A 68,486-nucleotide genomic window follows, 5' to 3' on the forward strand; every position below is an offset into this window, starting at 1 on the left:
GGGCCAGACCAGGCCCGTCGTCAGTGCTGCCGGAAGCAGTGTAACCCGCAGAGCTGGTGACAGTGAGAGGATCGCAACGTGGCAAACCCACCCGCCGCCCACGGAGGGGGTTGGATGCCCTTCCCTCTCCCGCGTCGGGAGCCTGTGCTGCACGCGGAGCGAAGCGTCTTCCCAGGATGAGTGTCACACGAAGAGCAGGGGCCCTGCCAAGCGACTGCTATGCTAACAGAAGCTCACTGCTGCCAGGGCTGGACGCCGTCTGCACAGAACTTTCTGGTCGCCGATACGCCCTGCTTGAGGACCTCTTGCAGTTTTCCAGGGGGAGTCCCTGCCGTTCGTTTTCCAACCTTGGCATCCGGGGAGAGAAGCCAGGAGAACGGAGCATGAGACGTACCCTGGGGACCGGACAGGGGACCTCTAAATGTGGACCACCTGCTTTAGAATCACTGGAGGAAGGGGGTGCTTGGTAAAGTTGCGGATTCGCGCAAACAACCACAGACCCGTCAATTAGAACGGCAGGGTCGGGGCCCCAGAATCCGCATTTTAACCAAACGCCTCAAGAGATCTTTTTAATCAGAGTTTTCAATTCCAGGAGCCCCCTGCAGCCCTCCTCAAAGGGCTGGGTAACTCTGCCAGTGTTTACCCACCGATGGCAGGGTCTGCTCACCGCAAATACCTCTCCAGCCGCTTGGATTTTGCTATGTAAGCACAGCAACCCGCAGTTCCCTGCTTCCTGGGTCACAGCCACAGTCACGGAGGTGGAGGGACCTCAAGCTTTCTGGGCTTCTCTCCCCGGCTCACTAGGTTAGAGGGCTGATCCGCCTGGTCCAGTACCCCGAGTCTAGAGCAGAGGAGATAGACCGTCCATGCTGGACCACATACCATCAGGAAGACAAAGTGACAGTCAGTAAGAACCTGTGCCACGGGGTGGTCACTAAGCCACAGACCAAAGATGAAACAGTAGAACCAGGATCTAGAAACGCCGACCAGTGGGTCCACAGGGGTTTTTTCCTGCATTTGTTCTCAGTTGTACAATCCGTATCTTCAGCGCAATCCGCGATGAATCAGTTTTGGGTTTGTATTCCCAGGCTCATCCCCGAAACGTGACTCATTTCCTCTGGGTTTTTTCTCTGCCCCCAAGATGAAGAGTTTCATCTGCTTCTCCGCCTCTTCTTTCCCAGCCTTCGAGCTTCACTGCTGGCTCTTTCTCAGATCACATTCTCAGCTCTCAGGATGAGCCATCTCCCTTTACATATTCCTGATGTTCAAATGTGATTAAAAAAAACAACAGTGTTTGGAAACAGACCAAGGATTTTGATAGTGAAAAGACAGGCAGGGAAATACTTTAGACCCTGTAATGCATCTACCAGCACAAAGAACTCCCCAAACCAAAAACTATTAAATAACGCTATATCCTTGTAAAAAAGAACCCCCCCCCCCCCACCAATCCACATACTTATGTAGTACATGCAACAAAACTGACTCTTTTGGGTCACCTTTCAAGGAGGAAATGAGTAGAATTACACATAATTTACGTTTTCCCCACCATTTTCGTAGTCTTCCTCATGATTCTCAATATTCCTAAGTTTCTTTTACATTTAAGTCAGCCACAGATTCTGTTGCTTGCAATACACAACTCTGACTGATGGAGAGACCAAATTCCATGACAATTAATCCTGGGAAACATCCTTCTTTCAGAGAAGGCTGTGGCTATGCATTCCAGGGTGGCTGTCCTACATCACATATAAGGTACATCACTGAGACGTACGTGTGAATCGCAGCACAGCCAACAGGGGAAAAGAGACAGATGCACATAGTGACAGGACATGTGGAACAAGTGGGAGACCTTTCCACTGCCATCCACACCTCTGACCTCTGCTTCTACCATCACATCCTCCCTGGCTTTGACACCCCTGCCTCTCTATTATAAGGACCTTTGTGATGACACTGGACCTGCTCAGAAAATCCTGGGTACTCTCTCCATATCAATACTCTTTTTTTTTTTTTTTTTTACATCTTTATTGGAGTATAATTGCTTTACAATGGTGTGTTAGTTTCTGCTGTATAACACAGTGAATCAGCTATACATATACATATATCCCCATATCCCCTCCCTCTTGTGTCTCCCTCCCACCCTCCCTATCCCACCCCTCTAGGTGGTCACAAAGCACCGAGCTGATCTCCCTGTGCTATGCGGCTGCTTCCCACTAGCTATCTATTTTACATTTGGTAGTGTATATATGTCCATGCCACTCTCTCACTTCGTCCCAGTTTACCCTTCCCCCTCCCCGTGTCCTCAGCTCCATTCTCTACATCTGCGTCTTTATTCTTGTCCTGCCCCTAGGTTCTTCAGAACGTTTTTTTTTTTTTTTTTTTTTAGATTCCATATATATGTGTTAGCATACAGTATTCGTTTTTCTGTGTCTGACTTACTTCACTCAGTATGACAGACTCTAGGTCCATCCACCTCACTACAAATAACTCAGTTTTGTTTCTTTTTATGGCTGAGTAATATTCCATTGTATATATGTGCCACATCTTCTTTATCCATTCATCTGTCGATGAACACTTAGGTTACCTCCATGACCTGGTTATTGTAAATAAAGCTGCAATGAACATTTTGGTACATGACTCTTTTTGAATTATGGTTTTCTCAGGGTATATGCCCAGTAGTCAGACTGCTGGGTCATATGGGAGTTCTATTTTTAGTTTTTTAAGGAACCTCCATACTGTTCCCCATAGCGGCTGTATCAGTTTACACTCCCACCAACAGTGCAAGAAGGTATCCTTTTCTCCACACCCTCTCCAGCATTTATTGTTTGTAGATTTTTTGATGATGGCCGTTCTGACTGGTGTGAGGTGATACCTCATTGTAGTTTTGATTTGCATTTCTCTAATGATTAGTGATGTTGAGCATCCTTTCATGTGTTTGTTGGTGATCTGTATAACTTCTTTGGAGAAATGTCTGTTTAGGTCTTCTGCCCATTTTTAGGTTTGATGTTCTTTGTCATGTGAAGGAAGATCCTGCAAAATACATTCTAAGTGCCACTGTAATAAGTACATATGTTTGATAAACATACTAATGGGTACATTCAACACAGTTATTTTGCTTCAAATGTCAGTGAAATTGAGGAAGATTTTTATCACATCAGCAGAGGATAATTTTCAATTTTTTTACGTTGCTAATAAAGCACCCATTCTGGAAAAAAGCTCATGCTCTATATGAATGGATTAATGGATAATTTGCTTCCTCTTCACTATTTTTAACTGATGTTTGTTAGAAAATTCATAATATTATTGTATCTTTTAGTTAGGTTTGGATTTAATTTTTAACAAAAGAGAAAATGACAGAATTCAGGAGATGAAAGGTAGACGCAGCCGAGAGATTGTCAGATTGTCCCTGGTCACCCACCGCTTCCGACATGAGTCCTTGGCTCACTCACTTACGAACTCCAGTCAGTGAGGGACAGAGTGGGCCGTTCTTTACAGTTTGGGAGACGCTTTCACACAGGTCTCCTTTGATCCCCCTGGCACCTTAGCCGAGGAAAGTGGGCCAGGCACTTTGGTCATGGCTATAAAATGGGGGATTGCAGACCCCAGCTAACTCGCCAGGCAGGACACCAGCAGGGCTGATCCGGTTCCTCAAACCCCCAGGTGTCAGCTCCTTTCACTGCGCATTTGGTGCCCGTGGACACATCACATTCCTATGAGGTGGACACTGTGAGTTTCGCCACAGTAGTGGTTGATTCTAGAAACAGCAACAGCCGATGTCAAAAGCACTGTCATCTAACAGTTTCTGAGTTCTTCAGACCTGCCTCTCACTGCTCAGGCATCACACCTGCATTAAGCCATTTGCTGTTCACAATACACCTGTGAGGCTGGTAATATTTTTAATTTTCTCAACACTGGAGTGTATTGATCTGTTATTTTCCCCGTTTGATAAGAGAGAAAACGGTGGTTCAAAAAATAGTGACTTGTTCAATGTCAGTTCTCTACTAAATGGTGAAAAACAAGCAGTCTGACTAAAGAATCTGTGTAATTAACTACTACACTATATTTTGTCCCCATAGCTGACTTTGTTCTTTGCTTTTTCAATTAAGAAAAGATAAAAAGTAAGGTATTCAAACAGTTGAATTTGTGGCTCTCATTCTCCCCTATTTCCTTTTGTATCAGTAATGCTCAGTTGTAACTGAACACAGACTAGAAAGTTTAATGCAGTATCTAGAGGCTTCTTAATGCTGTGGACTGTTTTGAAAAAGACACACAGAGCTTAAGTGCTAGATTCCAACCACTAGTGGGTGAGAAAAGAGGAAAGTATATTTAGCTCTGGCTTCATGGGAATCTTAAAATCCTCCAGGGCTTCTGAGGACAATAATTCATTACTTTGCTAATTATTACTTCTTAAATAAATGGTTGACATTTAAAATTTTCATTGTTCCCTGACAAAGCAAAATGCATAGAGCTTTCCTGATATAGAGAAAGAAGGTTTCTACTAAATGGCCTTTCAAATAACTTTCCGAGCTCAAAGTAGATGAATCTTTGACATGTTCGTGGTAGATCTATTTTTATTAAAAAAAGTCTGTAAGTATGGACTGTGGCCAGGGTAAGCTCAGTGAGTTTTTATTTTAATCAGCTTGACCGCAGAAGCATATGAGAGCTGAATCTTGTTTTCATAAGCTTTTCTCAGAAATAAAATATATTTTATTTAATTACATATATTTCAGTATAAATATAGGTGATGAGTTGCCTTACCTTTAAGCTTCTAATTATTACAACATCAATACGAAGCATCGTTTCAAATTCTCTTTAAATTTCTTGCCATTTATTTACAGAGTTCGAGCACTTTATGTGTATATATATATATATATATTCATGTATATATATACATATACTTGAACATATATATGTGTGTGACTGCATTTTTTTGTTTGTTTATAAATTCTGATGGCACGATAAACATTGAAAGGAATTTGGTACAGAAGAGTAACTTCAGAAAGTGCTTCTTTTAATATTCAATAATACCCTTTTCATGTGACTAAACTCACAGTTAATTTGCAAATTAAAAGGAAATCTGAACGTCACCTCTTTAAGAATCTGAATTATTGAATCTCCTTTTTTCCGTTGGTCCAGAACCCCATCACCTAACATGTCATCCAGAACTTACTTTTCTCTTTGCTCATAAGCATTCTGAATTCTCTGCTGTAAGTATTGAAGTGGCTGTATTAGTGAAAATCACAGGAGGGGTGATTACTCTGTGCTTACTCAGCACTAAGAAGCAAAAGCTTCACGGAAGAAAAAAAAAAAAAATAATCGGGCTCTGAGCCATACAGATGAAAGGAGCATATGAATATCAAGCAAAACATTGTATAAGGAATTGTTGAAATTAAAGCACACGATGCTCTACGACATGATCCAAAAATAGAAGCCCTAATTCCCTGGTAGGAAAAAAATCTGGCAAAACACCAAAGCATTCAAAAACAACGCACAGACCCGAGAACAGTCCCCCAGGGTTTCCTCTTTATCCCCAACCTAAGGTTCGTTATCTTCCCATCACTGGAAAAGCCTTGAGAACAATGCTTACAATATGCTTAATGTTTAACTTACCCAACGCATTTATTTTTATTAGCTGAAAATGTGAGTCATTCCAGCTGACATTTTGGAAAGCCACATAGTGCCTCTTTACTTATTTATTTTTCACGCATTAGACTGATCTTCAAGTAGTTTGCGTTGACTCCGGGGGCGGGGGCGGGGGCGGGGCAGGCTAAGCTGTTCCCCAAGCGCCTCCTTTTCCTCTGTAGCTGGTTCTCCTCAGTTTGGCCGTCCAGAAGGGAGCCCAGTAACAGACTGGTTCCGAGAACACAGCACAATCTCCTTGTGACCTGGTTGCTCCGCTCCTATGGCAGCAGTGGCGACAGGGGGTAGGGCGCTGGCAGAAGCCTGGCGACCCGCTTTGGGGCTCTCGTGGCTGGCAGGTTCCCTTCTCTCCCTAAATGTCACATCCTCTATAGTATCCGTGGGCCAAAGGAACATTGGCAAAGTTTCCTTTACACTCAGGTGACTATGAGATAATTAGAAAAGCAAACAGTATAATATACTGACAAATGCAAATAGCTGTTGGACAAAAAGGGCCATGTGGGCGGAAGTGTGAACTTCAGAGAGGGAAAACAGTAGGCAGGGATGCTCATCCCTCACTTCCTCTCCCATCTTTCTCCAGTTGGACGTTCCTCATTTTCCACCACGACAGAGCAACGTTCTCTCCCTTTTACTTGCAGAGTCTAAGGTGCAGGCCACTGCAGCACCTTCTGGACTGAGACACAACACAACCGTTGCTCAGAGGAAGACAGGTCAAGATATAACAACAGGTCTTTTTAACACGTTACGAAACTATTACACCTGCGTACTCTGATGATGGCTATTCTGACTGGTGTGAGGTGATACCTCATTGTAGTTTTGACTGGCATTTCTCTAATAGTCAGCAATGTTGAGCATCTTTTCATGGGCCTGTTGTCCATCTGTATGTCTTCTTTGGAGAAACGTCTGTTTAGATCTTCCACCCGTTCTTTGATGGGGCTGTTTGTTTTTCTGATATGGAGCTGCATGAGCTGTTTGTATATTTGGGAGAGTAATCCCTTGTCGGTTGCTACGTTCGCAAATATTTTCTCCCATTCTGAGGGCTGTCTTTTCATTTTGTTTATGGTTTCTGTTGCTCTGCAAGAGCTTTTTAAGTTTAACTGGGTTTCATTTGTTTATTTTTGTTTTAATTACTCTAGGAGGTGGCTCAAAAAGGATGTTGCTGCACTTTATGTCAGAGAGCGTTCTGCCTATGTTTTCCTCAACAGTTTTAAAGTATCTGGCCTTACACTTAGGTCGTTAATCCGTTTTGGGTTTATTTTTGTGTGTGGTGTTAAGGAGTGTTCTAATTTCATTCTTTTACATTAGCTGTCCAGTTTTCCCAGCACCACTATTGAAGAGACTGTCTTTTCTCATAATTCAAAAAGACACATGCACCCCAATGTTCACTGCAGCACTATTGACAATAGCCAGGACATGGAAGCACCCGAAATGTCCATCAACAGAGGAATGGATAAAGAAGATGTGGTACAGATATACAATGGAATATTACCCAGCCATAAAAAAGAACGAAATAATGCCATTTGCAGCAACATGGATGGACCTAGAGATTATCATACTGAGTGAAGTAAGTCAGACAGAGAAAGACAAATATCATATGATAGCGCTTATATGTGGAATATAAAAAAAGGGTACAAATGAACTTACCTACGAAACGGAGAGTTACAGATGTAGAAAATAAACTCATGGGTACTGGGGGTAAGGGAGGGGGAGGGATACGTTGGGAGATTGGGATTGACATATACACACTACTATATATAAAACAGGTAACTAATAAGAACCTACTGTATAGCACAGGGAACTCTACTCAATACCCTGCAATGGCCTGTATGGGAAAAGAACCTAAAAAAGAGTGGATATATGTATATGTGTAACTGATTCCCTTTGCTGTACACCTGAAACTAACAGAACATTGTAAATCAACTATACTCCAAAAAAATTTTTTTTAATAAAATATTATATCTGCGTAGAAAAAAATAAAGAGGTACAGAAGGTCATGATCAAAAAGTAAAACTCTTGGTTCCTCCAGCCACTGGTTCCAATTACAGACAATAGTCATCTCAAAGCTCTCCTAGGCATCCTCCCAGAAGGCTATGTTCATAGCAATGTGTGTGTTCTTATTATCCAAATAGCACCTTACTCTACACAATGACTTTATATATAACAAAATTGAAGGTGATTACATACATGTGCCACGTGTTTATTCAACAATGCATCTTTCTGTATCATTATGTATCTAGCTTTTTTATGATTGCATAGAGTAATGGGCTATTTTAATGGTTAAAAATTTGTAGTTAATGTTAAATAACAGTTTAATATTTTAATAATTATATAAGGTATGAAAGCCTCTAATTTATTAAAAAATTCCACCATTAGTGATAGAAATGAGTACTTTTATAGGTTGTTGTCTTATTTGTCTGCTATATAGCATTTCTGTATCAATTACGTTTCAACATCCGTCTCTGGGTACAGAAGCCAGTACAATTTTTATTGCTTTGACATTTTTCTCTCTTCCCATCATAGAATCTCATCCTGGCTTCTTGGCTCCACTGAGACTGGTGCCTGGAAACACGGCTTGCCTTTCCTTCCTCACTCTTGACCTAACGCTGGTCAACCGCGTCCACGCACCGCGGGCACGGAGTGTTAACCAGCAGACAGTTCCTGCTCGGTCATCTCCCCGCGGTGGAGCTCGGGGCATTAACTAACCTAAGTGCCTGGTAGAACGGAGACCGGAAGTAGATTAATTAAAAGTCTGCTCGTTCGGTACCCGGCCTTTTCCAGTTCAGCAGTTCCCTCGGAGAAAGAGCAACACAGGCCGAATCGTGGCCAGCTGCGGGCTCCCTGGAGTCGTGGCCCCTGGCTGTGGTGCGGGGTCAGGTGTCCCACCCGGATGGAGTCCAGCGCCCCCCGGACCTGGCAGGGCGGTTGAGTAACGGGCAGATCTGGTTGACACGATGCTCATCCAAACTGTGTTACTGAAAATTTTAGCTCTCTCAACTAGTCTCATGGACGAAAAGTGAAACGTGATGAGCGCAGTCTTACTAGCTTTCAGTTTGCCATAAACGACGTTGAGCGAACAAGCCACAGAGGAAACGTCTATCTGCAGCTGAACAGGAGGATGCCGAGCACGAGGGCGCGTTCCTCTCGAGGCGTGTGCGTTGCAAGATAGACACACGCACACACACCCTCCCGTTGGTCTGCACACGCACACACACACACCCCTCCTTAGTCTGCGCGCACACACACACACACACGCACACACACACACACCCCTCCTTATTAGTCGGTGCTTCCCCCCCCCCCCCACGCCCCGGGGCAGACCTCTGCTGAAGAATACGTTTGGTGGGAGGACGCAGCGCCTGCACCTCCCGCCCCAGAACTGGTGCGCGGAGCCGCTGCGGCTGCTCCGCCGTCCCTGCCGCGGCCTCAAACGAAAGCTCGTCAACGGGCGGGGCGGCACCGCAGCCGCCGAGCTCCCTGCGCTGCGCGGCCGCGGATTGGTCGGCAGGCGGGGGGCGGGGGCAGCCGGGGGCTCGGCGCGCGGGCGCTGCGGGAGGGGCATCGGGGCGCGCCGGGCCGGGCGCCGCCGCCTGGGTCGCTCGGCCGGGCGGGCGCGGACACCATGGTGAGTGCTCTCGGCGCCCGGGCCGCGCGTCCCGCCGGCCGGTGGGGCCTGGCCGCCGAGGGGACCGGCCGAGCGCCGCGGACGCGCGGGGCCCGGGGCAGCCTGGCGGCTCGCCGGCGTCCGGAGCCGGCAGACCGGAACGGCCAGGGTCGCGGCGCGGGCGGCCGGTGCCCGGCTTCCCGGGGTCCGCACCGCGCGCGGCCTGCCGAGCTGGGGCAGGGGGCGCGCGGCCGAGGCGGGGGGCGGCCGGGGAGGGGCCGGGCTCGCGTGCCCTCCGGAGGCCCAGCCCGTGTCGGCGGCCGGGGGGTGGGGAGCACGGGGACCGAAGGGCTCTGCGCGCGGCCGGCGCCAGGGCCGCCCCTCCTCCGCGCCCGCGACCCCCGGCCGAGCGGCCGCCGAGGAGGCAGACGCGGGGGGCGGGGAAGCGGGTAGCGGGCGCGGCGGGGCCGCCGGGCCCCCGGGCGCCTTGCCCCGCTGCCGGTCCCTGACGCTCGGCTCTCCCCGACCCCGCAGTACGGCTTCGTGAATCACGCGCTGGAGCTGCTGGTGATCCGCAACTACGGCCCGGAGGTGTGGGAGGACATCAAGTAAGTGCGCGCCCGCCGCCCCGCTTCCTGCCCGGGGCCGCCGCGCTCCCACGCTTCCAGCCGGCCGTGGGGGGGTGGGCGGGAAGGAGCCCGGGGGCCGCGCGGCCTCCGCCCCGGCGGGCGTGGGAACGCGCTGCCCGCGGCCCGGCGGCTGCCACGCGGAGGGGCGGCGGGGACGGCGGGGGCCTCGCAAGCGGAGCGAGACCGGCTGGCGGCCCTTCGCACACGTCGCGGGCACGCGCGGCAGGGACGCCTTTCCGGGTGCGGACGCTCCCTTCGGAGCAGCTGTGAGCCGAGCGCGTTTTTCCCTCTGAAACGGGGGGACACCTCTCCCGCCCCCCGCGTCTTTACGTCTGGTTTGTGCCGTGGTGAAGGCTGCCAGCGGTAGGAGGGCCCTCTACTTTCTGTCCAGAGCTGCGAGCCCAGAGCCCTGCACGTGCGCGGAAATACCGCAACCGCGGGAGTTCAGACCTGCCGCAGCGACCGGGGCATCGCCCCTGCGGACCCCTGAGCGTTGCAGCCCAGCCGCGCTCTCTCCTTTTGTCCCTCTCACGCTGGTGAAATTCGCGTGTAACGTGTATGCATGACCGCAGCCGAGTCGCCACACCGACACCCAGTTCTCTCTGGATTTGCATCCTGGGACAGCAGTGCGACCGCCACAGGCAGCCAGAGGGAGAGAGGGTGTTTTCCCCGGTGGGCAGAGCACACCTTGCTGTTATTCACTCTCACTGCCTGTGCTCACCGATTTCCTTCTGTTAGGTCAAGTAGGTGATGCTTTATGCTGTTCGCTGCTAGACATATGATAGTTAGTGGCAGTGAATGCTAACAGCCTCTATCGTGCAGTTCCGCGGTAGTGATTTCTTCTACAGATCTGTTTCCGTGGAAATGCCCCGGATTAAATATTAAGCAGTAGAATGCAACATCCCCCCGCCTCGGGTCTGTACCCTTGAGCATTGTTTCAGGTTCCATGACCCACTTAGGTTGCCCACGGAGCACATCTATATACTATAAAGAGAAGTGGGGATTTGAGAGTTATGTGGTTCAAGCGAATGAGAATCGAGGCCCTAAAGCTTACTTTGGGATTTGAACTTTCTATCCACCTTATTAATACCTTCATAATTTTTATGTTTCTTGGTAGACAGAGTTATAGAGAAGGCAGGCATCAAAAGTAAGATGTTAAACGGTGTAACCTCAGTGTAGGATTGTTTTTAAGCCGCTTTCTCTGTGAATGTATGAAAGCGCCATGTATATCTCCCACGTGGTAATGTCTCATCTGTAAGCTAGAAATCCCCATACTTCCCGGTGGATGTGCGATGGCAGTGAATATGTTTAGAATTTTGAGAGCACAGGATGGCTGTTGTGGTGAAACAGTCTGATGTATGTTTATTGGATTTAGAACGCGTGTCTTACCCATTATCAGTTTCAATCACTGTCAAATACAGAAATGAAAAGTAATACCTCATAGGGAAATGTGTCGGAAATTTAAAAATTGAAGTATCGAGTGATTTGTTTACATTGGCCGTATTTTCCACAGAGAAGGTCAAAAATATCTAAAAATTTACAAATCCCCTCGATGTGAGAACTTAACTCTACCAAATCACGCTAAGAATGTTGTTGCATTTTCCTTTTAAAAAATGTATTAATTTTCAATTAAACATCAATATTGTCTAACTCACGAATTTATTTTTAAGTAGCATCAAGCAGTATCCTTCATCTGTTTAAGTGCTAATAATTTAAATCATACAAAACGTGAAGCAAATCATATGGATCTTTTTCCTACAAAATGACCTCAAGGATTGTGTGCCCCTGCAAGAGAAATGCTGTTAGTTATACTAGTGTTGGCAGCCCGGGTGTTAAGTTTGATTCTCTTTTGTCTCAGCGTCCCTCTTGGTGGAGCCCATCTTGTCTTGGATGCGGTTTAGTATCTGGACGAGAGAACCTTGCTGAGCTTTCTGCGTGGAGGACCTTAGAGCGGCTCGCTGTGAGGACCCCTGAGGGGTCACTGTGTGCTCCCGGGAAGAGTACTTGCTTAGCTCCACAGAGGTGCTCACCGCGTGGGGCAGGACGGGGGAGGTTGGCAGGGTTTAAGTTTAAAATGCTCCCTGGGAGATTCTGAGTCCTCCTCTGACCTCACCATCTGCTCCAGGGAGGGTTGCTGCGGTCACTGGTCCAGGATACTTTCAGGCTTACCTTTTTATGGAAACTGAATATATGAAAAAAAACTTTTTTGTCTCAGTAAATTCCAGACTCCTCTAGCTTCCTTTTTGCTCTGTGAGAAACTGTCTAAATTGATGTTTATAAAATTTCGTATAATACTTCTTTGGTTTAGGAGGAAGTGGCCATCCTTCCTTCTTCAGAAAGTATACCAAACATTTAAGGACAAGTAAAATCCTAAGTAACAGATTCCAGACAGAAAATTCTAAGTGGGTTAGAGCCAGAAATGCTTCATTGTAAACTCCGTATCCACGTACACTATTACCAACAATATAACCATTTCACAACAGTTTTATTTAAATTCCTCTTTGTAAGAAAATGAAAAATTGTCAAAACTGAGGGTCAGCAAACTTTCCCTTAAAGGGCTGAATAGTAAATATTTTAGGTGCTGCAGGCCACGAGTCAATATTGATGATATTATGCATACCTGTATAACCATTGAAGTGTAACCACTTAAAAAATGTAAAAGCCATTCTTAGATCCCCAAACAGCGGAAACCAGTGGTGGGTGAGATTTGACCCAGAGACTGTAGTTTGCCCCTCTGATCTAGACCATAAATACATGTAAAAAAGTCAAAGAGACCTCTGAATCTACCTCAGATCTTGTTTTGTTGGCTTCCTTTCAGTTTTGAGATGGCCTTTTCTGGAAGCCACGGGTCCTAAGGGATGAGAAATATCAATCGCCATTTCAGGAAAAACATCAAGTCAGGATACACATATTAGAAAAGCACCTAAATACTTGATTTAATAACCATCTCTGTCACCCTCCCATCGGCCCTGGCTACGCTAACGTTGCATCAAATTACTGGGTCCAGAATCTTGGTACGTGATTTGGAAGTGAAGTAATGACACTGTTAGTTGATATATATTGGAATATGTTCCTTTAGAAGGCCGCCAGGAAGATGATTACTTCCCTGTGTAAAGAACGCAGACATGTTTGGTATGTGTTGTGAGATTTATCTATAGCAGGGCAGCGTACTTTTTCATTCAGTGATTCAAACCTACTTTCATTCTCTAGTTAAGCTTATTTTTAAGGAGCACAGTCTAGTGTTCGGGCAATGAGGATGGAAAAGTGTGTGACATAATCCTTGCTTTCAAATAGAGTCTAGAGATATCAGGATATTTCTAATCTTATTATATCTTGATTTTTCTGCCTGTAGCTCAAACGTGGAAGCATTTGGCTGTTGGATAGCATATTCTGATCTTCCAGTTTTGAAATTAATGCATCTACTTGAATTTGCTAATCACGAATTAATCATTATAGTTCATATAAGCAAATGCATGGCTGTAAGCTAGTTATGTGACTTTCCCAGTTGCCTAAACTTTCCAAGACTCAGCTCTATAAGGAAACAATAACTACTTCATAGGGTTGTCATGTGTTGAATGATGCCTGTAAAGTGCTCAACACAGGTCTTCATAAGTAACTGTTAGATAAATGGTAGCTGTTAACAGTTTTCACTCTAGAGGCAGAGTTTTTCAGCTCGTCCCTTCCCCAGCTCCACCTACGTAAGAGTAATCCGTTGAATCCGCATGCCACGTCCCTCTAAGTGTGCACTCATCACTCTAGGACAGGTAGTGACTTCTGGTCATTTCACTCCCTTTGCTACTTTCTCCACGCCGTGCAGCCGGTACCTGTCCTTCGCCTGCGAGGTGCCCCTGAGATGCTCAGGTTCTTCCTTCCCGGCTCTGAGCACGTTCCCTTCTTACTCTGATGGCCCCCAGCAGGTTCTCTGCGTCTGACTCATCCCACTTCTCCCCCTTCTGCACATTACAGGAAGACTTCCTTTCACGATGCTCTTTTTCTGCTCAAGCTCTACTTTGGAATCCATCCTACATTGTATTCTTCTAGCCTCCCCTCCTCCAATTCCTGTTTGTTTTTTTGAAGATGCAGCATATGCTCTTTTTAAAAAACATTAATTAGTTTGTCTCATTTTTTAGATCCCATATATAAGTGATAACATACAGTATTTGTCTTTCATTTTCTGTAGTGAATTATTTCACTAAGCCTAATACCCGCCAGGTCCATCCATGTTGTTGCAAATGGCAGTATTCCATTCTTTTTCACGGCTGAGTAATATTCCATTGTCTATACCTACCGTATCTTCTTTATCCATTCCTCTGTTAATGGACACTTAGGTTGCTTCCATATGCTCTTAATATTCATTTTGTCAAAACAAATTAAAACCAAATAGTGGACCACATTTCGCCATGTTTTAATCAGATTTTCCTATTCCTGAGGCGATATAATTAAATTTCTATACCTTCCTATATTCTTGCTCAAGTAGGTTTTAAAATATTAACAGTACTTTTTATTATAAAAGCTGTTTAAAATTTCCAAAGTCCTTTCCTCTCTAATTTCACATGAGTGCCACAATACCCATTTGAAATAAGAAAGGCCTTTCTACCTCAATTTTTTCCCCAGCTTTATTGAGATGTAATTGGCTCATAACATTGTGTAAGTTTAAGGTGTGTGATGTATGGATTAGATATACTTGTAAATTGCAGAATGATTCCCACCGTAGTATTAGCTAATCTCCTCCATCCTGTCACGCAGTTACTTTTTTTTGTGATGAGAAAGTTTGACCTACTCTCTCTCTCTCTCTCTCTCTCTTTTTAAATATGCTCATTGTAGCTACTCCTTTATTTTTTACTTATTTTAAAATTTTGTTTTAGGCCACACTCGTGGCATGTGGGAAAACTTAATTCCCCGACCAGGGATTGAACCCGTGCCCCCTGCATTGGGAGTGCAGAGTATTAACCACTGGACGGCCAGGGAAGTCCCTAGACCTCCTCTCTTAGCAGCATTTGAGTGTGTGATACAGGATCAGCTACAATCGCCATGCTGCACTGCTGATCCCCAGACTTGTTCGTCTTGTAGCTGGTTGTACCCTCTGAGCAATGCCGCCCTGTTTTCCCTCCTCCCAACCCCTGCTAACCACTTTACTCCATTTCTCTGAGTTTGTGTTTTAGTTTCCACATATAAGTGGGCTCAGTGCTTTTTTTTTAATGATGAAGTTGAGTCTGTAAGAGGTTAAATGATATCAGGAAGCTGAAGACTCAGCACTCCAGCTCTGCTCTTCCGATGGCAGGTTTACTGCTCTTTTTTTTTTTAACTTATATTTATTTATTTTTGGCTGCGTTTGGTCTTTGTTGTTGCATGCGGGCTTTTTCTCTAGTTGCAGCGAGCGGGGGCTACTCTTCGTTGTGGTGCACGGGCTTCTCATTGCGGTGGCTTCTCGTTGTGGAGCACGGAGCATTGGCTTCAGTAGTTGTGGCACACGGGCTCAGTAGTTGTGGCTCGCGGGCTCTAGAGCGCAGGCTCAGTAGTTGTGGCGCATGGGCTTAGTTGCTCCGCGGCATGTGGGATCTTCCCGGACCAGGGCTCGAACCCGTGTCCCCTGCATTGGCAGGCGGATTCTTAAACCACTGCGCCACCAGGGAAGCCCAACTGCTCCTTTTAAGATAAAAATAGGAACTAATGTAGTTACATACTGTACAAATGTGAAACCGTATTAATTTTCATACCCAGAAACTTCCTCAGTACAAATAAACAAATGAATGCATAAATTAAAAAAATAGGTAAACTAGATAATTGTTTAAAAGACCAGGACCTTCTTCTGTAGAAAGACCTGACGGTTAGCCTGAAAGAAGGAGGGGGCCCAGTGTGTGCTTGAAGCCGCCTGTGCCCGTGGAACTCGATGCCCAGTGCAAACCCCGTCTCGTGACCCCCCCAGGGGCCCGGGGCTCACCCAGAACCCGGACCGTGTTATGAGCAGTCAGGAGCCTGGGCGGTCAGCCAGCTCACACCCTCATCTCAGGGCTTCTCCTTGATGGTCTGAAGTATCCCCCAGATATCAAGCTGGGTCTTCGTTTTCCTTGCATTTGACCATCTTTGTGAAATAAGAAAATCATAGACACATGTTACTTAATAAGGTGTCAGAGGAGGAGCTTTGTCCATTACAGTGAGCCCCAGAGGAGAAAGCAGAGGATCTGTCTTCTCTACCCTCATTCCCAGACCTGCTTTCGGCGAACGTTGACTAGACATTGGTCCTGGTAGCCATGAGCGCTGTCCTTCCCACCCTCACCTCTCTCCAGAGTGAGAAGCTAGCAAACGTTTCTCATCAGTGTGTTGGAAAGTGATAAGCGGGAGTCGATACTGTGCAGACATCACCAGGAAAACACACCTAAGGAAAACTCTAGAATCGGCCCGGCTCGGAGGCTGACACCTGCCAAGACGTGGGGCCTGGGGGCTTTTCCATCACTGCTTTGCCTCTCTGTTCATTAAAGAGGAAACGGGGGTGGGGAGGGTGGGGAGCGGTTTCTCAGTTTATGTCCGGCCAAGAGAAGCAGCTTTTTCTGCAGTGACACTGAGGTGAGAGGTGTCTACTCCAGGTAGAAGGGAGACGTTCTGATGTATGTATTGTTCCTTCTTGTTGTATTCGCGGCCTTTGGTTGTGTTGGGTATCCTGATGTATTGCCCTTTGTTGTTGTTTTTTAAATTATTTACTTATTTATTTATTTGGCTGCGCCAGGTCTTAGTTGCGGCATGCGGGCTCTTAGTTGCGGCGTGCGTGTGGCATCTAGTTCCCTGACCAGGGATGGAACCCGGGCCCCCTGCGTTGGAGCGCGGAGTCTTACCCACTGCGCCCCCAGGGAAATCCCTCCCTTTGTTGCCGAGTCCTGAAATACTACGTTGTTCCTCTGTTGAAAGTCTTGGTGGTCAGTCTTCAGATCACCCAAACGTGGGACCTTTCAGTCCCCACAGCCCGCTTGCTCTCAGCACCCTCATGGGCCGGGGGTCAGTTCCTCAGCCAGGCTGGCCTTTCCCTTCCAGGAGGGGGACGCCTGTGGTCAGTAGGGTCTCTCTCCGCACGCCCCGCTCTGTCCTGCACATGGAAGTACTTCCGAGCTTTGAGATGGCAAGACAAATCTTACTTCTTAAGGGAAGACTTCTTTCACCTCCACAGCTGTACTTTTTCTTCATAGCCCATGCACAAGTTTATAATACTTAATTGTAGTATTATCTGATGAATAGCTGTCTTATCTCACTGAAGTCTAGCATCTGTAACTATCAGAAGCCTTCTTTCTCTCTGTATCTATCTATCTATAATATGTATATGAATTATCTTTCATTTTTTAATCTCCAGAGAATAGAGTACGTGCATATTCATCACACTTAATATTTTATTTCTGTAACCAGGATTTATTATGCCAGAATGGTGACATCTTCAACTACTGTTTAATAAAATATAAGCTCCGTTGAAATGGGCATTTCTGCTATTAACAAAGGCAGAAGATGTAGCAGTAAATTATAACGTCTCTTTTTGGGAGGGTCAGCGTTCACACATGGACATAATAAAAAGGACTAAGAACACTGCTGTTGGATTACCAATTTCATAAACCCCAAGACACTTACTGGGTTGGATTCAGGGCAAGATTGAATCCTTTAGCAAGTGTCTCAAAGATGCTGTTTAAAGTCAGTATCATAGACTGTAAGTAGACGTTTGTGATGCTGAAGTTAAATTTAAAAACCAGATGAGAATGCTCGCCAGGGCCTTCAGTGTTGAATGTAGCTGCTCATACGTGTTGGACACTTACATATGTTCCGCAGTAGTGGTCCTAAAAGCTTTGTACTTGTTAACTCACCTAATCCTCACATCCACCATAGAAGATAGATTCGTTCATTATTCTTATTTCATAAATAAGGGAACTGAGTCTTCAGGACTTTAAACGCCTGCCTCAAGCCACTCGTTTGTTAATCATCAGAGCAGAGATTTGGACCCAGATAGGCTTGTAATGATCATATCGTGTGCTTTTCCCCAAACAAGGACTTAAGGAGCTTCTCCTTTCCGATTTTCCAAAGGCAATTTAGCATGGAAATGGGCAACGTATATGTGTGTTACTACTACCATCTTTGTTTCTGTTTTCCTGTACTTTTCACGCACTTGCCAGGTGCTCGTGGCTGTTATATTTTTACAGGTGGTTTTATTCAGGAACAGGACCGCTACTAAAGAAAATCAGAGCCTCGGAAATTCTGAGCAGTTCGTGTAGTTTTGGAAGCGCTCTGGGCCGCTGTGCTCGTGAGCCGAGTTCAGGGTAAAGGACACACAGGGCTGAGGGACTCATGTCTGATGGAGCTGCCGCCGAGCGCGCCTTTGAAGTGTTTGTGATTGTGTTTCCGGAACTGGGGCAGTTTACTCGTGAGGCTGTCTCGTGGCAAGCTGGACACAGTCAGAAGAAAAATACCGTTATGTATGCAGAGTGGTCCTTTGCCTAAATCCATGTCACTTGTGAGAACGTGACGGTCACCGTTTCTAGGGCTTGGATGAGTGAAGACGCTGGCTTGAGAGGACTGACCGCCACCAACTGGATGGAAGGGGGCCCGAGCAGGAGGCCTCTCTCCTCCCAACCCCCCAAACTAGTCTCTCCTTCGGGGATTCAGACTGTTTGGGAATCGTCGGGTTGTGCTGTGGAAAACTGAGAGGTAGTTAACGTTTCACAGCCACTCCAAATGAAGGAGTGTAAAGTTTTAATTTTTAGGTGCCATACATCGCAACTGCCTTGTATTATGGTGGGAGGTTTTAATTTTAATACCAGATGGACACAAGCCAGCCCTGAACGTCCTTAACCTGTCACTAAAATGGACCATCCTAGGATTTATCGTCACGACGATACCTGCATACTGTCTGTAATACAGCACGTGCTGGGATAATGGTTTTTACAGGATCGGCACCCCTGGGAGCTGTCGTTGGTCAGGTTGATCGTTTGACGTGTGTTGATCTTTTCTGCCTGAGACCAGGCCTTATTTTGAGACTCCTGTGTTCAGCCTGTCCCACCTAAGAATTCCCGTTTTCACACCTCCCTGGGACGCTTCTTTACCTACTAGCCAGCAGTCTCTGTAGTATCCTAAACTTCCTTGAAAGGTGTATAATAGCAGGAGCTCAGTGTCAGAATATGCATTCAGTTTTATACATTCACATTTTGAAGGTAAGGAATATCTCCTTAGGTATGGAGTTATGAGAAATGCTGCCTGGATATTTCTGACAACTTTAAAAAACAAATCATAAAAAAATTCCCAAGTGTGAAAACAAACTCTGAACTTCTGCCAGTAGCGTGTGATTGTTTGATTTTTGGTAGGGAGTTTGGAAACACGTGGAGGGAAATGTATTTAATTAATTCATTCACTTCTTTTCAAACATGCACACATTCACAGAGTGCATGCTCTAATCCAGGCATCTGGGTTAGGCACCAGTGATTAAAAAAACAAAACCATAAAACCCCACCATAATAAAAATATCTGCGACCCTTTTGGGAAAGGTAATTTGTGTAAATAAATGATCAGTTTAAATTCCAACGAATAGCCATCTCTAAAAGTAAGTAGGAAATGAACTGCTTGCTACTGGGAACATTTTTCACGTATACAGACTCAATTTTCAAATACTTCTCATGGCTACAAATATATAGAATAGAGTTATTTCTTGTTTTGTTTCCAGGTGAAAGTTAGAACTTTATTTTTAAAGCTCTTGGGAGAGGTGGAACTTGTTTGGGTTTGGCTATCTGAAGTAATAAATTCTATCAGCTAAGCAACACACTAAGTGCAACTTCGGTTTAATTGTTTGGATGCTGAGTGGAAACCTCTCCTCGCGCTGTCCCCGCTTCTTCCACTCGCCGTTTCCTTGTCCTCCGCCTTCGTCTTCTTCAGCTACTGACTACTGTCGGTTAGATGCTCGGGACATTGAATGTGGGAGGCCTTCTCCCTAGATTCTTCTGCCACCAGCGCGGCCCCAGGTAGCGCGGTTCTGCCTGTGAGAGGTGGGCGCGCCCGTCCTCGGGGCGGTGCGTGTGGGGTCCTTCCTCTCCGTGATGTGCAAGGGAAGACGGTGACCTGGGATGAAACCAGTTGAGCATCTTTCCATCTGGGTTTACTCGGTGGTCAAAGAAATTGCCTTTTTACCTCACCCCACCTCACTTAGGCAAACTTAGAACTAAACCTTCTCTAAATATTTATTACTGTCTGCTGACCTCTTTCAGGGAGTAATGCAGCAAGTAGAAAGATCTAATGCTTAACCCCAAACACAGTTATTAAGTGTACAGGGAAAGATGACACAAACTACGGTCAGTCACACTATTTGGAAACAGTGGGAGACTAGTCGTCTGGGTTTATCCGGGGCTTGTTACAGTCATGATGGGAAACAACAGAGTGTAATCACACACACCAAGATGCTTGGTGATGGTGTTTCGTCGGTTGCCATTTGATACATGAACAGCGTTGAATACATTTTAATCCAGTTTGCCTATGGCTTGATATGGTCTTTTTTGTCAGCTAAAAATTATTGGGAAAAGAAAAACATGTCCAAAGTGTTTCATTTTGGGGAAAATTTTCAATCATGTTTCTCAGAGAAGCCTGTGTTTTCCTCACATGTAAACCGCATGTAATTTATATAACGGGAAATTATATAATTGTCTTGTGTAACGCAACATTCTAAACAAAACTGATGCCCGAAAATATATTCTGAATAATGAATGAGTCTAGAAAATTTGGTCAATGTGCATGGCTGAATTTGGGTAATCTAAGCATAAAAGGAATTCTACATATCAAGAAGATAAATCAAATATTGTTAGAAATGTTGTATGTATATATTTGAGTCATCCTTTACTTTGCTTTTAAGGAGGAAAAAAAACTTGAAAGTTGTGGGGTGACAAAGTGAGGGATAGAGAATTGTAAGGTGACGTTACCTGAGTTATGCGCGGTGTTTATGTGACCTGAATAGCAGCTTACTTCCCAACCTTTCTTTCATTTGTTGGTCACCGTCTGTGATCTCAGGTAGCTGGTGAAAAAACATTTTCTTCCCTCAAAGAACAGGTAGAGCTGAGAGATTATTATCACGTCTGTGCTCTCTGGAGGCCAAAACATTTGCCAGCAAGGAGTCTGAACGAACCTAAGTTTACCTCAAAGTTAGAAGAAAAGCAGTGTTGAGAATTGAGAGACATTCACTCAAAATGTCTACTGGCTTCAATGGCCATACTGCCAGAAATTAATTTTTTGGGTATGGCTGCTTTGGCTCTGTAAATTCTCCTGTTCAGTGTAATGGAGCAGACCAGTGGTCAGTAAAGTGTTTGCAATATCTCCAGTTAGCTTTTACCCCGAAAAGGGAAGAATCTGAAGAAGGGGCTGCAGAAAGACGTGTGTTGGGTCCAGAGAGATGAGGTCCCAGACGTAAGTGTTGCCTTTGGACCCTTTGCTGAGACGTAGCTTCAGGAAGCCTCTGTGGTCACTGCTTAACCCTGCATCCTGCCCCTCCTCCTTCGCCCTCCCCTCACCCGTTTATCCTGATCTCCTTTCTTTTGTAGCATTTATCACCTCGTAATAAATTATAAAATGTGCATATATATTATGTAAACATAATAATATATAAATATGATAATACATGAATATAATGATAAATGCTTGTTGTTTGTTTCCATCTGCTAAAATGTAAAGCTCTTTGAAGGCAGGAATCTTCATCTGTTTCGTTCATTCATATATTAAAACTGCTCAGAAAAGTGCTTGGAGCATAATAGGGGTTCAGTTATTTGTGGCAAGACTCGTCCCCCAGGGGGAAAAGGACCCAAAGGGCGACCCAGAGTTCCCAAAGATTTCTAAGACAAATGTAAATAAGGAATTCTAAGCATTTTGAATAATTTATTGGAATTCAGTGTGAGATTTTTGAGAAGACGATTATTTCCTTTCATGTACTGCTGTTTAATTTATATCTTAGCCTCCCTCCGGGGAGCATGTTGGGCTGATTATCCCAGGAAATAAAGCTTAAAAGATAAAGGCGCTTATTTTATTACAGCAAGAGAAAGAAAAGAGGGAATGCATTGACTCATGGTTAGGGGATTTCTAGGGAAATGGCCATTTCTCTATTTTGTGCAGAAGAACTTTGTATTCTGTTTAACGGTTATGAATTGGTGACTGTTTCTGAGAAACTGAGTTCATTACAAAAACTTATGTCATTTGATTTATCTCAGTTGGAAGAAAAAGAATAGGGCATAGTGAGAGCATGAGTTAATTTGTCCTTTATTATATATTTAATTAAAATTTATTTATATTTTATTAGAATGCCCTAAATCAGAGGCTTCAAAATTCCAATCTGTAGACCAGTGCTGTTTCATAATAAAATGTTAGTGACAAAATGAGAAAAATTAGACTCTCCGTATCCTGCAAATCAGCAATTTCTTCTCTAGGAATTTATTCTAGAATAAATTAGAATTTAATTTAATTCTAAATCTAGAATTTTTACATAGAAATACAAATACTGCTACAAAGATGTTCATCACAACATTTTGTTTGGACTTGTGAAAAAATAAAAGGAATTTAATATCTGCTAAAACTTCAGTGTGCCTAACCAATGCAATTTTATGTAGTCAAGGTATAGAAAGGTATATTTATTGACATGAAAAGATGTCCATCAAACAGTTAAGTCACTAAAGGAGGTTTTAAAGCATTATGATCTGGTGTGTGTTATACACGCAGTTATTTTCAAGCATAAGGAACCTGAATATAATACCAGCGGTGGTTGTCTCAGGATAGTGGAGGATTTTTTTAAGTTTTTCATTTCATATACTTTATATTTTTATACAGTTAGAAATTAGAATGTGTAAGTTACACAATAGCATTTATCAAAAGATAAGTCAGTGTTTTTACATTCTATTTTCATAATTTGGGGATATTTCACTGACTTTTGGTATTAAAAAGACTTGAAGTTTTGAAGATGTGTTCCTTTCATTTAACAGCAGCGTATGTTCAGCCAAAGGGAGGGTTTCACAGCTTGTATGTAGCTCTTTGATTTTTTTGAATATATAGACATGGCAAGCACTGCGGTCACCAGATATATATATAAAATGCTTCAGCAGCTTAGAACACACTTTTGCACTTTCTCTCACTACAGCTGTGGAAGGTGGGTTATATTATTGCTCCCATTTTAGAAGAGAGGGTTTTAAAAATTTTTTTTATTGAAGTATAGTTGATTTACAATGTTAATTTCTGCTGTATAGCAAAGAGATTCAGTTATACACATATATGCATTCTTTTTCATATTCTTTCCCATGATGGTTTATCACAGGATATTGAATATAGTTCCCTGTGCTCTACAGTAGGACCTTGGTGGTTATTCATTCTGTATATAATAGTTTACACCTGCTAACCCCAAACTCCCAATCCTTCTTTCCCCCGAGAGAGAGGGGTTTTAATGCTTACATGCTTATGTGATTTGTCCAAGTTCATTCGACCAGGAAATCCTGGGCTCTGAAGTTCACGTCTTCGTGCCCACCAAAGTCATGCTTTCCCCCCACGTGCACTGTTACGTGTAACTGCAGGCAAATAAACGGACTGCTCCGAAGAACACAGGGTGTTTGAAGAAATGTCTGTCCTCCCTGGACCCAAGCTGTGCTGCCATTTGGAGCAGACACTGGTGTCACAGCCACGGGCAGCCCCTGTGACGGCCCCACTTCCGAGGGAGAGGAGGCAGGAGGCTGCCAGGCGGTGAGGAGGAGCTCTCCCAACCCCTGTGGTGAAACTTCACCCAGTTATGTCCTCCCTGAGCTGCCTGTGTTTGCGCATCTCACGTGGACAAGGTGCCTGGGACCTCGGCTGTGCTCTTCCAGGGCAGGCAGTGTTTGGAACGATGGACTTCTCCTCCCGTTTAGACACTAGTTTGAGGAAAACAATCTAAATCCCATCAAAGTAAATACATAACCATGACAGCTATTTAACTGATAACTGCGATTTCCTGTCACTAATCCTGCGTCTGTTTTGAGTCACTGCACTTGATACGCTGAGGATGTGCTGGAAGACGTTACCTGTGCACCGGGCACCGCAAGCTTCACGTGTTTAATACGGAGCTCTGGGCCTTACCCCTCGGTCCACGGCCAGCCGTCTGTCCCAGTTCAGCTCCTGGTGACAACGTCCTTCCAGCTGCTCCGGCCAAAACCGCAGTGTCATCCTTGTGTCCTTCCCTTCTCTCACGTCCTGCGTCCATTTCATCAGCGAGCCATGTGGAACCTTCATGTACACCAGGATCTGGGCCACTTCCCTCCCTCCACTGCTTTCACCCCGACTCAGGTCACGGGCCTTTCTCGCCTGAAGTCCCGGTGGCCTCTAACCTGCTCTCCTTGCTGTGACTTTGCTGTGTCCTTGCTGTGACATTGCTGTGTCCTTGCTGTGACATTGCTCTGTCCTTGCTGTGACATTGCTCTGTCCTTGCTGTGACATTGCTCTGTCCTTGCTGTGACTTTGCTCTGTACTTGCTGTGACATTGCTATGTCCTTGCTGTGACATTGCTCTGTCCTTGCTGTGACATTGCTCTGACCTTGCTGTGACATTGCTGTGTCCTTGCTGTGACATTGCTGTGTCCTTGCTGTGACATTGCTCTGTCCTTGCTGTGACATTGCTGTGACATTGCTCTGTCCTTGCTGTGACATTGCTCTGTCCTTGCTGTGACATTGCTCTGTCTTTGCTGTGACACTGCTCTGACCTTGCTGTGACATTGCTCTGACCTTGCTGTGACATTGCTCTGTCCTTGCTGTGACCTTTCTGCGTCCTGTATGCCTTCCATCCACGCTCAGTGCAGCCTCAGGATCCGTCCCCTCACTGAAGCTTCGGCCGCTCCTCCAATGCCCTGGACGGCCCCCGCCAGCGCTTTGCACCTACTCTTCCCCCGTCCGGGGCTCCCAGGCTGCTCAGGGCTCCCTGCAGAGAGGCTTCACGCTTGACTCCATTGCCGGCTTCTCAGTGATGCTTCCGGCTGTCGTACTTGAGTCCCTTACCCCCTTGCCCAGCTTTATTTTTCTCCAAACTACTTGCCATTATTATATATATATATATGTGTGTGTGTGTATATATATATATATATCTTAGTTATATCTTAGTTTTATGCCTCTTCTCTCTCCCCTCCTAGAATACATTTGTTCCAAGAGGTTGGTACTCTCTCCTACTAAAGGCTGTATCCCTAGTGCCTCTAACTGTGCCTGGCACATAGAGGGACTCAACACATGTTTGCTGCCTATTAATTTAACCAAAAGTTATTTCGTGATTCTATTTAATATCAGGTATAGTATTGGGCATTAGAATACTATACAAATGTTAATCTTGTTAAAACATACTTAAATATATCATTTTTAATTCGGGGAGGGGGATGTGAAATAAGATCTTTGTAATCACTAGACTTTTAGGTACCTGTCACTGATTTCACCAAATTTGCCAAAAAGTAAATTCTGTTCCAGATATGCAGCCATTTCTTATATGGTCATTGTAGCTGTTCTTTTATTTGTCTGTCTTGTTTTTGTTTTCTAGGAGAGAGGCACAGTTGGATGAAGAAGGACAGTTTCTTGTCCGAATAATATACGAAGATTCTAAAACGTATGATCTGGTTGCTGCCGCAAGCAAAGTCCTCAGTGAGTTACATGTGACTCTCCTTCTTTGGTTGAAGCCACCATAGACGTCCAGAGGCACGCGTGGCCCGAGGTCGCGGTGTGAGCTGCGCAGGGCGTGTGCTGCCCAGCCCCGGCCGGGGCACAGGCACGTGTAATGTTAGCCTCAGGCCACACTGAGTCCCACTACTCTTTTCACAGACTCTTTAGAGAGGAGAGGAGCTCTCTGCCCCTCCCCACAAAGAGCCATGTGTTGAGGAAGGAAAAAAAAGTATTGATACTTAATGTAATAAGTTCATAACGCGATAATAATTTAATGTTGCCATGTCAACAGCACAGTAATTACAGAAGTGTAGAATGCAGAAAATATTACCTCCAAATCTCTTTTGTAATCACAGGTTTTCTTAGGTATTGGTAAAAGAAACAAGAAACTGAGGTCTGCATTAGACAAAACTCATGCAAGGAAGGCAAAGTCCAAAAGAAAAAAAACTTCATGGGAAAAATGTTGTTCTCAGAGTAGTATCTCACATCTTCATGGTACTTAATTTACAGCTAGGCTACAGGTTGGACAGACTAGATGTATGCTTTTTAGCTTTGTCAAGTATAGCTAGAAGAGCAAGTGCTACCTTTTGCAGGGTACAAGAATTACCAGAAAAAAGCATGGTAAATTGTTAATAATAATAAGAAAAGTATCTTGCCTCATTGGTAATCAAAATTGACACAAATGTGAAATAATTTTTAAACAAATTTGGCAATTAAAAAAAATTAAATATCTAGTGTAGTCAAGGGTAGAGTTAAAGGGGAAATTGTACACATTTAAAATCTGATGGTAAGATAAGAGTTTTTGGAGAATAATTTTGCGTCATCAGTCAAAATCTTTTAAAAAAATGTTCAATTCCTTTAGAAATTTTTTTTAAAGAAGTGATTAGATTTATTAACATTAAGATTTATGGGTGTTTTCATTTCAGAGTTACTTACATTATCAAAAATTGGAAAAGCCTACATTTTGAACAAGCGGGCATTGGTGAAATAAATTGTTGCATATCTGTGTTGGTTAAAATAGTGATTAAAATTGATATTAAGAAAAAAATTTAAATTTTAGGAAGTATTAATAATTGAATATTAAGAAAAACACAGGATCTTAGAGTACATACTATATGCAACCGAGTTATTAAATATGCATATTTATATAAAGAAAAATAATGGTGCACCACAATATTATCATGTGCATTCTTGATGATTGTCAAGATCCTTCTGTATTTTTTGGAAAAAGTAGGTTATACCTTAAGTATAAGTTTAAAAAAGCTCAAAATTTTGTCATGCAAGCTGAGAAACTGCTTTGCTTTAAGTACCAACTTACCCTGTTAACACGTCAATATGCTGTCTTCTCAGATTTCATTGTATTTTCCTGGCCAGATGTTTTTCCTGTGATCTGTTCACTCTGCACAGAAATTGAGGATATTTAACATTTTTTATTATGCACTTGTCTTCATTCCTCCCACTAACAGTTTTCCATCTCTAATATATTTTCTTTCTGTTGCCTCTCAAATCTATAAACTAGATCTCAATGCTGGAGAAATCCTCCAAATGTTTGGGAAGATGTTTTTCGTCTTTTGTCAAGAATCTGGTTATGACACAATCCTGCGTGTGCTGGGATCTAATGTCAGAGAATTTCTGCAGGTGAGCAGTTTGAGGTCCTGGAGCTAAAAGTTCTGAGTTTTTGATTTTCCAATGTAGTCTCTAGAATCCTTTTGTTCAGCCAGCTGGATGAGTGTCTAGCTGCTGAAATGGAATCATAGTGACATTTTTCCTAATGCACGTAAAATAATAATTATTGGATGGTCTTGAATACATTTTAGCATTTTTCCTTCATATTTTTTCTTTAATTTTTGGTACTGATGCTGAATACTCAAGTTGTAAACTAGTGGTCTCTGAAAGACTCAACATGTTGTGATCTGTGCAGCTGCCTTTTAAAAAATAGTTCTTTGTGCTAGTAGCTGTGGTTTTATGTATATAACATGGGCTTATTTTCTACTTGTAAGTCACTCCGAGTTTGCATAGCGTAATTAAATAGTACATCAGTATCTGTGATGTTCTATCTGAAGCTCGCTGTTTCGGAGAAAGCGCCTGCCACCAAAACAAATTTGAGAATCATTGCTCCCGGTTACATATTAGTTAATCTACTCTGGAGAGGAAAATAGGAAATCTTCCAAAGTCAGTCTCAGGTGAAGTCAAAGATAAATAATGTCGTTAAAGGCCTTTGTCTTCTTGTTAAAATTACCTTATTTTTTTTTTTTATTGTACTAGCAAATGACACATTAGGTGGGAGACTATTTTGGGATTGACTGTCCTATTTTAAGCACAGGCATTTGTGAGACCCTCTCCTTGAAATGTGTTAACATTGAGTGTTATGTGGTTGTTTGTAAAGGATATTTCTAAACTGGCAGCTGAAAGCAGCCAGATCTTGCTGGAAAATGATGTCAGTGCAATACTAGCTGAACCGGAGCCCAGTTTGGGGGGAATGTAAACTACTTGCAATCCAGCTGCATTATTGATTTAACAGCCAAAATAAGAACTGTAGTGTTTAATCAAAATGTTGGTGGTTTACATAGTGACATTTTTCTTATAAACTAAAAACAGCATTAAATCAAGATGGAAACTGGTTTGTGGTCCCTGCCATGGATTTACGAAACTACTGGTGTCCAAAAAAGCTGCCACTTCCAAATGAAGTAGCTGCCAGGAGATATTTAAATTAACCTTTAACAGGTTGTATTTAAATGGATTACTTTACATGGATTAAAGTTTGAGATGTGAAAGTATTTTGGGATTTGGGGGTTTTGAATACATTTCCATGTTTAATACTTCTGTTGACTGCTGTCACCTCAGCTAAGTTTCTGTTGTAGTTCCTCTCCTTTAATTTTAACATTGTCAGTGGCCACATCTGTGTCAACAAACGGTTTACTTTTTTTTTTTTTACCCTTTACTCATTGTGACCGACTGCTAAGTGTGTAGTGGGACAGCAGAGGATGGGCAGCTCCTGGCGGTTTCTCCTGTTCTAGAGCTGCCCTGCCCGGCAGGGTGGTCTCCACGTGAATGCTCAGCCTGTGAAACATGCTCTGGGTAAAACACACACCAGGCTTCAAAAAGAATGCAAATAGCTCACACCTATTTTATGTTGATTACATGGTGAAATGATAAAATTTTGGAAATACTGAGTTATATAAAAATGTATCATTAATGTTAATTTCATTGGCTCTTTTTCCTTTTTTAAACATGGCTACTAGAAAATTTAACATTACATGACGACTAATATTTGTGACTTGCCTTAATGGCTGTTAATGCCGTTTATTTTCCCTGGGCAGCATTATTTTAAATAGTCCTGAGTCTGTTTTCCTCAAAGTCAATAGGCAGTTTTAGTTAATATACCTTTAAATTACACACGATTTTATTTTATTTTTTTCTTTTGGTGCAAGTGTGAACAATGAGGAAACTGGAAAGTTAGAATACTGTAAAGTTTTCATCAGTATTGTCTATTTTTGATTGAATTGTTTTTTTCCTGGTTTTGAAATTAAATATCTTAATGGCAAATTGGCTACATTAACATACTGCTTTTCTTAAAAGTAGATATTTGTGTTATGAGTAGGCTAATTACAAACAAATGGACCGTTTTTCTGTAAAAGTGACTATGAAATAAAGCAACTGATTTTCTTAAATTGTTTTAAGATCCTAGCTCGCATTTAAAAATTGACATTTTTCATTACATAAAATAATAAAACATTCTTCATGGTAGACTTTAAAGAGTTAGAGAAACTGGGCCTTATTCTAAGGATAGTTAGAAGACTTTCTTTGTCTTTCACCACCTGACTTTAACCAGTCACTAAATCCTTAGACTCTATGTCATAAGTACTGAATTTTCAGAATCCTACCACTTTTCTTCATTTCCCTACCCTTCCATGGGACAGTCTACCATTATATACAGAATGGATCGGTTTTCCCATCTCTCTGCATGACCTCTCCATCTCCTCTCCATTCTATAACTAGTGACTTTTCTGAAATGCAGATAAATCTCCTCCCATCAGTTACTTGCTTAAACCCTTCAGTGATTCCCAATTGCTCATTGGAAATGTAAAAAGCAATTAAAATAATTGAAACTACTCACATCCCCGTCTATCTCTCCTCTTACTCTCCCCCAGCCCAGCCAAACAGGACTTCTTCCAGAACGGTTTTTTTTTTTTTTTTTTTAAACTTGCTCTCTCCATCCTCTGAGCTTTTGCACCTGCTCTTCCCTTTGTCTGGAACACTGTTCCTGCTCCTTTTCACCTGGACCTCTCCTCTTCATCCTGAAGTAAGAAATTACTTCTTCCAGGAAGGCTCCACTCCTCTCTCCTGGCTCTACCCTATTTGAATCAGGGAACTGACATTTCTCATGTTTTCACAGTACATCTATTTCCTCACCCATAGGAGGTCTCACACCATAGATCATTTCCTGTTTGGGGCTGGAATGTAAATGCCATGAGGCCAGAGGTCGTGTGTAGTCTCTTAATGATGGTATCATCACAGACATTATCTGGGAATGAAAGAACATTTTTTAAAATGAATATTTGATGTTTATACAAAAATAGGAAGCAGATACCCAATAGCTCAAGATTAATTCTTTTATTAAGAATAATAAAAATCCATTTTGAGTGAGGCTATATAACTTTGTTTACAGATTGATTATAGATTGAAATATAGACGAATAGACACACTCTAGACCAATTTCTTCTTCATGTGGGCGTGGCAAATTACTGTTTATTCATTAACATACAGGTGGCATTACTTGTATCTATTGAAACTTTTAAAATATTTGTCCTAATATTTCCATCTGAGGCTCTCAGGCAACAGTGAAATAGCTACTGAGACTGTAACGCGGGAGACCACTGGCCACGCGTCAGGCTGGTCTCCTCCATCCACTCCCATCCTTCTGAGGAGGGCTTCCTTGGGGGGTGTCTCTCCCGGCCTCTCAGTGGGATACATTATTAAGAGCGACTCCCTATTAAATATACATATTTTTGCTTTTCTTAAAATAATTTTTAAGTTTTCTGAGTACCAGGCGCAGCATATAACAGGCAATCAGTAAAGAGTCTTTAAATGATAGAATTAGTTAATTCTGAGTTCTATGTGTATACTTTTTATTTGGCCCAGGCTGTTTTATCCAGATAATACCTCTGTTCCTTTATACACATTTTATACTCAAGGAGATGCTGTATAGATAGTATCAGTAGTTTAGTTCCAGAAAAATGTTTGTTTCTCTCTTGGATTTTGTCATTTCCTTTGATTAGTGAACTTAAACAATTTAACAATTTACCAACTTGAATAATGGGCAGTTCTCCTTTGAAAGGCTTTGCTGCCAATAGCAAATTCCCGGCTCTGCTTACACACTCTCCCTTGCATTTTCAAAGTCATTTTAAGAATTTTTACATCATGCCTATTTTTAGTCTACCTCAACACTTTCACGAAAAGAGCTACACATCTTAAATGGATAATGTAATAAAATATAGGTTTTAGAGGAAACTTTTTAGAAACATTATTCTTCCAAAGACATTACACAATTTGGAATTGATTTTTGTTAAATGTCCTGTGAAACCATCAGTTTGTGGACTATTGATAAAAGTAGATAGTTCTTGCAATTAATTATTATCCTTTTGCTGATTTAGTAACCGAATACATGATTTATCAAAAAGAGTTAAACAAGGGACTTCCCTGGCAGTCCAGTGGTTAAGACTCTGTGCTCCCAATGCCGGGGCTGTGGGTTCGATCCCTGGTCAGGGAACTAAGATCCCACATGTGGTGTGGCCAATAAAATAAAATAAAATAAAATAATAAGTAGAGAAGAAAAAAAAGAGATAAACAAGAATAGGAAGACATTTTGATTTAGATTTTTGGATTTTACACATTTTACCTGGATTTATTGTCTTAAAGGTAAGACTATATTTCAGCAAGAATTTTTTCTCTATTCTGCCACTTTCTTATTCGTAACTTAGGAATAAAGTGTGGTTTCATGCTGCTGCTGTAGTAAATTTCTATCTGAAGCTTCTAGTGTATTGATTAAAAGAATGCAGAGAACAGATAGGATTTGAAAGCTCCATAAAACATACAGCTGGTAAGGAATGTCCAATCTGATGGTATTCCCAGCCTAATCCACGCTCCCCTTTACTTTCTGATGTCCTGTTGCATTACTGCAGATTGTGTTTTCCCCAAATCGCCACACTAATATGTCCCATCTCACACGCTTTGCTGCAGTGTGATTGTGCCTCTCCCCCATGAAAGGGTGGAGTCCCCTACCCATGGATCTGGGTTGGCTTTAGTGATTATTTGACCAGTAGAATATGGCAGAAGTAACATTCTGATACTTCCTAGGCTAGTTCATAAGAACTCTCGAAGTTCCCATCTGAGTATCTGGGAGCATTTGCTCTTGGGATGTTCCCTGTAGGAACCCAGCCCGTGAAAAGAGACGCCCGAGCCACAGGAGGGGCCTGTGCAGGCCCTCGGACAGTGCTGCTGGCTGCGTTCTTGGCTGTTACGATGAGTCCGTCCCAGCCTCCGTCTCACCCGAGGACTTCCCACCTGAGTCCAGACAGCCCACAACACCATGAGAAATAATACTAGTGTGTTAAGCCAATAAGTTTGGGGTGCTTTGATAACGCAGCGGTGGATAATTGGAACAGCACTCTGTGTGTTGTTTTCCCTTTTATTTTTTGTGTCTGTGTTAGTGTGTGTGTGTACATGTGTACATGTATTTACGGATGGGTGAGTAGAGCTTTGGGTTGTCCATGTTTGAGGAGATAAGATGGTATACGGCCTCTGGGTCTGGAACCCAAGTCAGTCCACAGCAGGGCTACTGATTCATTTTCAGTGGTGTCTTGTTATTTATTATGTTATATATTTTTTACCTCCCCAATAATTTTACAGAGGTAAAATGAAACCTAAATGAGCGTGGAAAGCTGACTATTGAAAAATAAAGGAGCAATTTGCAATCTTAGAGACCAGTCAGGATTTAAATTAGCCTGCTTAAATATGCATAGGCATCTCAGTGGAATAAGCAAACAAATATTCCGTCATCGTTCGCTGGAAACACTGGCTTCTTCCACTACTTTGGGTTTGGTGGCATTTTCACTTACTTTCCCAGTTCATAGACCTAAGAGTCTTCTGCCAGGCCCTTTGTTCAGCCTGCAACGGTATTTTCTTCAATCTGTGTCGGCTCCAGGGTTTGGCTTCTAAAAGACTACGCTGTAATTTGGCCAGCCCGGCAGGAGCAATCTGGGGCTGATGGCTGATCTGAAAGTCTTAAATGTTTGTGCAAAGTGTTATTTCGGGAAATAGGATTTTTCCTGAACAGCTGTGAAATTCTAATATTTCCCTAAATTATTTATAATGTTTCTTAGAAAAAAATGCACCATTCATTTTATTTTTAACTTTTGAATTTCAAAAAGAGCTTTTCTCAAAATCCCAAACACCAATTTCTATAACCTGTGCCTCCCTGAAAAAAAAATGCACAATGTAAGAGCCATGAGTTGAGTTGATTCGGTGTCTTGCTGAGGGCTGTAGCCAGGGACGCAGCCTCTCGGGTGACTCTGAGAAACCGTGGCACAGACGAAAGGGGCAGGTCGGTGTGTATGTGGTGTTGGTGAAGGGGTACGTGCAGTCAGGCGCACATCTCGGTACCAGGCGTCTGCTGGCCACCAGGAGCAGGGATCTTAGTTAATGGCTTTAGTGCTTTTCTGAGTGGGGGAAGATGGAAGAATCCAGGTTCATCAGAATTTCCTAACTACCTGAGGGCCTGTTCTAACATTTTTTTTCACCCCTGAATTCTTTCCTGGGTGTATTGAAGGTCAGCAACTGCAGGGGCTCAATGACTAAATTCTTGTAGAACCGGGTGAGGAGTGACATCCCTTAGTTGCCATCTGCAATTTTAAAGTTGACACGCTAGAACTCTTGAAGGAAGATAACATTTTAGAATTTTAAGAACTTTTCCTTTGAATAACTTGTATATATTTTCACAGTTTTACAAAATATTGATTGTCAGAAGTTGTATATGAACAAGATTTTTTAAACATGAATTTAAAGGCAGTATAATAAGTGAAATAGCTTACACAGGTAATTCTATGACTCTTTGCCTTTTTTTTTTTAGTTAAATTTTCTCTTGAGAGGATGGTAATGATAACTATAAGTAGTTTTAAAAATATCACCATTTAAATATTTTTAGTGACTCTGGTACAATTTCTTTTTAAATAAGGCCTTGCATTATTCCTTTTAAAAAAGATTCCCTGTAGCTTTTCGGTTGGAAGGCTATTTCTCAAGGAGCAGCTTTAAGTAGAAAAGGCACAAAAGTATCGTTAAACATTGACCCTTACTTGCTATGAACTCATGCTACTCACGCCTGGACTTGGTGCTTCCCATTATGTAGGGGTGACTTCTCCACTTTATCTGCGTCTTGCTTGTTTCAGTTTTTCACATTCAAATTCTAACATAACATCTTTCTTCTAAAACTTAAAGTGCTTTTCAAATTGCATGACTCACAAGTAAATATTGATGTTGGTCTTGCTTTTCAGAAGTGTGACAAATAAAGAGAAAGGAAACGCTGTCCTTCATCGTCTTTCCTTAAAAAAAGGGAGGTTTGCAATGACTGATGTTTAAGATTGTTTCCGGCTCTAGACTTCAGTAATGCTCTCAAGTAACACAGACAACTCTCTCCCCATCCCCTGGAATAAGGATTCTTTTTTTCTTTTAATTAGTTAATTGATTTTTTTTGGCCGTGCTGCTCTGGCTCTGTATTTGCGGGGTCTCAGCTCCCCGACCACGGATTGAACCCAGGCCACGGCAGTGAAAGCCCGGAATCCTAACCACCAGGCCGCCAGGGACCTCCCTAGAATAAGGATTCTTGAACACTGAAAAATCTCTCTCTCTCTCTCTCTCTCAGCACTTTCAAGGCAAGGTCTTACTATACCCATTCATGTGCATCATTTAGGAATTTTAATTAGATGCCCTGGAAACGGGGGAATGAGGTAGTTAATTCCTGGAAACTTTGCCTTTGTAAGTATGTATAAGCTTATTTGTGCCATGCATATTACAAAGAGAAATTTTGCATTTATTTTGAAGCATTCCAAGATCTTTAAAAATATGGAACTTCAAAGTAATATTTCTCAAAGGATTAATAAATTCTCTTTTGGTCCTAAATCTGTGGGGTGTACTAAATCCCAGGACGCCAGCACTAGTTTTTTCTTCTGTAAATGATAAAGGCTGGACGACTTACAAGTAGCAGAATTCCTGAGAAACAGTACATTGATCTTGCTTGTAGAAAAAGCAGTAAAATGATACCAGAACATTCAGAGAAATGAAATGAAAACCTCAGACCAACCTTTTGGCATCTTGAGGCAAAATAGATGAATGAACCTGCTCTCTGTTCCTTTCCTGTTTCCTAGTGTCATAAAGCTAAGGAGAATGACGTGAAAGCGTGTTTGAGGTTTGCTTTACTGTTTCCTGGGCATCTACTTGTGCTGAAATATATGCATTTACATTTTTTTCTTTCTCTTATTTGTGTACTTCTTTGTAACTAGCCATTCAGCTCTTTTCTTTGTATAGCCACCTCCACGGGTATATTTAGAAATAAAACAATACCAGTTTTAATTGAAACTCTTGTTTTCCAAAATATATTGCTACAACCATGTGGACCAATAATTAGCTTTGTATAGATGGTGTTATAAAATGTAGACAGACAAGGTTTTTCTCTTGGCTATTTTGAGTATCTTTTTTGTGGCCTTTGAGGTTCCTGCAAACAATTATAGTCTGTGAAGAAAGTACATTTTTAGCAGTACAGATGTACTCAGTTGAAAATAATTTAATATATAATCATGAATTCCATTTCTCATAATAGACAGGCAATGGTAATCACTTCAAGTTTGAGAGAGAGTAAGACCCAGTAAGGGAAGCTGTAACTAAAGAAATCCCAGGAGTACTTTTTATGGTTAGATACTACCTAAAGAAAATCAATATTACATTAAGTGGTGTTAAATCTTTTATGCTCCAGGAAAGCACTTTAGTGTTGTCTAATTAATAGCCAACTTGACAAAACAGTCAGTCTCTGGAGAGTTGGTTGCCACAAAGACTTAAAAGATTGACGTGACCTCATGTATCTTGGTTTCCCACTTGCTTTGAATTGATAAATTTAAGCAACATTTTATTATTAATACTTTAGTATTAATAATACCTTTAAGGCAAATATTAAATTAAAATGGCTTTATTTAATTAAATTATTTAAATTAAAATGTCCCCACATTTAGGGAGCAGTGCCTGTCCCTGTGTGACTCCTGGCCCATCTTTCGCTTTCTTTAGCATCAATGATGCAGAGAAAGTGAATGGTACCATCCATACTGCTTCCTGCCATCTGCTTACCTGCGTATAGAAATGTGCTCATACAATACGACACAAGATGAAAACAGATGAGTGTGAAAGTAATCTAGGCATATTGACTTAAGATGTACTGTATGCGAACATTTTATAGAAGAGAAATTGAAAAAAAAATAAACTACATATTTCAAGTTACTGTTGGACTCATTTTAAAATTTTTTCATGAAAGTGAGCCGCAACACAGTACCCGGGCCTGACTACATTAGGAAATTATTTTAGGAACAAGAGCAGCAATTTAACTTAGCAGCAACAGGCTGAATTTTGACTGTGTGGGAAATACACATAAAACTCTCTCGATGGTCTTTTTTCTCACCAGATTTTCTGTGACAGCATTTTTGCAGCACCAGCAGATGTGTAAGGGATCTGGCAGGGTTATGAGGAGTAGCCCTCATGTCTCCCTTCCCAGGAAGGGATTCCCGCGGGAAGGCCTCGTCATAGGAAAACCCTCCGTGTGACCTAGCAAGTGAAGCAGTCTGCGGCCTTCAGCTGCTCGAGGTTTCTGTGAACTGTCCGTCCTTAGCATCTGCCGTGTTGGGTTCCTTCTACCTGGCAACGGCAGCCTGTGGAGCCATCAGGACCACTTGGTATTTGAGTCAAGAACTGGCCTGACTTGATTATAACAGGTGGAACTGGGGGGCAGAAAACCAAATTTTAGCCCTAGGCCTGAAGGCCTTTCAAAAAGAAGCCAGATTCGCCAGGTGAGGGGGTTTGAGCCATCTACCCCAATCAGAACGTCAGCCCAGTTGAGGGGGCTTGAGCCATTTATCCCAATCAGAACGTCAGCCCAGTTGAGGGGGCTTGAGCCATCTACCCCAGTCAGAACGTCGGCTCTCACCTTCACTCCGCGCCTTCGGACCCCGTCCTGTAGTCTGACCCTGACCCTCGTAGGCACCCGAAGCCACTCTGCACGTTGGTTTGTGATGTAACCCATGCACTGCCTAGGGTCAGGGCCCGAGCGGTGCAGACCTGGGCCGGCCCCGCCTGCTGCCCCCGGCTGCACCGCACAACCTGCGTGACACGTGGTGCACGGGTGAGCGTGTGGCGACACAGGGCTACACGTGCCCTGATGGGGCCGCCTCATACCACGCTCGCGCCACGTCCTTCCTGACGTCTTACTGGATCCTTGTTTCCCTAAACCGGCCTCTTTGACACGTCTGGAACGAGAACCGTCCTTCCGTTTTGGCCCCTTCCCACACCTCCTTTTCAGACGTGCTCCTTGAGGCCCAGGGCATCCTGAGACCATCTTGCGTTTCCCATTCTCCTTAGCAATAATCACCAGTTATTGACAGGTTCCTATTTGGTGAATTAGCTGTTTTATTGCTACCATGACAAATGCCCACAACCATAAGTGCTTAAAACAACACACATTATTATCCTGCAGTTGCGTAGGTTGGGAGGCCATAGGTGTCTCCCTGGACCATGGTCAGGGGGCCAGCAGGGCTGCGGACGGGGATGGGGGATGGGGAAGGTGGGGAAGGTTTCCTCACTCATTCGGGTGTAGGCAGAATTCAGCCCCCGTGGCCAGACGTAGGGCTGTGGACCAGTTTCCTTACCGGCCGTCAGGGGGGCTCGTAAGGCCGCAGGCTCTCCCCAGGCCCTGCGTGCGGCGTCCTGTTCCTCAGACCCCGTTTCCTCCTCAGTTCCCACATCCCCCCCTGCAACCAGGAAAGGTTCTTGGCACCTAAGGACTCAGTCGCTCATGGGATTAGGCTGGGTCCCAACCATAATCTTCCCAAGCAAGGTCCATAACCTTAATCCCATTTGCAAAATCTCTCTTGTCATGTGAGGTAACATGTTCAAAGGGACTAGGTCTGGAATCTTGGGGACACCATTATTTTGCCTACTACATCTGGGGTGGGCTCATGCTTTATATACCTCATTTTAGTTATTTCCATTTTATCAGAAGAAATCAAGCCTTAGAAAGGTTGGGTAGGTTGGCTACATTATCATGAAATGACAGTGTCATGATTTAAATCCAAGTCTGCTTGATTATTTTTATTATTATTATTTACTTATTTTTTAAATAGTTGAATTTTTTTTTTCATTTTTCTTTTTTTTTTGGCCACACCATTCAGCTTGCGGGATCTTAGTTCCCCAACCAGCGATCTAACCTGGGCCCTCGGCAGTGAAAGCACGGAGGCCTAACCACTGGACCACCAGCGAATTCCCAAAGTCAGCTTGATTTTTTTTTTTAATAATAAGTGATTAATTTTATATTGGGGTTTTTTTTAAGCATCTTTATTGGAGTATAATTGCTTTACAATGGTGTGTTAGTTTCTGCTGTATAACAAAGTGAATCAGCTATACGTATACATATGTCCCCATATCCCCTCCCTCTTGTGTCTCCCTCCCACCCTCCCTATCCCACCCCTCCGGATGGTCACAAAGCACCGAGCTGATCTCCCTGTGCTATGCGGCTGCTTCCCACTAGCTATCTGTTTTACATTTGGTAGTGTACATATGTCAGTGCTACTCTCTCACTTGGTCCCAGCTTCCCCATACCCGCCTTGTCTTCAAGTCTATTCTCTACGTCTCCGTCTTTATTCCTTCTAAAGCCACCTTGCTCTTAATTCCTATAGCATGCTATGCTATGTGTGTGTGCTACTATATTTGCGCAACACACACACACACACACACAACACGCATTATGAATTAAGTGTTGGGAAGCCATGTTGCACCAAGTCAGTAGTATAGTTTGCACCATTTCTTCTGGTGATCTTTAAACCTTTTATTTTTATTTTAATATTAGAGAGTAATACAAGAAAGTGGGAAATTTGGTACGTTCTAAATTAATCACAAGGCTATCAGAACAGAAAATATTTATTTGCAAATTTATTAGTTTTCCAAGACTTCAGTTTCAAAAGGTTCAATTTCACAGGTTAGCTATGGGGCTGTACCTTGCTTGGAGACTATAAATGAACATGAAATTATACTGATTTAATTTCCAAAATGATTTTAATTACTAAAATATTATTTCACAAAGAGTATGCTTATATTTTCATATGCTTGTAACTCTGATGTCGTTTTTGAATTAATAGTCAAGTTTTAGGATTGTAGTGGAAACAAAGTGTAATATGTGATCACTTCGGGCGTTCCATGCTGGTTATCATGACATAAATACACAACTGCCCCAAACTCTTGTAAATATGCATACCTTTGTCTTAGCTCATAACTGTGTTTCTTTTTTCTGCTTCAGGCATCCGTTTTACACCCCCTTATTTGTTTACCTTCCTTAAAATGTTTCCACTGTTAACAGTCACAGATGTTTTTCTTTTTTTAAAATTATGGTAATATAGTTGATTTACAATGCTGTGTTAATTTCTGCTGAACAGCAAAGTGATTCAGTTATCCATATATATACACATTCTTTTTCATATTCTTTTTTTTAATGCAAAGGTTTATTATTTATTTAGTTATTTTTTAAAATTTTATTTATTTTTGGCTGTGTTGGGTCTTCGTTGCTGTGTGCGGGCTTTTCTCTAGTTGTGGCGAGCTGGGGCTACTCTTTGTTGCGGTGCGCGGGCTTCTCATTGCGGTGGCTTCTCTTGTTGTGCTTGTTGCAGAGCACGGGCTCTAGGTGCGAGGGCTTCAGTAGTTGTGGCTCGTGGGCTCAGTAGTTGTGGCTCGCGGGCTCTAGAGCGCAGGCTCAGTAGTTGTGGCGCAGGGGCTTAGTTGCTCCGCGGCATGTGGGATCTTCCCGGACCAGGGCTCGAACCCATGTCCCCTGCATTGGCAGGCGGATTCTTAACCACTGCGCCACCAGGGAACTCCTCATGTTCTTTTCCACTGTGGCTTATCACAGGGTATTGAATACAGTTCCCTGTGCTGTACGGTAGGACCTTGTGGTTTATCTGTCCTATACACAGTGGTTTGCATCTGCTGACCCCAAACTCCCGGTGCATCCCCCCCGCCCCGCCTTGGCAACCACAAGTCTGTTCTTTATGTCTGTAAGCCTGTTTCTCTTTCATAGGTATGTTCTTTTGTGTCATATTTTAAATTCCACATGTAAGTGATGTCATATGAGTGTCATATGAGTCATATAAGTGATGTCATAGTTGTCTTTGATGTACTTCACTTTGTATGATCATCTCTAGGTCCATCCATGTTGCTGCAAATTGCATTATTTCATGCTTTTTTATGTCAGAGTAGTATTCCATTTTATATATATATATGTGTGTGTGGGTGTGTACCACATCTTCTTTATCCATTCACACAGATGTTCTTCTTAATTTCATCGCCTTAGTTTCAAGTTCCCCGTGGTTCCTGCCTTACTGACGTGCGGATACCGCAGGGAAGGATGTGCCCTGTGCATGTTGGCATGGCCAGTGGGCCCCTGAGCTCGGACCTGAGCCTGCTTCCTCAGCCTCCTCTCCGAGGGCAGCTGCCACGTGGGAGCAGGACTTACTCATCACTCTGTCCTCTTCCTTGCAGAACCTCGATGCCCTGCACGACCACCTTGCGACCATCTACCCGGGTATGCGGGCACCTTCCTTTAGGTGCACCGATGCAGAGAAGGGCAAAGGGCTCATCCTGCACTACTACTCGGAGAGAGAAGGCCTGCAGGACATTGTCATCGGGATCATAAAAACGGTAGCCCAGCAGATACACGACACTGAGATAGACATGAAGGTAATGGTCAGTAACCGGGGCTCTTCTGGGCACAGATGGCATGCGGGGTGTTAGAAAGGTGCTCTGAACGTGCCCCTGGTCAGTGCTGCTGGTGGCGCTCGGCAGAGGCAGATACCAGCCGAAACAGTGGCAACACGGGCAGTCTTCTATATTTGGCTTGGAATGCATATACAGGGTAGTTTTTCCTCGTGGGAGCAGATTTTTCTTTCTAATTATATATATTGCTCAAGGCAACAGGGAATTTAATTTGCATTTCCTGTGAGCTCCCACTAGCTGGGAAGCAGGAGGATCTGTGTCTGGATGAGCTGTGGCCTTGAGGATACAAAAAACCCTGTCACATGGACACATTCTAAAATAATACGGAATGAAGTATTATTTTACTGGGGGTTTTTTTGTGTGTGTGGATTTTTTGGTCTGTCCCTGAAATGTGGTTTGAATATTTCATTTTTGTAGGCTAAAACTTTTGCTTTTTTTTTTTTTTTTTTTTTAATTAGATCAACTGGTAAAAGAAGCCGGTCTCAGACTTTAAAAAATGTGTTGCTATTGATAATTCACACTGTCAGTTTTGAGTGATAAATTCAAGGTATTGGTACAATAGCTGTGCAATAAAGGGAGCCATCATTTTTCCTTATTTCTGATCCAGAGGGTCACTCCCAGGGAGCTGTGTTTTCTGTGTTCAGCGTATTCAGCCCCCAGAGACAGTTTTCAGTGGCCCTAGGTTTGAGAAACGTGGGCAGAGGGTACCCTATTTCAGTTTTCTTTCTTTACGGAAAATCTAATAGGCAGTGCTTTCTTAGATCTATAGTTACATTCTAACATGTGTGGGAAGCCCAAACCTTAAGTACAGTATTACACAAATAGAAATTGTAACATTTAAATTGATTAATTTAGAAAAATATGCCGTATATTTAATCTAGTAATGTCACATTAGATTTCACGGGTGTTTTTTCTTTGAGTTGGTGTCATTTTTTACGTGATCTCCAGGTGCATCCTTAGTGTTTCTACAACTAGAAAGTGGGAGTATGGGTAACGTAACATTATCAAATCCAGAGACATTTAAAAATTAAACACTTGGGTCAAGGATTGAAATTCACCCGTGATTAGGAATCTCACTGGAATTCAATTAAAATTGTATATGCCTTTCATTTCCAACTTTGGATCCTGACACTGAACTAACACTTCACTTATAGTACATGAGCCTGTATCCAGGGGGTTGTAAACACTGGGTCTGCTCTTGGTTTGGTTGTTACGTAGCCAAGCTGAGCAAGAAGTAAGGGCATAGAAACTTTAGGAAAGCAACATAAACTGGGGCACCCTTGGAAACTGCTGTTGCCATGGTTATTAGAGCCTTTGGTATGGGAGGTTGACAGCAGTAGCACTCTGTATAATTATGGGGTTCACTTTATACATCCCACTTATACAATGTGGGTTGTCTTGTGACCTTCATTTATTCAAGTACTCCAGACAATATAGATGTCTGAAATATTTGCATTTGGTAATTATATTTGGTATATTTAATGTTTTTCAAAGGCACTGTTTTAATTTCCTGAGGTATTCTTATGTTGAATCCCTAAGTTTAATAGGTCCAGAGCTACCAGACAACTTAACTACTTCAGGAATATTAGACCATGTCATGAAGGTGATATACGAAGGAGAGGGTAAAAATATGATCAGAAAAGCTGTTCATTTCGCTGATTTAACCAAAGCAAAAGGGTATAATTGAGAAATTCATTAGTAAATTTAGGTTGCATATAATTCAGTTCTTCTAGCTGAAATGGAAACACAGCAGAACATCAAAATTTTAAGATTGTTTTGTTTTGTTTATGAGACTTTAGGGAAATCACTCTTCATGGGGCAGAATTTTCCAATCATAAATAAGAATACTAATCTTTCAGCAGTGTAGTAGATTAGTGTGACAGTTTTAGTAGTAATATCCTGATTTCACCATGAAACTACATTTGGGAAAACATATACAATAGCGTCCATATTAATTGAGATTTGTTCTTAAGCGTCAGAGTTTGCTGCAGTGAACTAAGGAAAAAAGTGAAAAAGAGCAATGTTTTGCCTTCATTTAGCTGCAACTGAAGAAATACTCATTCAACTGTTTCCCATTTTGATCTGGCTGCAATTTGAGATACGGTTTTTTCCCTTTATAAGAGGATATGTTGGTTGCAGTTTCTTAAACTCTAAAGGAAAAATCCTTTTTAAAGCTTAATCATTTATTTGCCTGTGAATAACATTTAGAAATGTAGTTATTCTTTAAATTAGAGAGCTTCGCTCATGATCATGATTACTCCCATAGAATCAAGTCCTAGATTTGGAATTAAATCAAAAAAGGTAATTTGGGGAGGGGGGATTTTTATGCATTTTTCGATCTATTCTTCAGAAAGGTTAGTCAAAATACCCCCATTAGTGGCATGTGAAATGACTCTTCTTCTGTATCCTACCTCATTTGGTACTGTGATTTTATATACCTGCCAATTGATGGATAAAAAAAATGACATGGCATATATTTTTAAATATGTATTTCTGTCATTTCATTTCCCTGTTTGTGCATGTCATTTTTCATCATATTAAACATACCACTCTGTATGATGTGTAGGGCGTCTACTGTACGTGTGCCTGGCTAAGGGGTGCTGAGCCCACCAGGGCAAGGGGGTGCTTTCCCCCAAATTCTACCAAAGAGGCTGCATGGACCACTAGGGGACTCATACCAGATTTGCTATCTTTCTGTGAATTTACTTATTCAGTCTTCAAATTTCATAAATCAATGTCCAGAAATAGTTTTCTATATTAGGCGTGTATAGTGTTTGCATATATTAAATTTTTAAAATTAACCTGCTAAATGCAGTTCTCATCACCAGTTTCTTAGGTATTTAGGTTTTGTAACTAAATGCGGACAATGAACACCATTTCCCCTTTTGGCATCCAGGTTATTCAGCAAAGAAACGAAGAATGTGATCATACTCAATTTTTGATTGAAGAAAAAGAGTCAAAGGAAGAGGATTTTTATGAAGATCTTGACAGATTTGAAGAAAATGGTACCCAGGAATCACGCATCAGCCCATATACCTTCTGCAAAGCTTTTCCCTTTCACATCATATTCAACCGGGATCTCGTGGTCACTCAGTGTGGCAATGCCATCTACAGAGTCCTTCCCCAGGTAAAAGTACATCACACTCTCTTGGGGCCTGAGACAAAAGGCCACAAAGACACTATTGTTACAGGTGACCATTCATACCTTTAACCCTTTGCTTATATATCAGGTAACCTGGAGCACACTGTACGTCACAGAAGTTCTGTAGCTGTAAACTAAGTACGTTTGAGCATACTGCAGCTTTGCCTAGGACAGCTACTTATTTTTTTCTGTTTTAATCGCAAGGGCAGTGGGAGAATTCTGTGGGAATAGTGTACTTGTTTTAATGAGGAAGTGAGTAACTTTCCAGTAACAATCAGTTTTCACTTAATTTATTCAACATGGAGCAAATAGTCACTGAATATCTACTGTCTGAAAATAACTTTCAAAATCAAGCACTGACATTTGCAGGGAAAAGAAAGGAATTTAAAATACACCAAAGAGGAAAGCGATAGAGGTTACCGTGGGGTTTAGTAGAAAAAGCATCAAAGGACAGCAGTTGGGTGATGCCAGGAATGTACGTTTGACTTGCATTATTATTATTGTTATTATATTATCTTCTTCTTATTCAGACCCATTGTCAAGTCCTCTCTTCCTACTTTTTCTTTTCTCTCCTTTTCTGACTTTTGGAATTGCACATGACATGTGTCTAGAGATACTTTTTGCTTGTAATTAAGGACACTTAATTCGGGATGAACTCACACGGGGTCTGGCGTGAACCCGTAAGTCTGGCAGCAGAACGATGTGCGGACTGGGCGGTTACGCTGGCTCTGCCTCTCCGCCATCGATGACCTTGACTGTGTCACGTCCCTCTTGGCCTGCTTTCCCCTTGTTATGCTGTGAGGCTGGAGGGTGGACGAAGATCACCTAGTGTAAGCAGTCACTCACTCCCCTTTTATTATTAATTAGCCGTCTCCTGATAAACTGTGAGTGGCGTGGGTGGTTTTGCGATTTAAATTTCATTTTAGGCCATGGACATCTAACACCTCATGCTACAACTTAAAAGCTAAGTTCCATTCTTTTTTCTTCCAAAATTCTTCTCTTGTTTAGATTAGCTTATATTTGAATATGAGTCCCCCGATTCCATATTAGGTTTCACGTTCAGGCGACTGCTGGATGTTCATTTAGTTGCCGAGCTGCTTAGATGATGACGTGAGTCCACAGTTGAGGTCACTTTCCTACAAAATAATTATGCTTTTCTATGTTTTAAGTGCTGTTGAGCTGGTCTAATCTAATAACTACTATCAAATCATAAGAATTATTGACTAAGTATCCTTTTCTTTTCGTCTGCATTTTAGCTCCAGCCTGGGACCTGCAACCTCCTGTCTGTCTTCTCCCTGGTCCGTCCTCATATTGACATCAGTTTCCATGGGATCCTCTCCCACATCAATACGGTCTTCGTATTGAGAAGCAAGGTAATTGAGATATTATTTCAGTAAATGTGAGGAAGTAAGGTCTGTTACAGATTAGAAGTGTTCCACAGGGATAATTAGCTGCAAAAACATTCTGTGAGATGCAGAAGGTGTAGACAGAGCAAAACCAGAGCCCGAAGGGGGTCCTATTTCAAAGGCAACGGTGCTGATTTGGGGGTTGCCTGTAGGGCAGTGGGACCCTCTCCTCTGGTTAGAATAAATGAGCGAGAGTTTGGAGAAGGCCTTGCCCAGGCTGCCCGGGTGCACACAGTGAAACCAACAGCTTTTACTCAATATACAGCTACAGACTCCTATTTTAGAAATCTGGGGAACTAATAAAGATGTTTTAAACTTTACCCAAAGCCGCTGGTTTGTTGTTCCCTAAATTGTCTGTTATTCTTCAGGCCATTTTTGTGGGGAAATACAAGTGATAACATTTTCATTCAGTTGATAGTTTAGGTGGTACCCAGATCTCGTAGTTTCTGTTCTTGGGGCTGATGTAGGCAAAGTGTTCCAGAGGACAAAGCTCATCCTCCTTTCCGCCCTCCACCTACAGAGGTCTTCCCCACACCTGCTTCCTGTATTTGGAACCAGCTGCTTCCAGCTCTGTGCATGTAGGGGTGGGCATGGGGACACTGGGTCTGGTCTTTGCTAGAGCCTGGGATTACGTGCTGTGGCCATGGTGGAAAATCAGAAATAAGACTCACTGAAGCTTTCCATAAAGATGTGAAAGTAGCACAGCTACTGTCTTTCTGGGTTCAAAGGAAACGGTCAGTTGGCTTTTCTGCAGTGATGTAAGGCTGTCTGCTTGTTACCTGGCTGACTCTGGTGAAACGCCTCTCCTGCTCTACCTGGGCCGACGTTCTCCCTTACGGTTTGGTGGGAATGAGGTCTCTGTGTCCTTCTCGGCTGAGTCGTTAGGTAGAGACAAAGGCATGAGTGGACGGTTGTGTCTTGCCTTTTCCAGGAAGGGTTGTTGGATGTAGAGAAATCAGAGTGTGAGGATGAACTGACGGGCACTGAGATCAGCTGCTTACGGCTCAAGGGCCAGATGATCTACTTATCTGAAGCAGACAGCATACTTTTCCTGTGCTCACCAAGGTAATCACTGCGAGGTGAATTACAATAGATAGAAGTACCCATCTTGTGCTAATAATGAAGGAGTTCAATATCTTTTATTCAATTGTTTCTACAAAGTATGCTTAGACTTCCAAACTCTTTTTATATGCCTCTCTATAACAAGGATAACTTCATTGAACATTTGCAATAAACTCAGAAGAAGTCATGTCTTCTGTTTTATTTGCCATATCTTAGTCAGTTTGCTGAGTGTTTATGCCATTAGATCAGGGGATACGTAATCTGAAGGTAGGTAACTCTGTAGCTTTGTACCTTCTAAAGATGCATCATGTCCATAAGCAAACCTATAAAGCATGTAATGCGATGGCAAAAATACATGGTTATATTTGACACCAAGAAATTACTTTTCTAATTTCTGGATGTAAGCTATTTTATATTAAAACTATTTCGCTACTTTAACTGAGACACACTATTCAAAATATAGTTTTAAGTTGACACTTATGTAAATAATGTTATTTATAATAAACATTGGGACTTCCCTGGTGGTGCAGTGGATAAGAATCCGCCTGCCAATGCAGGGGACACGGGTTTCAGCCCTGGTCCGGGAAGATCCCACATGCCGCAGAGCGGCTAAGCCCATGAGCCACTACTACTGAGCCTGTGCTCTAGAGCCTGCGAGCCACAACTACTGAGCCCACGTGCCGCAACTACTGAAGCCCACGCGCCTAGAGCCCGTGCTCCACAACAAGAGAAACCACCACAATGAGAAGCCCACACACCACAACGAAGATCAGCCCCCGCTCACCACAACTAGAGAAAGCCCACGCACAGCAACAAAGACCCAACGCAGCCAAAAACAAATAAATAAATTAACTAATTAAAAAAATAAATATAATAAACATTAGAGGGAGGTAAAACTGTAGGTTGGTATTTTCAAAATGTGACAAGCGTTCTACTAAAAGATGCATGGGAATTTAGAATAAGAAACATATATCTAAATTTAGAGCAGTAGACATAGATAACTATAGAGCTTGTTAGGTGATATTTTGTGTATTTATAACTTTGTGCAGACAAAATGTATGCACATTATTTAGTAACACTCAAGAAAGGATGTTTTGGTGGGCTATTGATTAAAAATTTAGTTTAAAGTCCAATTGATCACTTTTCATTTAAAGATATTGTCTTAAAGTTTCTGAAAAATCGAATGAATTTTGTAACACCTTCCTTGAAAATTATTAATATGGTATTAAAGACTATATAAGACTAATGATGGGTTTTTCCCCTGAGAGTATATATTATGAAAACAAAAGAGACAAAATTAGGAAATGTAAACTCTATATTTTTCGTTAATAACCTCCATTGATCTAACTGTATCTTCAACTGCTATAAATAAGTGTTCTTCCTTCTGCCTCTTTCCAAGTTGAGCATCGGTAGAATGACAGCTTCTCAATAGGGACAGTTTCTATTCATGGAGAGAAGGGTTTCTTCGGAAATAGAAGCAGGAAATTTGGAGTCTACTTGCTAATCACCATATGCAGAAATTGGCTACATAGTGACACACTCACCGACTGTCATATGGGACCTGCTCATGTGTACAGAGAAACCAGTACTCACACGAAATGAGATCAACTGAAAGCAGTTTTACTTACAAAATAAATAACCCCAAGAGGAAAAAAGTTACTGGCACAAAACAGAAATATAGATCAATGGAACAAGATAGAAAGCCCAGAGATAAACCCATGCACCTATGGTCACCTTATCTTTGATAAAGGAGGCAAGAATATACAATGGAGAAAAGACAGCCCCTTCAATAAGTGGTGCTGGGAAAACTGGACAGCTACATGTAAACGAAATTAGAACACTCCATAACACCATACACAAACTCCAAATGGATTAGAGACCTAAATGTAGGATCAGACACTATAAAACTCTTAGAGGAAAACATAGGCAGAACACTCTATGACATACATCACAGCAAGATCCTTTTTGATCCTAGAGAAATGGAAATGGAGACAAAAATAAACAAATGGGACCTAATGAAACTTAAAAGCTTTTGCACAGCAAAGGAAACCACAAACAAGATGAAAAGACAACCCTCAGAATGGGAGAAAATATTTGCAAACGAAGCAACTGACAAAGGATTAATCTCTGAAATTTACAAGCAGCTCATGCAGCTCAATATCAAAAAAACAACCCAATCCAAAAATGGGCAGACGACCTAAATAGACATTTCTCCAAAGAAGATATACAGATCGCCAACAAACACATGAAAGGATGCTCAACATAACTAATCATTAGAGAAATGCAAATCAAAACTACAATGAGGTATCACTGCACACCTGTCAGAATGGCCATCATCGAAAAATCTACAAACAAAAAATGCTGGAAAGGGTGTGGAGAAAATGGTACCCTCCTACACTGTTGGTGGAAATGTAAATTGATACAGCCACTATGGAGAACAGTATGGAGGTTCCTTAAAAAACTAAAAATAGAACTACCATATGACCCAGCAATCCCACTACTGGGCATATACCCTGAGAAAACCATAATTCAAAAAGAGTCATGTACCACAATGTTCATTGCAGCTCTATTTACAATAGCCAGGACATGGAAGCAACCTAAGTGTCCATCGACAGACAAATGGATAAGGAAGATGTGGCACATATATACAATGGAATATTACTCAGCCATAAAAAGAAACGAAATTGAGTTATTTGTAGTGAGGTGGATGGACCTAGAGTCTGTCATACAGAGTGAAGTAAGTCAGAAAGAGAAAAACGAATACCGTATGCTAACACATATATATGGAATCTAAAAAAAAAAAAAAAAACACAAATGGTTCTGAAGAACCTAGGGGCAGGACAGGAATAAAGAAGCAGACGTAGAGAATGGAGTTGAGGACACGGGGAGGGGGAAGGGTAAGCTGGGACGAAGTGAGAGAGTGGCATGGACATGTATACACTACCAAATGTAAAATAGATAGCTAGTGGGAAGCAGCCGCATAGCACAGGGAGATCAGCTCGGTGCTTTGTGACCACCTAGAGGGGTGGGATAGGGAGGGTGGGAGGTAGACACAAGAGGGAGGGGATATGGGGATATATGTATACGTACAGCTGATTCACTTTGTTATACAGCAGAAACTAACACAGCATTGTAAAGCAATTATACTCCAATAAAGATGTTAAGAAAAAAATGGGGAAAAAAAGTTAATAGCTCATTAGAATAATAATAAGTTTTGAGAACAGTGAGACACAATTTGATGAAGTTTTCTCACTCAATATGAGCATTTTAACCCTTCACTTTCATTTTACGGTTCCAGTCATTTTTCCTCTGCTCACTGGCAGGTCTTGTAAACCATTTGGTGGATGATCTGGCCTCTTTCCTGAAGGGTGTGTGTCAATAGCAAACTGTTTGATCATTTTATTTTTCTTTATTAACATGCTAATTTTTGCTTTGATTTATGGACATTTCTGCTGAGAATATATTGCAGGGAGACATTTTATTAATCCCAATTTCTTTAGTAAAGTCACAACACAGTTATGTCATTTTAGAGAAATTATTATTATGAACGACTGGAAATAATTACTTTGCATTTAAAGAATTCAAACCAAGAATGTAACCTTCAGACATTTTAACCAAATACTAAATTTTTTTAAAAGTCAACTTTTTACTTAACAGATCTTCACCGAATCAATAAATATTACGTTGTTCTAAGAATGACTTAAGTTACAAAGATGCATCAAATTCAGCAAGAACAAATACTGTTTCAAATAAATGAGAAAATTAGTCAAAGAAAATAAGAGTAGTAGAAGAAATTAGAGCCAGAAATAAGAGTGGAATAGAAAGTGCATGTTAGAAAGTCATGAGTACGGAAAAGTCATGTTGAAGATGGGTCATAGATCAGGTTGTAAACCTTTTATCATTGTGTGTGAAAGAGAAGACACCTAGTTACGTCAAAAAACCCCTAAGGCAACAGTGAACTAGCTTCTCAGAAGAAACACTGTTATCCTTGTTAAAGAGAGTAAAGATAACTTTTTCTTCATCCCTTCATAATGAGGAAAAACTGTGGCAATAATAAGTAACAGGCTTGTGTTAAAAACCCGAGCGGGTTTTGTAGGGCGGTTTTTCACATTGTCTTTTAATTTAGGCTGATGGCGTTAGAAAGTGCCATTTGGCAAAACTGCATGTCAAGTTCACTGCTCTTTGATAGATGTTTAAATATTGAGAAGAATGAAGCACATTCCTCTCGCGTTTCTCCAGATTTTCTTACGCCTGACCTGCTGAATGGCAGGCGGCGGGATTAGACTCCTGGACAGGAGCCAGGGCGGTGTTGCCATGGGGACCCTGGGGACTGACAGTGCCTCCTTCTCCCTGTGACAGTGTCATGAACCTGGACGACCTGACCCGGCGCGGGCTGTACCTGAGCGACATCCCGCTGCACGATGCCACGCGGGACCTCGTGCTGCTGGGGGAGCAGTTCCGAGAGGAGTACAAGCTGACCCAGGAGCTGGAGATCCTCACGGACAGGCTGCAGCTCACATTGCGCGCCCTGGAAGATGAAAAGAAGAAGACAGACACGTAAGCACGTGCCCTGTGCTTGAAGAGGGCGGGCGGGGCTGGCCTTCGTGGTAGCCGGCGGCTCTGCCGTAGTTAAGACTGACCGTCGGGCTGTGACCGGGCCGAGCTGGTACTGCTCGCTGCACGGCAGGCCAGTAAATCCAGACACAAGTTGCTGGGGCAAGGAATAGCGATCGTAGTCGGAAAGACGGCAGACCCAGAAGATGGCGGGATCGTGTCCCGAACGACCATCTGGCCTGGGTTAGAATTCAGGCTCCTTTTATAACAAAAGGGGCGGGACCAGCCAAAGGGGCGGGACTAAAGCCAAAGGGGTGGGGCCAGCCAAAGGGGCGGGGCTAAAGCTAAGCTCTTCCTGGTTCCCGGCAGCGTCTGGGGCTGGGAGGTGTGAATGTCTTCCTTCCTGCGGCCGCTCCCTGGTGAGCCTGGTCAGGCTGTTTCCTGGGAGCTAAACAAAGGTATTCAGCTTGAGGCTCATGACCTGGGGACCAGGGTTCCCAGAGATGGGCCATTGTGTACAATTTAGTCTGATAAGCAACACCCCGTTAGTGATTAGCTTGTAATAGAACACAAAGTTTCTTCCCTATAACAAGACTCCGAGGCGTGGGACCCGCCGTAGGCCTGGAGTCCTAGGTAAACTCTAACACATCACTTAAATAGAAGTTATGCACACAGAAATCAATCAGTCCTAATAGTAATTTTACAAACCAAGCTGGAAGAATATACGCTAAAGCATGACTCTGGAAATCATGAGAAGAATAATTCAAGTGCATATTTCAAGTCCAACTACCGGTTCATCCATTTCCTCACACAAGAGGTGTACCGAGCTTCCTGTAGGTGCCCGGGCTGCCCAGGTGCTGGGGGACACTGAACACTGAACTTAGATTTGGCCATTATGTTTTAAAAGCGTTCTGTTCCTGGACTCCAAATTATTTTTGGGTTTGACAGGTGTGAGTCTGACAGACTGTAGTGTCTTATGTGATGACAACAATTGCATCTGTAATTTGATACATGAACAAAGCTATCAAAACACAGAACTATTATTTTTCTACGAATGGTGGATTAAATTATGAACTATTGGGCAAGTAACATTTAAGATAATATTTCGTTTTCAAGTAATTCATGTAAACAAATACACATCGTGCGTACTGCTTGGCCTTGCTTGAGTATATTAATTAAAAGCATGAAATCACTGACTTTCGTAAGAGAATTTTACCGGGGGTCTTGCGTGTTCATTTTTAGCGTTTGTATAATAGGAAGCTATCTTGGAGAATTGACCTGATGTTCCTTCGTGTAAGAACTGTGTCACTCTACTTGACACCATAGGGTTGGTAACAGCACCACTTCCTGTCCTGTCCTTGCACTGGTGTGTGTGTTGCCTGTGGATGGTTGCTGTGCCCACAGGTAAACACATCAATTAACTGTTTATTGGCAGCTTAGATGGATAGAGAATCCACGTAAATGTCTGTCTTCATCCCTAGCTTCTTCCTGCACTTCTCCTACTTTGTATAATGAAGCTGAAGACTGTAGTTTCTTCGACACCACTTTACTTTCCTCATGGCCCTGAAGGGAACCCCTTAAGCGGTCCAGGTATTTGGCAAATTTCCAAAAGTATGTGGGATGAGGTGGGCCACTCAAATTCCTCCTGCTGCTCGAGAAACAACTCAAAATGTGTATTTATCAGTGTGTGGTACAGCTTCCACCATGAAAAATAACCCATTTTATGGAGCTTATAAGATTGTCCTTAGGACCAAGGCTCACAGTCACCTGGATTTGTAAGTCTGAGTTACTCAGATCCTGCTCTGGCTGTTATATTAGAAAACCACCAAGGTTTCCATCTTCGTTGATATTTGGTTTTCAAGGTGATTTAATTATAAACATTTACTATGAATTTTTGTTGAAGTAGTTGTACTGGTCACATTTAATATTCAAATATAGCTTTAAAATATTGTATAAAATGTTCTCTGTTTGAAAGTGAAAAGTGAAACACTGAATACATTCCACTAAAGGTAGCGAAAAAATGAGACCTCAGCTCCATTTTGCACCTTAAACTTAGCACCGGCGCCGTCTGGCTTAGGGGAGAAAGAGGCTCGGAGGTGCTGTTTGCTCCTGTGCGCCATCACGTCAAGGAACCGCAGGTCCGCTTGCTTCTGCTTCTCTGCTCAGCTCTCACCCCTCCCGTGTGCTCGCCACTCTCCCCGCTCCCCAGGGCCCCTGGTCCCATCAGCGTGGTCTCAGGATTGTCAACGGAAATAAGATCTTTTCTTGTCTAGACCAATTTCTACCTGCTTTATCCGTTTCTTCCATGAAGGAGTGAGGCAGGAATGAAACAGAAAAATCTGCCCTTTCTTTCTTTCTTCCTTCCTTTCCTTTCCTTTCCCTTCCCTTTCTTTCTTCCTTCCTTCCTTCCTTTCATTGAAGTATAGTTGATTTATAATGTTGTGTTAGTTTCAGGTGCACAGCAAAGTGAATCAGTTATATATACATACATACATATTCTTTTTCAGATCCTTTTCTGTTATAGGTTTTTACAGGATATTGAGTAGAGTTCCCTGTGCTGTACAGTAGGTCCTTGTTGGGGAAATCTGCTTTTCGCGTCAGATGGCAAGCGTTGAGGCAGATGGCTTATCCCTGAGAGGTGAACGTGCCCCTGGTTTTGTGGGATCCGTACGGTGCTAAGTGCTTGAATGGCTTCTTTCATCCTGTGACTGTCACAGCAGGAGCATTAACACACAAGCCCACGCAAGACAACTTTGACTTCTTGCTGTCAGTCCTCTGTTTTGTCTGTTTGTTTTGTTTGGCTTATTTTGATTTGCTTTGAATTGGTTTGGATTTGGGGATGTTCTATGGGATTAAAACAAACCAATTATTTATATTTTCTCGACTTGACTTATAAAGATGGCTGATAGCGGGTGTCCTGTCCGAACCCAAGCCTGCACAGTGCACACGGCACTGAAGTCTACGAGGTGGGCCGTAGAGGCATGGACGCTGCTCTCAGCATCTCTCACTGTGGCTTTATCCTCACCCCTCTGGACAGGTTGCTGTACTCTGTCCTTCCTCCGTCCGTGGCCAACGAGCTGAGGCACAAGCGTCCGGTGCCCGCGAAGAGGTACGACAACGTGACCATCCTCTTCAGCGGCATCGTGGGCTTCAACGCCTTCTGCAGCAAGCATGCGTCTGGGGAAGGCGCCATGAAGATTGTCAACCTCCTCAACGACCTCTACACCAGATTCGACACGCTGACAGACTCCCGGAAAAATCCGTTTGTTTATAAGGCAAGTCCACGTCCTGTCCTAATGCGGTGCCATTCATGATTCTGAATTTTCAAGCCATGGCTTCCAGAGGCACTGCGGTCACCATTCCCTGACTGTAGCCCTGCAGGCTTGGTACGGGCAGGTCTCGTGCATTCGTTATTTACCATTTTCTTAAATAATTACCTCGCGTTCTAAAACATTCTCTTCCTTGTAACCCAGATGAATGGAATGGACGATTCCCTAGTTAAAATGTTAAATCCGTGCAGGTGGTTTATCACACGTAATATAAACATGGCATTCGTGTCAGTGGTCTGCAAGTGACATTTTTACTGAAAGGTAGAAGTGATTTGCACAGTAAAGAAGTCATGGAGCTTAAGAAGGGGACTGAGACCCGCTTTTAGATAACATCAGCTTGAGGGAAACATGTATAAGGCATTTCTGCCCTTGGTTTCAATTAGTAACACATGTAATCTTGGAAAAATGAAGTCAGTGGAATATTGCTTCGTAAAGGCAAGAATGTGAACTAAACCCCCCCCAGGCATCTGGAGTCATAGAAGTGCCACAAGGACTATTTATTTTAGAGTCTTTTTCCGAGGAACCATGTAGCACTTGGTGAGCACGTCATAAAAATCACTGGTTACTAAAAAAAAAAAAAAAAATCACTGGTTACTGACCAGGATAAATCACTGACCTGGGGGTAGTGCGGCTTTGGCCCATCCAACCATCAGTGTTTTAAGGGGAAATAGGGTAGTAAATTGTCCTCCTGGGTAGTGAGCATATCTGAGCTGAGAAAGCGGGACTTAACTAGAGGAAAAATAATGCCTGTAATCAGACTCCAAGTGCCAGATGTGTACATTTCAAATAATGACGTTTTCTTGTTGGAGTTGAAGGTATCAGAATTTTAAGAGATTCAGGGGAGGAAAGTTGAAAGTTATTGATAGCAATTGGAAGAACATGTTTTGTGTAAGGGTAGCAAGTGGAACAGTCATGTTTGTACTGACCAATCTGTGCCCTGCTAGGTGGAAACGGTCGGTGATAAGTACATGACGGTGAGTGGGTTACCAGAGCCCTGCATCCACCATGCACGTTCCATTTGCCACCTGGCTTTGGACATGATGGAAATTGCCGGCCAGGTCCAGGTAGATGGTGAATCTGTTCAGGTTAGTAGATAAAACAGATATTTTAATGGTAGTAATAGACCTTTTGGACAACCGATTTATATTCATAATCATTAATTATGTACAAGGAATAACATCTTGACAACAAAGACTAATATTTTTAATGTTTTTTTAATTGAAGTATAGTTAATTTACAATGTTGTGTTTCTACTGTACAGAAAAGTGGTTCAGTTATACATATATAATATGTGTATTCTTTTTCATGTTCTTTTCCATTATGGTTTAATACAGGATATTGAATATAGTTCCCTGTACTATACTATAGATCCTTGTTGGTTATTTATTTTACATACAGTTGTGTGTATATGTTAATCCCAAACTCCTGATTTATCCTCCCTCTCCCTTTCCCCTTTGGTAACCATATATCTGTTCTCTATGTCTGTGAATCTGTGTTTTGTAGATATGTTCATCTGTGTCATATTTTAGATTCCACATATAGGTGATATCACATGATATTTGTCTTTTTCTGTCTGACTTTCTTCATTGAGTATGATAATCTCTAGGTTCATCCATGTTGCTGCAGATGGCATTATTTCATTCTTTTTTATGGCTGAGTAATATTCCATTGTATATATGCACCACATCTTCTTTATCCATCCTTCAGTGGACACTTAGGTTGCTTCCATGTCTTCGCTATTGTGAATAGTGCTGCAGTGAACATTATAGTTTTCTCCAGGTATATGCCCAGGAGTGGGATTGCTGGATCATATGGTAGCTCTATTTTTAGTTTTTTTAAGGAACCTCCATACTGTTCTCCATAGTGGCTGCACCCGTTTACATTCCCACCACCAGTGTAGGAGGGTTCCCTTTTCTCCACACCCTCTCTGGCATTTGTTATTTGTAGACTTTTTAATGATGGCTGTTCTGACTGGTGTGAGGTGATACCTCGTTGTAATCTTGATTTGCATTTCTCTAATAATTAGCAATGTTGAGCATCTTTTCTTGTGCCTTTTGGCCATCTGTATAAACAAAGACTAATATTTTATTGAACCCATTGTATTACATTCTTCCATAGAAATGGGAAACCTGTCCACCTGTTTGAAATCTTCTTTATTCCATGTACTGAAAGTCACGAGGATGAGATAAAACCCCCTGTCCCTTCTGGTTTATTTTTTAAAATCTCTTTCCTGTGTCTCATGTAAGTTGCCAGATTCACATCTCTGAAAGCTTCAAACTTGACAAAAAGAATGTTTCTCTTGAAAGATTTTTGTGAGGGTTTTTGTCTGTAATATGCTTGGAGTTCTAGAGAATTCTTATGATTTTTATATGATGACTCTACGTTATTCTTTAATATAGAGTAAGCAATAATTCATATTATTGAATTTATTAAAACAGAGCTTTGATTTCTGCAGATAACAATAGGGATTCACACAGGGGAGGTAGTCACTGGTGTCATAGGACAGAGGATGCCTCGCTATTGTCTTTTTGGAAATACTGTCAACCTCACAAGCCGAACAGAAACCACCGGACAAAAAGGAAAAATAAATGTGTCTGAATATACATACAGGTAAGAGACACATCTAGTTATTTACTGATTTGAAAAATGTCTCTTTGCATGTGTTTTAATTCCCTGGGTGATTTTATTACCTTTAACATTTATCACCTCTGCTCTTAGGATTATTTATTGTTTATTTGAGAAGGTGGTGTCATTATTTCCATTTTAAGTGATTCTTCACCATCTTAGGAGTTTCTGCTATGCTCATTGTTACTAAAACCTTGAGGTACCTTTAAATAACTTTGGTGTGTGTCCCTTTCCCCGTGCAGCCATACTCCACGCTTCTCTCCCTGTTCCCTGTCCCCTTTAGATGTCTCATGACACCAGAAAATTCAGACCCACAATTCCATTTGGAGCACAGAGGCCCAGTGTCCATGAAGGGCAAAAAAGAGCCAATGCAAGTTTGGTTTCTATCCAGAAAAATTACAGGAACAGAGGTATGACTCATCAGAGTGTAATTCCTTTTTAAGACAGACTGTAAACATGGGGAGCTAAATCATAATCACTGAAAACACGTTTCATTTGCAAAGAATTCTTGGGTACGTGAACCCTTCAGTAAAGCAGCGGAAATACTGAACCGTTAGTGAGCCGGTTAGAGCAATACAGACTTCTTAGGGGAGACTTTACGGTTGCTGGTTTTGTCCTCTAATGAGATGAAAACCAGAGCACGAGACGGAGAAGAGCTGGCTGTGGTTGTTCCTCTGTAACCTGGCTCGGACCCAGCTGGGGAGCGGGCGGTGAGGGGCGTCCCGGGCCCCCCCCAGCGTCCTCAGCTGTCATGAGATCGCCACCAGGGCCAGGACAGGGCCGCCTTCACGGGAGGTTTCCTGACCACAACGCTCCAGATCCTTCCGAGGGCCACGCTGTCACCTTGGGGAATGTTGGGGCATCTTTGGACACCCTAGTCCCTCGTGTGTCTTCCCTGGAGAGAAGAGTGATTTATACTTTTCCAGAATCTAAATGATTCCGCAGGGAAGCTATAGGTCCGTGCTCATGCCCTGGGCGTACTCCAGCCTGAACCCAGGTGCTGGCGTCGGGGCGGGGGGGTTCGCTCGGGGATCCTGTGACCCAGGGTGGCTCGTGACACCAAGGTCCTGCCAGCTTTGCCCCCTCCCAGTGGGTTGCATCAGAAACAAGTCTGATGCTTTGTTCCCCGCTGATGTACCTGGTTCTTTAGAGGGGGTGAGACTCCTTGACTATATGTCTTTTCCTGGATGTACACATTCCTTACAAATGCTTTTAGAGTAGAAGTCCTAAGAGGAATGGAATGCCAAGTTGTAAAGTATTCATCTTCACCTTCTCTTCACTGTTTCTACTTCTGGTGCCAGCTGGCTTCCCGATGTTCTTCTGATAAATTAGCTTCCCTCCGGCATTGCTCATTTTACTTGGGTGCTTCTGTCTCATCCAGCGTGGTGGTGGGAATGACTTAGAAAAACTGTAGATACGAGTGCAGATCAAATTTTATTTAAAAAAAGAAAGAAAATCTTTTGGGAGTCCTACAAGCTTTATTATCACTGAAAATTAATACCCTGTTTTTTCCACTTTGTAAAGGAAACAAAGCAGGATGACAACTGAATCTTGGATGTTGGGGTGAAGAGGACGGGGTGAGGTCCAGTCTTCCCCTAACTCATGCCAAGCCTGGGAGCAGTCATTCCCTTGGTCCTTTTCCATTTCCCCAAGCCTTTCTCCTAGTTATCTCTTTCCTTATTCATTATTCAGCTTCAGCTCTGCTTTTGAGTATTTTCAAGGTTTAGTATATTGTCTGAAGTTTGGCTTCGTGTGGGTGATGTGAGCTTCACGTGTCTTAAAATCTACTACAAGCATCACCTAACATGGTGATTTGCAAGTAGTAGGCACCCAATAAATATTTGTTGAATTTAATTAAATGAAACGGAACAGTATTTGGCCATGTCTCTCTCTCTCTCTCTCTCTCTCTCTATATATATATATATATATACACACACACCATGGTTTTCTAAATCTGTTCAGTGCTCTCTATATATGCATATGTATATTTTAATGACTATAACATATAAAAGTTTTATCATGTTGGTGTATATCATTATAGAAATCATTTTCTAAAGGAGTGAATTCAGAATTTTAGGGAAAAAATGCAATTTATTTTCAGACTCCCCAAATAAGAATTAATATATCATGCTAAGAAAATACTGACTATTTTGAATTATGCTAACTTTCCTTCAGAAATAGAGAATACGCATTTCTGTTATTAAACTATTGGGTTATTCATTCAGATCACGTGGCAATTATAATTCCTCTAAAATGCTGTCGTTTGCATTGTACCCCTTGTATAATTATAAATCTCACTAATCCCGTGCAGCTGTTAAAGAAAGCGGCACTGTTTCACAATGAGCTATTGCGTTAGTTTGGGGTGAATGTTAGGGGCTCTGACCACATCCAAGGAAAAAGCTGGAAGCATGGCTCGGGGGTGTTCCTGGTGGTCAGAGCCCCTCCTGGCCCTTTATTCCCAGAAATTAGCTCCTTTTTCTTAGCTCACAAGAATGTGACTATATCCAGGGCATCATGTTCAGAAAACTTACTTTAGTTTCGACATAGAATGCATTCTTATTGGACTCATTAGCCTGTTGTCCTTCAATATCTCTGATAATTTATTAACATCTATCTTTATAAAATATAGTACAATTACTTTTGTGTAAAAATGTTTGTCTTTAAATTTAGCATTTCCTATCAGCACATTGATATTTGTATAAAATGTTCTGTGTTCATGTGTAAGAGATCCTGCAATAAATTATTTTTTCCACTTGTCTCTAGACAGTTTTTAATTCAATAAAAATGAAATGAATAGTCTTGTCGGTCATTTGATTGATTAGTGCCATTTTTGGAAATACATCTTACCGCTTTGCCTGTTATAGGCTTTCATTTTGATTCCCTGCTGTTAGGATAAAGCTGAATGGTCCCTCTTCATCAGGCCTATTCCCAGATGGTATTTTTCTTCAGTGACAGCGGCAAGACCAGCCTTGGCAAGGGTGGGGAGGATATATGCACAGATACATGTGAAGTGACACTGACGAGCTCCCGGCATTTTAGGAGTGAAAGACACGTACAAATAACTAAAGCGTCTGATATTCATAGTGGTGAAACATATTCAAGACACAGAAAGAATACTCAGAGCGTGAGAAACAAGAGGACGGAAGTGGGGTGGGAAGGAGGCGGGAGGCCAGCTGGATTTTGTGGTGGTTTTGTCTAAAGGTGAATTAATGCGTCCCTTGTAGAAGCCTACTCTCAGTGCTTCTGGGTCCCGTCTGTTCAGCCCTTCTGGGTAGCGCCAAAAAAACAGAACCAAATGTTATGTAAAGGTAAGAGTTTCTCAGTTTGATTTGAGGATAATATTGTACATGCTTTTAAACTTTTACAGAAGAACAGCAATTTATACCCACGCACAAATGTATTTCAGCACCAATTCATTATCTCATTTTACTTAAATGTTGATTGATTCACCACATGACACGTTCTGTCGCTTCGTCATGGAAGGTGTGACCTTGTGGTTTGTAACGAGATCTATACGTTTGGCCTTAGTCCCCATCGCTTTCTGGCTCCGAGCTCCTACAACTCTAGGAATTTCCTAAGTGAGAAAATGACAAAGGTGTCCTTCATCACGTTAGTGAGGTGACTCGGGGCCTGCGCTGGGTTGGGGGGAGCTTGTTGCCAGGTGAACCGACCTGGAGTTCAGAGGGTGGGAACTTTAGTCCCACCCTGACCCGCGTCTCCTGGGAAGGGGGAGGGCCTGCAGGTTAAATGCTTGCCAGCAGCCGGTGATTTCCTCGAGCCGGCCTGTGTGATGTCGCCTCCAGAGAAGCCCGGAGGTCGGAGAGCTTCCGGGTTGGTGGACGCGGGGCGAGGCAGGGGGGGCCTGAAGCTCTGCGTCGCTCCCATCTGGCTGTTTAGAGTCACATCCTCTTGTAATTATCCAGGCAGCTAGTGAGCAAAATGGGTCCCTCAGTGTGTGTTTCTCTCTGGCAAACTCATTGAACCCAAGTAGGGGGCTGTGGGAACCTTGGGTCTGCAGCCGGTGGGTCGCAAGCGCGGGCGACAACCTGGCCTTGCTTTGCTCTCCAAGTGGGTGCGTCTTGTAGGGCTGAGCCCTGAACTTGAGGAATCAGGGGCGATGGTGGCGTGGATGGTGTCAGAGCTGAGCTGCATCGTAGGACACCCGGCCGGAGTCGTGAGAGCTGCTCTGTGGCGGGGAAGACACCGCACACTGTGAATGGGTGCAGATTCTTACAGGGGAAGAAAAGGGTCGCTTCTCTGCTCACCGTTAAGTGGGTTTCTCTCTGCAGCCTCGCTGCCGGCTCCTAGGGCCGCTAGGGGGCAGCAGAGGGCGCCGTGCAGCATCGAAGCGGGGCGGGCGGAGGGGGCAGGGGAAGGACGCGGGGCTCGTAGGAAGCGCTGCTGGCGTGACTCGCCTCGGACCCAAGGCCGCTCCCTGCGTGCAGCCTGGAATTCATCCCTCCCACTGTCCCCTACGGTCAAAGGAACGTCATGAGAATAATGATTTCTACGCCATTATGACCGTTTGTGTGGCAGGAAATCTATTACCATGCATCATGTTCAGAAATTGCACCCACATTTTTCCTGCTGATTCTGTAGGAAGGTGTGTAAACGTGTCGAAACAGGCCATTTGTACTAGAAGCTATAATTTCGTCCAGAATCATTATAGGCAAGCTAAGTTGCGTGTAGCTCATTTTAAAATCTATCAAATACAAATAAAAGTATTGTTTATTGACAAGGAGAAAATTGGCAAACCCCTTATTTTGCATTAAAAATGCATTTAAATGATTCTCTCTTGCTTCTACCATATTGGAGAGAGGAAATAGTAGAGGGTAGATGTAAAAAACCAAACAAAAGCAACAATCACTGTCCGCAGAGTCAAGAACCTGAGTCCAGTTCTGGCAAGGCCAACCCTGTGGTCTTGGCATGTTCTTTAACTTCTTAGATTCCTAATCTGTGAAAGGAGCTGGACAAGATGATGTCTATAGTTAATTCTTGCTCCAAAATTCCAACATTTCTGTGGTAAAAATTTCAGGACAGGGATGCTGTGACTTTGGCCTGGCCCTCTGGGGAATTCTTAGAAAGACAATCCAGTCTTAACTCTTTTTAAGTCAAGGAACAATGAGCGGATCAACTGGGTGATTTTAAAGCAAAGTTCTAAGAAATGAACAACTCTCCGGCAAACACCTGCTGAAGACTTTTGACTCCAAGCTAAAATCAGAATGACTAGGTCATATTAGTGTATACAAGTATTAAAGCATTAAAAACTGGGCCTATATTTCCCTAATTGTGTTAAGTTCCAATTCTTTAGTAAAGAGCTGGGCTTTTGATTCTCTAAAAGTAAGGGGAGGAAATGTACCTCTATTTCAAGCAATAATCTTTTTGAGTAGAAGATAACCTCTTAAAAATTAAAGACAGGAAGTGTCAGTGAGTGGTACATACAGGTTTTTTTTTTTAAATTATTACCAATAAAATGTATTGCCCATTTTGTATTAACATGCAAAATATTTCCCGTTAAAAAAATAAATCTGTAGCCCAGAGGTGGAAACCACTTAAATATCCATCAGTGGGTACATGGATAAAGAAAATGTGGTCCATATATATAGTAGAATGTTGTCCAGTTTTGAAAAAGAAGGAAATCCTGCCATTTGCAACAACATGGATGAACCTTGAGGACATTATGTTAAGTGAGATTAGCCAGACACAGAAAGAGAAATACTGCATGATCTCGCTTCTGTGTGGAATCTAAGAAGGGCAAACTCATAGAAGCAGACTAGAAGGGTGGTTACCAGGGGATGGGAGTTGGAAGAAGTGGGGATTGTTGGTCCATGTGTACAAACTTTCAGTTTCAAGATGACTAAGTTCTGGAGACCTAGTAGACAGCAGGGTGCCTCTGGCTAATGACGCATTGTGACACCGTGCACCCCAGGTTGGGACTCGAACCCACGGGCTTTTAATTAGAATCACTCTCCTGGTGTCAGGACTTCCTGAGCCTCAGGTTCTTTGTGTCTCAGTGCAGGAGGAATTCAGCGAGAGGCAAAGTGACAGGCAAGAGGTTGATTTATTAATCTAGGACGCTTGTGAGGGATACAGGCGGGCAGGCGAGGGGGCTCTGCCCTGAGAATCAAGCGGGCTACATTCTTATAACCAAAGGGAAGTGGGGAGGGGAAAAGACTGTCTTCTTTCTTGTTCTTGGAGTAGCCATCACTAGATCCTCCTTCGTATTGGGCGGGAGACTGGTTGACCCTATGAGGTCAAACTAGGACTCATTCAAACCAGCAGAAGGGTGGTGACATAGACTAAAACATGTTAAGTCATCTCAGGTTTTGTATAATGAGGGTCTCCTACTTCGGAATGTCGCCTTTCCCTTATATTCCTGTCCTAGGTCCTAAGGATCATTATCTTGCTGGACTTGGCCAGCGGGGTGCAGGCCTCATCTTTTCGCGGAATGGCCTGGGGCGCATCTCGCGCTTTTATTTATGAATTTATAGTTAAGCAAGCCTGCTTCCTTCCACAATGTTCTGATAGCTTTCTTGAGTGGTCATGGATTCACAGTGGTCTCCCAAAGTTCCCTCTCTATAATCCCCTGCTGGGATTTCTAAAACTCCCTGTGTAACTCTCCTATTTGATTCCTATCATTTGTACGCGAGAAATTTGCTAAGAGGGTAGATCTGAAGTGTTCTCACCACGCATACACACACACACACACACACACACACACACACACACGGTGACTATGTATTATGTTAATTAGCTTGATCGTGGTGATCATTTCACAATGTATACAAATATCAAAACATCACAAGGTACACCTTAAACATATGCAGTTTTTATGTCATTGATACCTCAGTAAAGCTGAGAAAAAATGGTTTTACCAACTTAAAAAATAAATTTAAAAAAATCCATAAATACTTTCCCTTTTGTGGTTTTCTGCATGACGTGAATACACCTCTGCATAATTTATATATACCCATGATTACAATAAAATCATAAAGCTCTGGGCAACCACAGCACCAAAACCTGACATAGTGATTACACATAGCTTTTAATGTATTAGTACAAATAACATCCCCAAAGGGACTTCAGTTATTTTTGTGTAAAAATCATCGCGGTGAAGCCACAGGCTGAGCCAGCTGAGTTCTCTGCTCCTGGGCAATTGGGGCTCTGATGGGGGTGGGCAGGCTGGCCCGCAGGAGTGAGGGGTTTGTATCCTGGAATCAGAGACACGGTGGAGGCAGGGCCTGAGGAAAACATCAGTGTCCTGAAGTACGCAGAGTTCAAATTTAGGATCTGCCGAGAAAGTCTAGCAGCCTGTTTGAAGAAGCCAGCAGCTTGGAGGGTTAGAGGCAGGACAGATCTGGGAGCAAAATGTGTCTGAGCCTGAAGCCTTTGCAGGTGCCCAGTTCCTGTGCAATGATGTTTTTGGAACACATCTGTTTAATGATATTGTATCCTCAGTTTGAAGTGTAGAACAAGATTTAAATAATGGGGTGGTTGTTGTTCCTTGTGTATTAATATAGCTATTTTTTCCTCCAAAGCACAATATTTTTTACGTCTGATTAGGAAACTACAAGGGTGCTCTCTCAGCAGGGTCGGTTAGGAATATAATGTCAGTCATACAGCGAGTCACATACGATGTGAAGTTTTAAATTTAGAAATGTCTAGTAGCCACACTTTAAAAAGTAGAAAGAAACAGGTGAAATTGATTTTAATAATACGTTTTATTTAACCCAATATATCCAAAATATTATCATTTCAGCATGTAGTCCATACCAGAAATTATTACTGAAACATTTTACATTCCTTGTTTCCTCCTAAGGCTTTGTAACCCCGGGTGAATTTTTACATGCACAGCACATCTCAGTGCAGACCAGTGTTGAAAGATAAACCGAGGCATATTGGAAATGTTAAGGTTTATTTGAGCAAAACCCCATTCCAGTCAGGCAGCACTATAGTGGAATTGGCTAGGAGAGCTCCACTAGAGGAGCTGGGAGAGACTTTTGTTACTGAATGCACGTTCGTGTGCCTGATGCACAGTGAGGCCAAACAAACCGAAATGTTCGAGTCTGGAGCAGAGACAGGTTTATTGCAGGGCCCAGCAAGGAGAACAGGTGGCTTGTGCTCAAAACACCCGAACTCCCTGATGGTTTTCAGGGAAGAATTTTTAAAGGCAACTTCTGGGGTGAGGGCTGCAGGGTGTGTGACTTTCTTCTGACTGGTTGGTGGTCAGGTAACGGGGGGGGGGGGGGGCGCTCCAGGAATCTGTGCTCAGCCTGAAATCACCACCCTCCACCTGGGTGGGGCCTCAGTTCCTGCAGAAGAGCTCAAAGTTACTGTTATGTGTATCCCTTCAGGAGGAACCAGGACCCTGCCCCAAGGCTGCACCATTGTTTCTTTTTTTAAATTTATTTTTTATTGAAGTATTGTTGAATTACAGTGTTGTGTTAATCTCTGCTGTACAGCAAAGTGACTCGGTTATACATATATATACATTCTTTTTCATATTTCTTTCCATGATGGTTTATCACAGGATGTTCAATATAGTTCCCTGTGCTATACAGTAAGGCCTTGTTGTTTATCCATTCTATATATACTAGTCTGCACCTGCTAGTCCCAAACTCCCAATCCTACCCTCCCCCATTCTCCTCCCCCTTGGCAACCACCAGTCTATTCTCTATGTCCCTGATTATTTATCATAGATAGGTTCGTTTGTAACATCCCTCCCCCATCCTCCTCCCCCTTGGCAACCACCAGTCTATTCTCTATGTCCCTGATTATTTTTCATAGATAGGTTCGTTTGTAACATTTTTTTAGATTCCACGTATATGATATCATGTGATATTTGTCTTTCTCTGTCTGACTTACTTCACTTAGTATGATAATCTCTAGGTCCATCCATGTTGCTGCAAATGGTATTATTTCATTCTTTTTATGGCTGAGTAGTATTCCATTGTATATATGTACCACATCTTCTTTACCCATTCATCTGTCGATGGACAGTTAGGTTGTTTCCATGTCTTGGCCATTGTAAATAGTTCTGCTGTGAATGCACCACTGTTTCTTGACTGCTCCTCCCTTGTTTCTGCATTCCCTCACTTCCCTGATTAGCAACTGTTTGGTACTCAGGGAAGGTCCAGGAGGCTTAGAAACCCTATTTCCAACAAACAAGAAACAGGGAACATGGAAAGGACCTATACCCGGGAGGGCCTCACAGGGTCCTTCTTGGTTTCACTTTCATGGAGAAAAGGCAGGAGCAGAGTAATGGAATTCCTGATTGGCTATAGTTTAAAGCTTTGTTGACTGACTGACTAGTTGCTCTTAGGTTTCAATTTTATAACCTTGTTACACTTACAGGCTCAGGCTTTGGATTGTTTATGTCCGCCACCAGGGCATTAGAGCCACATCTGCCTAACAGCCTCCTGTTAATTAATTTAACCCAGCCACTATTCAAGTGCTCACAGGTCATGTGAAGCTGGTGGTCATCACTGGACAGCTCAGCTCAGATCCACAGGATGTTGATGCATGTGCTTGGATCTTCTATGAAAAGCGAACAGTCCTTTTAGATGCTTGATTGTTTGCTCCTTGTCAGTACACTGAGTCATACCTTGTTATTTATAAAAACAAAACAAGAAAAGTAGATGAATAGTTGAAAGTGGTCATTAAGTAAAGAAAAAAGTATATGCATGCTCATACTTTTTCATTTATAATATGCAGTTTTGAATAGAGCATTTCTTTTGAACGTAAACACTCTATGTACTATGACACAGTAGAAACGGTGATAAGAAGTGTAATAAAGAAAAATGAGTTCTATCTGAGAGATTTTTAGAAAAATATTTAAGGAAAAAGAAATTGGACCTTTTTATAAGTTGCTGACATTTAGCAACTTAGCATTTTCAGATGATAAAGGACCTTCCATTTTCACGTGACGATTCTTTTGCAATGTTTTTGCATATGAAGCAATTATGAAGCACCATTATCTTTTGACAAAGCTAAGACTCTTTATAAAGATTTAGTTCATCACTCAGGTACCACCCACACTCCATTCTCCTGTTCATTTGTATTCCTGTTAAAGGCTGTTCTTTCCCTGTCGACCTAACCTGCTATTTTTGCATTTGACAGGAATATTACCCAGGTATTAACTAAAAATTAATCATGCAAAAGGCAGCTGCTAGAAGTTTTGCACACGTATATACATGAACAGTTTTTACTTTGCTTGTGCTCAACAAAGTGTCCCAGAACTGTAGGGACTCTTCAGACTTTAGTGGGAGCAAATGTCCCTACCACACTGACCACAAGCTCTTCTATGTGATTTTACCAAAAAGTTGCTCCTGGTGTATGCATTTTTGAGATTCATAACTCTTTAAATACAGCTCTTTGCATTCCTTAACAGGTAAATCCCTTTTAAAAAGAGTTCTTGTAAAAATAGTGCTAACACTATAATAAAAGTTACAAACTCCTTTTTAAAATGTGCATTTCTTTAAGTGTTGTCCGTATTGCAACTGCTAACTGAACTTCAAAGACAAGATCAGGCTAAGGGGTGATCAGAGCCCCTGCTGTCCCTGAAGCTTAGGACAAAGCCTACATCACCAGGTGGCAATCAGGGGGCAATACTACAGTCACTACAGAACGCCCTTGTCCCCAACATTGTTTGGAACATTTTGCATGTGTTGAATCCTTGTAGCAACCCATTGAGTAAATATCCTTATTATCACCTCCATTTTACTTAGAAGGAAACTGGGGCACATAAAGTTTGGGTTCCTCACCTAAGGTCAGACAAGAGTGAGTGAAGAGCCAGTAATTATACACGGTAACCAGATACAGAGCCTGTGCTTCCAACCAGTGTGCTCTGAGGCCTCTCAGGTTACAGGTGAGCAGAGCAGATGGCAAGTGACGAACTGCCAGTGTGTGTCTAAACATTAGAAGATTGTTGGCCAGGTAATAAAGTTCTAGTTGGACAGGTGGACGAAGAGCGTGAGGGAGATATGACAGGTGGTTTGGGTCCTGCATCTGATGACTAACACTAAGAACAGGATTTGGAGGCCTGAGGCACAGGCAAGGGACCAGCGCAGGTCTAGAGAAGGGACACAAGGCAGCAGTCACAGGATAGAACAAGAGAACCCGTATGGTGTTCACTAGGAGAGATGCTGTGTTAGTAATTGGCCCCATTGTACCTGAAGACCAGATTGACCTTAGAGTTTTCAGGCTGTGAGACAGACTGATTCAAGAGGGGGGTCTGCTGGGCTGGAGGGGGAGTAGAGAAAGAACGTCATTGGCTGAGTCCTTCCATGAAGGCACCTGCTCAGAGTGCAGACTGCTGGCTCCCTGGATGTAGAGGGAGTCCTCCAGAGGGTGGCAACCTCACCGTCCTGCACCTGCCCCCATCACTAGGTTTTCTATTTATCTGTGAGGGCTGCTGACCAAGGGAATGTTTTTTGACTTTCCTTTCTAAGGCTTCAAACAAGGTCTCTCAGAAATACAGAAGACATTTCCTTTATTTCCCATCTTCTGTTGTACCTGGATGTAATCCATTTCCACTCTTCTATTTGTTCTACTGTTGATGACTAAAAACAGATATCTTTGTGACAGTGAAATATAAAATCTTTATTCATTCTTCTGGTGTTATATCAGTTTCCAAGAAAAGGAGGGACCTGACTTCTTCAATGTTTCTTATTATCAATCTTATTTGAGCAATAAAATAAATAATGATGATATTTGATTGTAACCAAAGTATTAAAAAAAAAACTTTCTGAATCCATGCTGATTTAAATAAGTGACTGAAAAAAAATTAGAT

General features: G+C 42.6%; 1 protein-coding gene across 1 annotated transcript; it reads left to right on the forward strand.

Moving 5' to 3' along the window:
* Nucleotides 1-9,188: 9,188 nt before the first annotated feature.
* GUCY1B1 (guanylate cyclase 1 soluble subunit beta 1) lies at nucleotides 9,189-59,396 on the forward strand. The gene is made up of 14 exons (XM_068542373.1): nucleotides 9,189-9,256; nucleotides 9,770-9,843; nucleotides 25,390-25,490; nucleotides 27,028-27,146; nucleotides 40,344-40,541; nucleotides 43,474-43,704; nucleotides 44,976-45,092; nucleotides 46,057-46,190; nucleotides 50,547-50,744; nucleotides 53,779-54,016; nucleotides 55,015-55,155; nucleotides 56,526-56,680; nucleotides 56,979-57,105; nucleotides 58,220-59,396. Exons 1-14 carry the CDS (start codon nucleotides 9,254-9,256, stop codon nucleotides 58,241-58,243), a joined length of 1,860 nt encoding a protein of 619 aa, XP_068398474.1. The 5' UTR covers nucleotides 9,189-9,253; the 3' UTR covers nucleotides 58,244-59,396.
* The last annotated feature ends 9,090 nt before the right edge of the window (nucleotides 59,397-68,486 follow it).

The sequence above is a fragment of the Eschrichtius robustus genome, chromosome 4, assembly GCF_028021215.1.
Source record: "Eschrichtius robustus isolate mEscRob2 chromosome 4, mEscRob2.pri, whole genome shotgun sequence".
NCBI classification, from domain to species: Eukaryota; Metazoa; Chordata; class Mammalia; order Artiodactyla; family Eschrichtiidae; genus Eschrichtius; species Eschrichtius robustus.

Coding starts and splice junctions, on each gene's coding strand:
- GUCY1B1 (XM_068542373.1), top strand. Junction 40,542..43,473: donor ACACTGAGATAGACATGAAG/GTAATGGTCAGT, acceptor TTTGGCATCCAG/GTTATTCAGCAAAGAAACGA. Junction 50,745..53,778: donor GAAAAGAAGAAGACAGACAC/GTAAGCACGTGC, acceptor CCCTCTGGACAG/GTTGCTGTACTCTGTCCTTC.